Here is a 60,948-nt window from a genome sequence, read left to right as displayed (position 1 = left end):
TAAAAATTATTTCCTAACTTCAATAATGTTTTCCTTTCTAATATCCCAATGTTGGCTCTAATTCATTTTCTAATAATTTCTATAAAGTTTCTTTGCAAGTAAAGCATTAATCTGGAACTACCATTGTGCAGTTACTAGATTGTTTCCAAGATGAGAACACACAGCATGCACCTGGGCCATTAGGGCTGTGCTGTGCTATGCTGTGGCCCTATGCCTCAATTTTCAATTGTTTAAGAATCATAACATCAAGGAACATCTAGTTTCACAGAAATCACCAGAGCAGAAGGAAAAAGAAGTAGGAAAGTCAGATATAATAGAATAATTATTCACACCAAGGCCAACTGAAAGGCAGTCACACACAAATGAAATCTATACAGCCCTTGTCCAAGGATAAGGTTAGGGAAATGGAAACAACCAGTTTTTACAAAGAGCTACTGCGGGCTACTGAGATGTCTCCATCCCGGCCTACTGCCGGTAGTCCCTGTCATCATATGCTGTCCCAGCAGCTAACTATTTCAACAGAATGTTCTGTTTATATGACTATTTCAAATGGATCTATTACTCCATGTGCAATAATTATGTTGTGGAACATCTTTCCAGTATCTGGCCTATTTTCCAGGTTAGACACATCTTCATCCTCTCCACAGACTGGATCTCTCTGAATGAAAGCAAAGATTGTGTGTACTCCTAGGCATCCTCAAAGCCTCTCTTTTTTTTGTCTATTTTTTCACTGTTGCCAAAGTAATCATATCTTTCAAATGTTCCTTTTATCAAGGCATCATAATCACTGTGAGTATATGACTGTCTGGGTACTAGGATGTCTGCTCATGTCAAATCAGTTTCAGTATTCCACTGACAGACTGGAGAGATGTATGTGAGTAACTTTCTAATATTGGACTTGGTGAGTGTTGATGGCTGAATGCAATTTCTTATTCTACTGTGGATTAATAGACCAAGGGTCCTTCAGAGAGGACAGGTAAGTACCCAAGGTTTTTCTCCTGAAATCAGTCCAGGTGGCTATAACTGGTGATCAGAAGACATAACATTAATACTTGTCCTAATGATTTCCTTGCTAGACAGCTAGAAATTTTAAGTAAATAAAATCACTGGATTCTTCAAGGACTCTATTGTCAGATTATTTGTGACAGTTGGTTCTTTTTGATTCCCAGAACATTGAAGATTACCAGCTATGGTTTTGTCCTGGCCACGAGGAAGCTCCAAGAGCACTCTAAGGTAAGTAACAGGGAAATCTAAGGAAGGACTAACTGAGTTCACTGGTCTAACCCTGAAAGCTTAATATTTTCACCATTTAGTCTTAAATTTGAATATACACTAAAACAAAATATCTAAATATTTCATTCATTAAATCCCTAATTAATAAATTTAACATAGACTTTAAGCACATGACAATATCTCATATTGAAAGAAACTGAGATCTGACAAAAATAAAGTGTTTTTCACTTGAGAAACGTAATTTTTGTAGGAAGAAAAACAAAATAATTTTCTGGATATATTGTTTCTGAAAGAAATAACTGAAAAATCAGTTGGTAATCACTACAGAAAATGCTACTAGCCAAAGAAATATCTCAATGATTCCAAACATCCACATAATAGCTCATTGCAATCCATCGCTCCAGTGTCAGGGGATCACATACCCAATATGACCTGCACAAGAATCAGGTTCAATATTGTACATGATATACATTGGAGCAAAACATCTACAAACAAGAACAAGTCTAAAATTAAAACAAACACATTCAAAGAACAATTCAGTGTTTGTAAGGAAACTGTGTTCACAATACGTGTGTGTGTGTGTGTGTCTGTGTGTGTGTGTGTGTGTGTGAAGATTTCTCATAAGTAGTAAGAAATTCGGCAACTTTAAAAGGGATTCTGCTTATTCCAAACTGTGATTCTGTTTTGTAATGAAACTGTGAATGTAGACAAATCTCTGAATCCATGTGAAATCTGCATTCACATCTCCCTATGACCAGCCTCCCCCACTGAATGACAGATCGTATTCAGAATTTCAGAGACATCCTGGCTGACCTGCTACTTTTCCTGCTGCATTTTTTTATTTCTCACTAAGTAATTGCTAAATAAATAATAGTAATAAAATGATCATTTCCATTTGAATACGATTTAAAATTCTGAGATCATCAAGTATATTTTCAGATGTGATCTTTTAAAAACTAAAGAAAAGGTGAGGTTCTAATGCAAAAAATGACATTCAGAGAAGTGACAGTAACAATATCTTTGGAGATCAGAGAACATAGTTATTCAAAATGCTCTCATGTATCATGAAAAGAATCCGTGAAGATATTCCTGTTTAATTGAAGGAATCTGAAGCTGGACTCCTGTTATTTTTCTTCAATATTTATTTTCAGTGTTTTAATATACTAGATAATAAGCAGTGAAAACGCAGCCCACACACTAGACTTTATTTCCCTTTATGCAACAGTGTATTGCTACTTAGTCCAGGATGGTAAGCAACTCTCCACTCTCACTGTCCTAAGTAAATGAACACAGAAAACACAGACATGTGCCAGCATCATCCGGGCTTTTCACTTTGTATAAGGTTCACCCGAGTCAGTGAAAAGACAAATGCTGAGTGGCACATTGTACAGTGAATTCACTGAGTGAAATGTATCACCTTGATAACATTTTAATTCATGATGAGGCTTCAGAAATCTCAGGAACTTAACTTTCCCGTTTCATTTCTAAACATCATTTTGAATGTGTATTTCAACCCACAGTCCATCCGCAAGTATGTATCAGTCATGTCTAGATTTTCCCATATTGATCCTTTGGAGGGATCTGGAGTCCTTTCATTTCAATGTTGCTGTAAATCTTGCTCTGATTTTAGCACTGACATTGTATCTTTGTCAGAAGAAAAGGCAAACCAAGTCTTTAATCATATTGCTGATACATCAGAAATGGACAAATCCATGGTTTCATACTTCCTAGGAAACCATATCCACAACACAGCACATATGCTCTAATATTTCATTAGAGAGTAAATAACATAAAACAGGGAGAGCACCTTAAGCACCTGGATATAATTCCTATTTTGTATTGTCCAAACGATCTAAAAATGGTGTTGTGAGAAAGGAATTAGTCTTACTGCTTGTGAGACACACACACACACACACACACACACACACAGACACACACATAGACACACACACACTCACACAAAGTCTTGTGATCTCAATTTTCTTTTTTTTTTCTTTTTTTCTTAATTAAATTGAATATTTATTATTTACATTTCGATTGTTATTCCCTTTCCTGGTTTCCGGGCCAACATCCCCCTAACTCCTCCCCCTACCCTTCTATATGGGTGTTCCCCTCCCCATTCTCCCCCCATTACCACCCTCCTCCCCAACAAGCACATTCACTAGGGGTTCAGTCTTAGCAGGACCCAGGGCTTCCCCTTCCACTGGTGCTCTTACTAGGATATTCATTGCTACCTATGAGGTCAGAGTCCAGGGTCAGTCCATGTATAGTCTTTAGGTAGTGGCTTAGTCCCTGGAAGCTCTGGTTGCTTGGCATTGTTGTACATGTGGGGTCTCGAGCCCCTTCAAGCTCTTCCAGTTCTTTCTCTGATTCCTTCAACGGGGGTCCTATTCTCAGTTCAGTGGTTTGCTGCTGACATTCGCCTCTGTATTTGCTGTATTCTGGCTGTGTCTCTCAGGATCGATCTACATCCGGCTCCTGTCGGTCTGCACTTCTTTGCTTCATCCATCTTGTCTAATTGGGTGGCTGTATATGTATGGGCCACATGTGGGGCAGGCTCTGAATGGGTGTTCCTCCTGTCTCTGTTTTAATCTTTTCCTCTCTATTCCCTGCCAAGGGTATTCTTGTTCCCCTTTTAAAGAAGAAGTGAAGCATTCACATTTTGGTCATCCTTCTTGAGTTTCATGTGTTCTGTGCATCTAGGGTAATTCAAGCATTTGGGCTAATAGCCACTTATCAATGAGTGCATAGCATGTGTGTTTTTCTGTGATTGGGTTACCTCACACAGGATGATATCTCCAGTTTCCTCCATTTGCCTATGAATTTCATAAAGTCACTGTTTTTGACAGCTGAGTAATATTCCATTGTGTAGATGTACCACATTTTCTGTATCCATTCCTCTGTTGAAGGGCATCTTGGTTCCTTCCAGCTTCTGGTCATTATAAATAAGGCTGCGATGAACATAGTGGAGCACGTGTCTTTGTTATATGTTGGGGCATCTCAGTTTTCTTAAAGACACTGAATTGTTCTTTGAATGTGTTTTTGTGCCCTTTCTAGGTCCAGCAGATAGGGGAGAGTTTACTTCAATGGTTGTTCATATGCCTTTATGGAGAAATATGTTTGGTTTCATCCAGTTTTGTGATTGGGTACTTGCCTCTGGTGACTCTTCTTAACCCACAGATTATAAAATATCTTGGAAAGTTGTCTATTGCATACAACTTCATCCTGATTCACCACTAGGACACATTCTCTCAGGTTCATGCCCCAAATACAGTACTAAGAAGGAACTATTGAGGGTCCAAAAAGCCTCATGTGTTTTTCATAGCATACAGCATCAACCTGACCATTGTCAAGGAGAACAGTGACTGGATGAGCAGAGGCCATTACAATTCACTGATTAAACATACTGTGTACTCGTACTATGAATGGAAATAGACTCTTTATCATTGTGGCATCCCCAAAAAAGTTTGGACAGAGAAGGGGTTGACATAGCTAATAGAATTACTTATATAGTACTAGTCTCCAAACCGTATGAATATATATATATATATATATATATATATATATATATGCATGCATGCATGCATGCTGTGGGAAATAGTTACATTGATAAAAAACTAGTCAAGGAAAGTAAGTTTCTTATGATGTAAAAATCCAATTGATATCAAGACTTCAACAGGGAGGTCTCAATATAGTCAGAGTAGAACACAGCAGAAGTCTGTCATACAGAGTGCTCTATATATTTATCTAAATAAAATGATAAATTGACATTTTTCTCCTCGATTTCAGAATTGTCAGCGTACAGAAACTTACTTTGTCACAATATCCCTGTCAGTCTCCCTATGCTTAGGATGCACAGTCTCTATTGTCCAGAAGAGGAATGAGTCATGAAATAGAGCATTGCTTGCCTAATCCCATTGGAAAGGTTGCTTACACTCGTTATTATCAGTTTCAACTCCTCTTATTTTCTTCTCATAGGCCACGAGTATCCATATGACATTATAATGACCAACGTTCAAAATAACCTCAGTAAATCGAACTCAAAAGTTTTCATGGCTTTCCCCCCCTTGCCTGGGCTGTTTATGGAAAACCAAAGCTGGGATACAGGAGGGCAGTTCATATTAAAGCCCAGAGACTCAGCTGGAAGCCAGCAGCAAGGTGAGTCCTCCACCTTCCTTCATTACCATCGCACTTCCCATTTCAATTTCGCATGAAATATCAATACACGTTGTCATTTCTCTCATGGGAGGGGCACTATAGATAACATACCAAAAACTAAACAATATGTCCTAGGTACAGTTTGACACTTCTATATTCTGATATCAAGGTTATAGGGAAAACATTCCATTTGTTCCAAAGAGATAGTCAAAATAAGCTGGTATGCTAAGGCACAATATGGACATAAATGTGTGCACACATCTTTTGTTCCACTAGAATATGATTACATGTGTTTCAGGACCAAAGCAGAAAAGTATCTAAAGAGTGCATTTAAACTATTGAATTACAGACACAGAAAAGTCATATGTAGAGAATTGAAAATAATCTGTTTCCAACTAGAGTATAAGTAACCGTAGTCTCCTAGTTGAGATTCTAATCTCAATTCATTTCCATGAAAGCACACATATTTTTGTCTTTTACACCTGCATCTGGATTTCAAATGGAACTCGTACTTAATTTCTGGGTTTTTTTTTTCCAAATAATGGCAAAATTTCATTATTTTCCCCTTTACTCTTGCATACCCCTCTATTGCTTTTAAGTTCTTGTTTTTCGATAAACATATTTGTATGTATATATGTGCACACACACACATGCTAGAATACATGTGAACATGAAAACATGTATATACACACCAACTCACTCATCACGTTCAATCTGTATGGTGTTACTTGTGTTTTCAGCCCTGAATTTTTTGTTTTAGACAAATAGCCACTATATTTCATTATTTTCCCCTTTACTCCTTCATACCCCTTCTATAGCATTTAAGTTCATGTTTTTCTAAAAGTATTGTTTGTATGTACACATATATATATGCTTGAAAACACACACACACACACACACATATATATATACATATATACATATATTCTTTAATACATGTGGACCTGAAAACATGCATACACACACAAACTCATACATTGCCTTCATTCTGTATCATGTCTGTATCATATTATTTGTATTTTCAGGCCTGAATATTTTGTTTTAGACAAATAGCCACTATATTACATGGAGAATGGCTATTTTATACTTTGTTACAAGACTCCTTTGTTTACTTTTAATTCTTTTGTTTTAAGTAATATATATAAATATTCATTATGGTCCTATTTTCCTAAAGAAGTCTGAGAAGAGAAAAAGAAACTTTGATCAGATTTGAACTTACACTACTGGAACCAGGGTGCAGAGTTTGACAAAATAGTCATGGATATGGTCTCATGAAAGGGACAAAGTGCTGATGAGAGAAATTTAACAGTGGTTCTTCTCAAAGCTTAACAAGAAAACTAAGAATGGGAAGATCTTCACTATGACATATGAAGAATATAGAAAATTGATTGATCAGCTGTAAATAAAATTGAGGGTGACTCTGAAAACGGATATGACTACTGAAGACACTACCTGTACATAGTTCAGGGATCCCTTCCAATTAGATACCAAGTATCTTATGATGCAGTGTAACTTAGAAAGCATCTTGTGAGAATTCCTACTAGATCATGTCTTAGAGACATCTCTAAGATGAATAACAGTATAGAGTATAGGGAAGAAAAATATATAGACACTACAGGATGACTACCCCATTCCAACTGGGACATTATGCAATAGAAATTTGGTTTTCTAAAGGGGAAATATGAACTACACTATTCCAGGTAATGATGATGTCATCTCCTCCTTAGATGCAAAGGAAAGACCTAGTAAATCTTATACAACATCATGTTTCCATGGGGGCTTTGTGCCCCACCACAACCACGAAAACACGTTCCCAAGAATTAATAAGAGAGAAAAACTTTTTGGGAAAGATTTGAGCTTGATTTGTCATGATGGCATACTGCCCACCATAATTCTGGTAGGTCTCACATGATTCCTTTTGGGCTCTCCTAAGGAAAACCTAATTAAAAAGTAAGTGTTGCCTGATCTTTCAGGGCTAACATTAGGATAGGAAGTGTACAACAAAAGATTGAGGCACAAAACTAGCTTGAGGTCCTCTGTGTCCATGCCAGCACTTGCATTGCACCAGTGCACACTTGGTCTGGTTCTCAAGGAGCCAATAGTGCTCTGTGCTGCATGAAGCCTGACAGATATTTCCCTTTCTTCCTCTCAGGACATGCTGTCCAGAATAAAAGATAAAGGACCTACAACAGACAGTATATTTTTATTAACTCCCAATGGAACATTATGCAAAACTGTAAAGGAGAGGTTGGACAGTGGGGAAAATGTGGATATATATCATCAATCGGTGCATGTGGTAGCCTGGATCTTAAAGGTAAGGAAAGTCCTTTGTCATCCAAGCCCATGATTTCTCTGAGTCTACATTAGAGGTTTCCTTCATCATGCATTCCCTCGAGTGACCTTAGATACCTTTGACCATATGAGAGAAATCTGGTAATCTCAAAAGTTCTTCTGCTATTCACAGCATAAGAAATAGGGATTCAACCCAAAATCTGGTCAGAATGAGCAGTAATGTAACTAAGTTCTTTCATTTGATTTTTTTTCATGGGGGACGTGGGGGGTCACTTTATACATGAACACAAGTGTCACCTGGTATGCATGCGTAGTCAGATGCATTTGACTACCTGTGTTCTTCATTCTTCGTCATTCCTCAATATAGAGTATGGGATTCCCTCATGGATCTCTTTGCTACACATACCAAGTAGGCTCTCATGACCTGCTTGACTCTATCTCAGAAATAATGGTATCGAATGCAGATCTTCATGGCTGTGAAACAGGTATATGTAATCACTCTGCCATACCTTCAGCACCAGAAGATGGTATTTTCTCTTTATTTAAAATTAGCATTCAATTACATCATTTCACTCCTTTCCCTTGCTCTAAGTTTGTTTCCATCTGGATCTCCGACTTCTGCTAAAATACATGGCCCATTTTCCTTTACTTTTATTATTATGTAGTTAAAAATGAGTACATAAATATGTTAAAACAACCTGATAAGTCCATTATCCTTGGAAGTATATGGAGTATTTCTGAGCTAACTAACTGTGATTTGCTTACAAATTAGAGCGTTCCATTTAGGAAACACTAATTTTCTCACATTTTGTAGTATTTATGTGCATGGAATTCTTCATCTAATAGTTTGTCTTCACGATATTTTCTCATTCCCAGTTAGTGTTAATATGATGAATGTTGTTTTGTTCAGAAATTTTTACCATTATTGTTTGCATTGTTTGATTGCTTGACTATCAAAAGTGAAGTCTCCCTCACATTTCTTGGAGGCTCAGTCGCAAGGCTGATATCCTAATTCTCTGATGTACTGTCTTTCTGACTCTTTTGTTTTTTCAGATAAATTTCTTTACTTACATTTCAAATGTTATTCCCTTTCCTGGTTTCCTGTCCATAAACCCCCATTCCCTCCCACTCCCCCATACGGGTATTCCCTACATCCACCCCCATTACCACAATCCCCCAGCACGCCCCTGTACTGTAGGTTCACCCTTGGCAGGATCAAGGGCTTCCCCTTCCACTGGTGCCCCAACAAGTCTATTCTCTGCTATATATACAGTTGGAGCACTGGTTCAGTCCATGTATATTCTTTCGGTAGTGGTTTAGTCCCTGGAAGTTCTGGTTGGTTGACATTGTTGTTCTTAGGGGGTTGCAAGCCCCTTTAGCTCTTTCAATCCTTCCTCTAATTTCCCTAAACAGAATCCTGTTCTCAGTTCAATAATTTACTGCTAGCACTGACCTCTGTATTGGACATGCTCTGGATGTGTGTCTCAGGAAGGATCTATATCTGGTCCCTTTCAGCATGCGATTTTTAGTTTCATCAATCTTAACTACTTTGGGTGGCTGAATATATATGGGCCACATATGGGTCAGGCTCTGAATGGCCATTCCTTCAGTCACTACTCTTAACGTGGCTTCCATATCCCCTCCTATGGACATTTTTTCCCCTTTTAAGAAGGAGTGGGAGCATCCACATTTTGGTCATCCTTCTTCTTGAGCTTCCTGTGGTCCCAGAATCCTCCATCTAGCAATGGGATCATGGAGGAAACAGAACATGGACTCAGCAGCTGCCCCGATGAGAGGACATGCACCCCTGATTTTGAGGAACTGCCGAGAAGTGCAGCTGCTCCACTTCTATATGAGGGCATTCTAGGTGTGTAGAGTTGTTCTACTGCCATAACTAAAACTTAGAATCTTTAAGCACAGAAAACATGAACTACAACAAACAGCAATGAAGAATTTACTAAGTCACGTGAAGGGAAACTTCACCTGGGCATATATTAGCCTAGTGTTCAAATTTGCCTCCAAAGTTTGGTAAATTTTGTCACTGGTCCTGAGTTTATCTTAGAGGTTAATACCAGAAATGAGATTAGTAATTAAGCATATGTAAAGAAATGATACTTACAGTGATAGATTATTAACATAGATTCTCAGAATAGCAATTCAGTACCAAATTGGGTTTTCTCTATGTAAAAGCTTTGGCTGTCCTCAAACTTACCTTAAAGACCAGGCTGACCTCAAACACACAAAGATCCCCTGGGCTCTGTCTTGGAATAATCTTGGAAAAAAGGAATGTGCCACAATGCTTTTCTCATATGCAAGTCCTAGAGTAATAGCTTAATATACCCATATTGGCAACATAGACTGAATAATATCAGATTTGAGCTCACAGTTCAGGGCAGGAAACTGAAGGGCTGTAATAGAAATGAAATCAGGCAAGTTATTCTACTGTTAGTTTACAGTTGTCCATGGCTTTTCAGTCAAAAAAGTCACAGGGGAGTCAAAGACTGGTAATATATTAATGCTTTATTCTAATACCTATACGCATAGCTTTCAAGGCAAACAGAAGACTTTAATTTTTATACCAGAAATTTGGCCCATATGCAATTATATATACAGTCCCTTATAAAGCAATCTTATTATTAAATGTTATGATACTGATTAGTTATTTTCTGTGTATTTGTGATGATGTACAAGGCATGCAGGCTATAAAATGAAAAGGGCATTCAAGGGCTAAGTGACTTCAATTACAGCAAATGATTTCCCTTCTTTCGTAGCCTCAGAGAAAGGTGAAGGAAATGAGTACACAACTCAACCAGAACCTATTCAACATTCACCAACACCACAAACCAAAAAAGAATTTGGGAATTCTTCCCCCAATATTCTCCAAGACGTTAATGTGCCTGCTGTGATACTTGTGAGTTTCATTTTGGATTTTTACAGCTCTCCTATTTCACATAATTTCTGGGAAGCTTTGTTTTAAGTAAATTATTACATCAACCGGATGAATCTATAGATAAGCTATTCATGAAAATAGAAATAAATCCCAATGATGTTTGAGTCATATAATTTAAATAAAAATGTAAAAAACAGAAAAGAAGTTGTATTCCTATGTTCTGCACTGATTTCAGCAAACACCCAAATGAACAAGCATGTTGAACGAAATGGATTTATGGAGGTACCCCGCTGATTCCCCAACTATTAATTATTTCTACAGCATTATGCCTCCAAATTATGCTAGACTCTACCTTAACTGAGGTTGCTCAATATTATAGTTAAAAATATCTGTAGACCTTGATTTGATATTATCACTGAATTAAATATTCACATTGTTCTTAGCTATATACTAATATTTTAATCCTAATGGACTATATGTAAACTCCACATAATATGATTTAGTCTGTTTTAAGTAAGCTACTAGATTTCCAGCTACTATTTTCATTTACTATCCAGCATCTATTTTAGCCCTATGTCTCTGCCAGGAATTTATGCTGCATGTGAGCAAGTTTTTCATGTTCCACACATGGTATTTTATAACAGAATTTTCTGTTAACAATGATTATAAACATGTAACCAATTGAAAATAGGGAGTAAATATGTTTATGGTCATCATATTTACATTGTGAAATCAGGGAAGAAAGATTGAAATTTACCTGGGTTGTTAAATGGGACAGCATTTTTAGGCATAGATAGTTGGAATTAAGTCACATAAGAAGGAATTAAAGGTCTCCTAAGTTTAGGATGTTCAGATTCATAAAAGAGGCCAAGAGAAACAGGAAGTAAAATAGCGATGTGATCTCTCAAAGAGAAATATCCCAATAGTAACTTAGAATGGCATGCTTAGGAAGATATTAATATTAGAAAAGAAAAATGAGAGAGGACCATTCACCACAATGCTTTGGAACAGAAGTGTGATTCAGTGCTGACGATTATCTGAGTCCAACAAAACCCTGATGTTTCAAATTGGGGAAAATGGATTAGGGAAGAAAATATATTTGGAAGCTAAAACAAAAAAGTTCGAGGTCTCTTTTAGTCTTCTAAGTTGTAGCTCGGCATTCCAAAATTGCCTTTGCTCAGGTTCACAATAAAAGACATATTTGTGCTTCAGGTGTGTAGATCTCTAATAATACAAGATTATCCTTATCCTACACAGGATATGTTGTCCGTAATTGAGGAAAAAGGACAATATTCAGATCACATATTCAGAATTCTATCAGAAAAATCACACTGGTCCCTTAGGGAAAAGGTTAACACTGGAAAACATATTAACTTAAAAGAGGAATCCGTACTCACAGTTGCTTCTGTCGTAAAGGTAAGGAATGTTTTTGCATCACCAACATTCAGCATCCCTCTGGAGATATATTTGTGGTTCCTGTCCTTGAGATTACATGATGATGACAGTTTCCTAGAACTATAGACACATGACCTCTTGGTAAGAGGCAAGGTAGGTAAAAGTCTGAGAATCTCAAAGATTCATCATAAAGTCACAGGTAAACATCATCTGTTAGAATTAACTTCCTCAAATATCAGATGCAATTTGGTTTGGCAATACAAATGTTCCCACTGCCGTCACCTCTGACTGTACCATGTGAGTAATAGCAGGGCAAGTAATAATAGCAGTAAATGTGCATTTAACAAACACATATCTCAAATCATACTGACCAAAAGTATTCCTCATAAATAACAACAGTACAAAAGAGCTAGTCCATGACAGATTTTAATAGGTTATGAGAGAGCTGGATGTTGCACTCTGTCCAGTAAATACATGAAATTGTTTTCCATCTCTACCAAGAGTAAATAAATAAAACAGCACCCTCATTTTTGCCAATTATCGCCATCCTAATTCTCAAATAATGAAAAATTAGCCTAACCTTTAACAAAATAATCTTCCATGCTTAACTTACCTGTGAGCAGCAGTAACTCTGGAGCAAATATCATTGCTTTATTTTTATTTGAGCCATGATCTGAGCTTGCCTCTCAGTAGACTGTGGAGCTATGGCCCAGACCTCAAGAGAAAAGATAGTGCTCTGAGAGTACACATGCTTAATAACGTTAGGCAAAATTACTGAATTGTCCCTCTTTGGCCAGAGAGCCTGACAAGGGCATCTGGCACTCATTGCCAGAAATCTGGACACCTCATGGGGAGGAAAGTGAAGATCAGTAACTGAAGGGTCCATGTGTATTCATAGCAATTTAAATGTTCATGAAAAACAGACAATCTTCCATTTTTCTGATTTGCAGTCCTTGGTAAAACATGAAAGTTAACTGTGGTACTTCATGAACAAAGACACTTTTCTATCCTTCCAACAAGCTGCTGCTTACAATTAATTTAAATAGTTGAATATTTACACATTAAAAGGAATGGATATAAAACTGGGAGATCTGACATAAAAAACAGGATGCTGAAGAAAGTCGAAAACTATTCAAAGTGGACCTGTAAGCAGAGGTGCACTTGTATATTATATGAAAGGAAGTACAGATTCACCAGATTATACAATCAGAATGAGATATTTACTGACGCTGCCATTTTTTGATGGTTACTTTTTTCTGGAATAGTACTTTGGTATTTGTTAATTTTCTTGATTTCTTTTTCATATAGTTGCTGCAATTTTTTTCTTTCTTTTTTTTTTACAGATTTTTAATTATTTTTCCTATTTAATTATTTATTTAATTATTTACTCTTTCTAAATCTTGAGTGCTGTCCCTACCTCATCACCCTTCACAGAGTCTCTTCCCTTCTCCTCTGTGTTGGTTAGGGCCCCCTGGTTTATCCTCACTTCCTGGCACATGAACTCTCTTCAGAATTAGTACATTTATCCTACAGAGTCCAGTTGGTGAAGGCTTTCCACAGACACTCTACATACTGGGGGATCCACATGGAGGCTGAGTTGTACATTTCCCACACATGTGCCATAAGTCATGATGCACCTTCTCTATGCCTTTTGGTTGGTGGTCAGTCCTTGTAGCTCCCAATGTTCCATTTTTGTTGATTCTGTTGGTCTTCCTGTGGAATACCTGTCTTCTCAGGACCATGAATCCTTTCCGCGACTCTTCCCTAGTAGTCACTGAGCTTCATCCAATGTTTATCTGTGGGTCTCCTTGTCTGGTTCAGTCAGTTTTTGGGTGAAGCTATTTAGAGAGCTCCTGTCTGGATGTCCCACAGAGGAGTTAGCCTCCTTTGAGTCAGACAGAGGTTCAGGCTGTGAAGTGGAGTGCAGTTCACTGATTATGGGTAGTTGAGTGAACTGCAGGCCAGGAAAGGCAATTTGAACAGAATAGGTTCATTTCAATGATACTGTAGCCAGAAATTTGCTTCTTTGATTCTAGGTCTAGGTAAGAACACATGAGTTCTTGCCTGTAAGTTCTACTTTTGAGCCAAGGTTCTGGGTAGTTGTCGGGTAGAAAATCTCTTGAGGAAGTAGGGTCTCAACCAGTGGTTGTCAGTCTCCCTAATCCTGTAACTTTAATATAGTGAAGCTATGGTCGTCACTAAACATGACACATTTTGCTATTATTTGATAACTATAATTTTGCTACTGTTATGAATTATAATCTGAAATTTATGGAATATCTGATGTGGAGGATATATAATATGTGACCCCCCAAAAGGATCATGATACACAAGTTGAGAATCACAGGTCTAAACTGCTAATTTTAAACAAAAATATTTCTCAAGTACATTCTACAATATACATTCACCATTACTTTCTGTTTTCTTTTCATTAAAAAAAAAGGACTTTATTTGAAACATTGAAGGAAACTTACTTTCTTGTGATTTATATGTAAATTGGCTTAGCATCCCAGGTGAAGGAACTCTTGTTGGAAAAATTTCAGCCATCCAAAGCTAATGATAGAGTAACATTTGGGGAACTGCACTAATATAGAAACAGTGCATTTTTAAGGTACAAAGGGTTGTGTTTATAGATTGAAAACTGGTATGATGTCCCATGCCAAGAGGTTTCCTTTGCTCAGACACGTATAGTCACCTTATAAACATGCGCATTTCTCAAGCTAGAGTGTTGAATCATGTCTGTATTCCCACAACTTGAGAGTCTTCTACATTATAACTGTCATGGGTTACAAGAGAGCCTACGTAACATGTTGTGTGCAGGTCAGCCTTGACTGTTGCTTTGATTTCCTGTGTGAAACTAAATAAGTATATGTGTATAATGCCTGTGGGTTATTTGCATCCTCTTATCACGGTATTGTGAATATTTCACATGTTAAATATATGTCATTGATTAGAACATGAACCTAACTTAGAACCTATTTCTAAGTTAGTGTTTCTCAAGTATAACTACCTAGACAAGTCTAGGTCAGGAATAGCTTTGACTTCTTTGAATCATTTTTCGGTATGACACGTCATAGAAATATTTCCTAGGTATCAGAAGCTTTGAGGTTACATTGCTACCCAGGATCACAACATCTCTACCATGCCTGTAGCAGAAGCTTTTATAACTGCATTGTATATGATCACTAGTGTGCTTTTTGATCCTTATGTTCTACAGTGTCACAAGAGTGTTACATGGATTCATACTGTATTAGATATTTAATGTGTTCCGATGGTGGCTGGAAAGATGTTTCACTGTTCAACAACACTGGATGTTTCCATACACAGAACAGACATGGCCTGCCTCAATCTTCATTCTCTCTAATACCAGGGATCCTGATACCTTCCTCTGGGTTCTGTGGTTAACAGTCATAGTTGTAGTACACACAAATTCATACATAATTTTTAAAATTTTCCCATAATTCTATAGGGAGAAGTGATTTGCAGAATAGATTTTAGGCAATACTTTGACTGTATATTCTTACTTATTTTGAATTCTGACTATCCAGTGAACTAGTCTACAAAACATTTTCACACAATTTTTCTTTAAATTTAGAGTTTTGTAAGTAACATTACTTGTAGGACCATCAGTAAAATTCTCCTATTTATTTGTATAGTATCCTTTTGAAGATGCCAAAGCCAAACTATGTTTTGCTTAAGCAACTCATCCATGTTCTACAAAAAAATTAAAACCACTTCTGCGAACCATTTAGACAGCTTTGTCTTGTCTGTTCGCATAGCACCTCATGTTTTATGGAATCCGACTTACAAGATCTTATTTGGGAGGGATCTCTCAAAGAAGGTAAGGAGTCTGATTTTTCCCTGTGGGAACAAAGTCCTCATTGTAATTCAGGAATTGGGAATACCTCAGAAAGATTACAGATATTAAGGGACAGTGGAGAATTGAATTCTTCTGGTGTGGGAGATGCACTGATCTATTTCAGGAAGGATTGGGAAGGGGAATTTTTAGTGTAGTTTGATGTAATTGAATCATTTCTTTTTGGTTCTTTCTTGTCATTTTCTTTTTTATTTTTAGATACTGAATTTAGTGGTAGTTCAAGAAGGCTACCGTGTCGTTGAAAGAAATCCCAATTACCTAGTGTTTTGTTTGATTTTTTTCTATTGTAGATGTACTTAGGAGTACATGATAGTTGTTTTTCTTAGTGGTGAGATTATTATAATCTAGAAATATTCACCCCAGCTACACTGCTTCTCATATCAAAGCACATTGCATTTAATTATATAGGTGCATACAATTATATGATTACACACAATTACAGTATATGATAGAATGAATAATCATAAAAGTCTAGTGTATGTTATATAATATACTTTGTATTATTTTAGCAGTACTTTTACTTATATGGAAAATTGTGTGTTTACAATATTTCAGGTACAATCTTATTTACCTCAGGTTTTCTGTAGCTCATAGTTTTACTGTAAACCCATATTCATTAAATTTTATTAATTTATTTATTTACTTTATATCCTGATTGCAATAACCTCCTCCAAATCTCTTCTTTCAAATCCCCCACTCCCTCAGTTTAATTTTAATTTAAAACTTTATGAAATTTTTATTTTTTAAAATTTTGGGTGGAAGTTAATTGGGAGTGGGCATATATGGAAAGATAGGAAAATGAGTGTTTTGGGGTTGCATGAGGAGAAAGTCACAGAGAATCAGTGAAGAACATGCACTTTGAAAAGGAAAAAGATAGATTACAAAAACAATAGCAATAAAAAGAAAAGAAAGCAAGCATATATTTTTCCTAATCATTTCCAGAAATAAGGTCCGCAGGAAGGAAGTCATGATCATGTCACACACAATGGCATAGGATAGCCCAGGGAAAAGCTCGTCCAATTTAGAAAGTGTCTTAATTTACCACCATCGCTGTAATAAAACACTTGAAAAGCAACTTATGGAGGACAGGTTACTCTTGATGATACACTTCTAGTTACCAGTTAAATACTGAGAAATGCCATGGCAGAAAGTGGACCAGGGCAGGAACCTGGAGGCAAGAAGTGAAACAGGAGTTGAGTAGGTGTTCTGCCAATTGCCCTGCACCTCATATCTTTCTTTGACCAATAGCTCAAGGGTGGCACAATCGTGGAGATATGGGCCTTACAAATTTCATTGTTAATCAATATATCTTAGACTTCCCTATATAATAGGCAAATCTAATGGGGACATTGTATCAACTACGATACCCTTTCTCACAAACTTCTTCTCTCATTTTTCTTTTTTTATTTCTCCATCCTTATTAAATTGGGTATTTCTTATTTACTTTACAACTGTTATTCCCTTTCCAGGTTTCCAGGCCAACATTCCCCTAACCCTTCCCCTCCCCTTTTATATGGGTGTTCCCCTCCCCATCCTACCCCCATTACCACACTCCCCCCAACAATCCTGTTCACTGGGGGTTCAGTCATTTTTCTATTGCTTTAAAGAAACACAAGGACCAGTGCAACTTATTGAATTATGTGTTTATTTGGGACTTAGAGAGCTAGAGGGATTACAATCCTTCAAAATCATGACAGAGGAGTAATGATTACAGGAAGGAAGGACAACCAAACAGGGAGCAGAGACCTGATGGCTCTCCTTTTAGGAAGCAAACATGAAGCATAGAGGGCACACTGCAATGGCACCTGGCTTCTAAACTTAAATTCTAAGCAATGACATACTTCCTCCAGGAAAACCAAGCCAAGTAAACCCCCAAAAGTCGTCACAAGGATGGAATCCTATACTGTGATGCTTAGAATTAGACTGGCATCCATTCAAACATTCACAATGAAACTCCAACTTTTCCCCACAAAAAGTCAACAATTCAAGAAACATTTGAAGTCCTTACTTTGATTCACTCATAGTTTCCTGGCAGCATATCAGTTCTGAAATATTACTTTGCTTTAAGATCCCTTCATTCTTTGCAATATGTATGAAATTTTAACTGTTTAGTAAGTTGCAAAGAACTTAAGAGTTTCCATTTCAGACACAGACTTCACTTCACAGGTTCATATCTGCTCATGCTAACTGCTATTTTCCTCATCGTTTTGGATTTCAAGTTTTTAATGACTTCAATTTTGTAAACTATATGAAATGAGAGAGGATCTTGTTTTTGCCTTGTGGTGTAACAGATGTCCATTATACAAATCATGATTGACAACTTTCAAGAGATATTTGGAGAAAAAGATAATATATTTTATGAAGATAATCAGAAGTCTTATGACGTCAACATGCCTTCTGCTACATTAAACACTCCTGGCAAAGCAATGCTTATGATTGAAACCATAGATGACCACAGTGTGAAGACCTCAAATGTTAATACTAAAGAATTAAATATTTCATCTGATGCTCCTGAGGAGGAAGCTCCTACAGGTAAGAGAAGTTTTAATAAGTCATCAACTCATCAAATGAATGAAAGGATGATATTCCCTGATTTCATAAATTTTTAAATATCAGCACAGCATTGGGTCACATAGTTCATGTCAGAGTATAGGAAAGGTTTTAAACAAAATTTTAAACTCTATATGAATATATTCATGTATTCCTATGTATATATCCAGACACACCCATATATACATAATTACATATATGTATATACATACATGTATTATGACAGAGGTATCCCTTATTTAGCTCCTGTAAGCATTCCAGAATATTACCTGCAATACTTCTGACCTTTCTTCCCATGGTCTATAAGTTATATAGGATATCTTATATATGAAATTATTTTTGAAAAGATAACTTAGAAACAATTATTTGATTAAAAATCCATTAAAATACTATGATATTATACCATGTCCCAACAAGCATTGCTATCCTTGTCCAAAAACCCTGTTTGTTTAATTTCATTTGAGAGATAATCTTGCCAAATGCTTAGCATTTGGTATAAATATTAAGTTGCACAGGATCCACTACAACACATATGTGAAGAATAATAAAGAGGCTAAAACATACCTGATTTAACAAGTAACACCATTCAAACTAAGATATATTGTTAACTTAAGTAGTATTTATGAGTGAGTACATATGTTGGTATTTCTCATGTATTTTATAAGTAAGACATAAGAAACAAAAATAGGTAAAAACTTTTCAGTTTGCCTAAGTATCTAAGCCTACTTCTCAGTGCTCAATGCACAGAGATTCCGTGCTTCAAATGTAGTGTTCTTTCTTCTCCAGGCGACTGTATTCCCATGAAGAGTAATCTTTCTGTGAGTAGAGATTCCAAAATACAGTATCTAAATGTTTCTGTTCTCCAAGTTGAAAATAAAGTCTTTTGAAAGGAATCTGGTGATGGAAGTCCCTCTCTCTGCTGCCACCCCGTGTTGCTGAGCTCCATCAGTGCAACTTTCCAACATAGCTGTCCTCAGAAAGACATTCTTCAGAGCTTCCAAGGAAGTAATGACAAAATAGGAACTTCACCACAGGTCAAAATTACTTTGGTATTTTCTTTAAAAACAGGCATAGGCTGAGAGTGAATGGATAATGTGCAGAAGAAATAATGGCAATGTTCTTGCTTTTATTTCAATGACAAAATTATACCTATATGCACTGAATTTCATTTACCATAACAGTTTGCTTTTCCTGCCTTTGCCATTTATCCTTCTGTGCCTGCTCAGATGTAATCAGGTCACTTCTTTGTGGGATGTGGTGGTGGATAGAATGTCCATCTTACTGATGTTAGACACATGACCTCTATTAAACCTTCCACTATTATTAAACTTGTTATGACACTGAAACAAAACAAAGATTTAACTGCTAGGAACTATGAAAGGTCTTTCTACATACATCAGCTTATCCTACCCGCTGTCATTTCTGAATTTTCATGTCTTTTTCTTTTCAAAGTTCTAACATTTCCTATCTAGATAATGAAAAGAAGTCCCACAAAATTACTCAGAAATTACCTAAAGAATCACATGATCTTTACTTCTCTCCTCACTTTAAGATGAGAGAGGTGAGAGCTGATTAATGTACACAATGATGAATGACACAAACAGGAAGGCATTGATTCTTGATTCCACAGCACCTAGACATAGGGCCCACACTGCTCAGCAACTGACTGCATATAAAGAAGTTGAAGTTACATTTATTTATTTGTTTCTTGGTTTATTGGTTCGTTCCCATGCACATGTGTTTGTGTCTATGTATTCATGAGCATGTTTTTGGGTGTGAACTTACTCATGTGTCTGTGTGCATGCCTGTGCAAATGTGCACGTATGCATGTGTCTGCATATGCTTGCATGCTTCTATGTTTGCATGCATGTGTGTGTTCACATGCCCATGCCACATCATGCAGTGTGCTTACAGATGGGCAGGTGGTTTAGGTCAATAGTCTCACCAAGGCAGTGGAATGCACACTCATTCCTAATGTGTCTCACAGGAAAATTACACCTGAGCTGTAAAGAGTGTGGAGGGAAAGTTTGGAGTCTTTCATCTCTCAGCTGTGTCTCTTAATTACCAGTTTATTTAATTTCTTTATGGGATAAAGTCCTCATTTCAGTGATGAATAATCTTATGCAAGACTGCAAATCTTTTTGAGAAACACCATTATTCAGATAAGACTCAGGGAACTGAATAAAAATATGTAATTTCTATCCAATAAAAGCTAAAATGACCTTGAACAAATTATTAAAATGCATTGTTCTACCATCTCTGCTCTGAAAATGAAGGAGTTTCACTCTGACCTCCAATGTCCTTTCAAAATGTTATAACTCTTAAATGATATCATTAAGTTTCAGTGCCTTGAAGTACAGCTTGTCAGAATGTGTTTCTCCTCTGGTTGAGTGTTCACACCAGTCTAAGATTTTATCACAGATGCTGATACTTAATGAGAGTTAGTCTCCAGTTTGAAGAAAATCATGATATATCAGACACGAATTTAATGGTCAAATCATATGATAAAAAATAACTTGAAGTGAATATCTGTCCTCACAAAAAAGCACTATGATTAAATAGACAGAACTCAGTGAGCCACCACTGTTATCTCCAATTGGTTCAGGGCCTTCACTTTTGCTATTGTACTATGGAAGGGGTGGCTTATATGAAAAGATAACAACAACAGAAAAGCAAGATGTGTATTTGCCAGTTTATTCAAAGAACAGAAAGCCAATGTCTCCCATACACACATCATGTCTGTTTTCCTTATTTTTTTAATCTTGATTTTTACTAAACAATAGTCAATAGTTATATTTGACTCTTTCTTTCCATGTAGTGGTAATTGTGGGTTAGCTCAAATGTTGACAAATACATAATTATTTGAAGAAAACCTGAATGAGAATTACACATAGCTAAGGAACTACACAGAAGTTCTAGAAGGGAATTCAGATGAAGAAAATCTCTTGACACAGAACTGTCATGTGGATTTATGGGAACATTGGTTCTTTGTATATTTTAACATAATACCTGCATAGTAGTAAAATGTTTTGTTTTTATAAATGAAATAACTTTCTATTTCATGATAAAATATATGAGCTACATAGTTTCAACTTTTATACACAAATTTCAAATTAAAGCTTTATGTCATTGGATTTGCCCAGTAAATTGGAGGCAGGCTAAACGTTTTTATTTCTATTTTGGTGCATGTGTGAATATCTCTGCATGTGACGTTTGTGTATGGTGAGTGTAGAAGCCAGACACGGATCTCCAGATGAGGAGCTGCAGTTAAAGTTGCTTGTAAACCTCCTGTCGTAGATGTAGAGCAGTGCATCCCAATTTTCCATAAGAGCAGCAAATGCTTTTACACTTTTAGCACCAAGAACTCAAAATCTTAAGTGTGATTTTATTCATAATTATCCGTAAACAAAAAAAAATTCACTAGCAATTCAAATAATACACAACAATTACAACCTTTTGGAAAGAAGTCTGCTCATCTGTATACACATGTAAAACTTTTCACCGTGAAATTATAGAAATTTCAATAGAGATTTGCTCAAATAAACCATAAATTTAAAAATACCATTTTGAATTTACAACATGCTGAAAAGTTATACATTCTTAAATATTGTGACAGTGTACAAATCACATTTAAACATTTGTCACTTGGTGGCAACTTATTTGTTTTCAAACTGTATAGGACAGAGAAGGCTTTTGGAGCCATGCTAATGTGTCCATTTGGATACTCCTTTATATATTCATTATGTTTTTTTCTCCTTTGCTTTTGAAAGTATTTATACTTATTTCTTCTGTTTAAATGGCTGATGGCAAGTGATTTCAGGGTGATCTGTATTCCTTAGAAAGTATCACATGTTTTTATTTAGCAAAATTTCTTTGGAAACATGGAAAAACTTTGTATTTCATCTTTCAGTTTCTTACAGAAAAATAACTCATTATTTTAACAGAAGACATGCTTAGAATGTCCTGTGTTGAGGATAATTAACATGTCACTCTTCTGCTCCTGACTTCGCTTTATAGGAGCCACCCTGCCTGATCTGAAACAAACCAGTGGGTGATACCTAAGTGACAGTGCAGATAAAGGCAACATACAGATATTGAACACTCGTGAATGTATTCCATGATGGGCGTTTATTAAGGAAAGGCACTAAAGTACCATACAACTTCAAGAGCAACATCTATAAGATTAATAAACTGTATACAGGCTGCAGATAGATCAGCCAAGAAAGTGCTTATATTCAAGAATAAGGACTTGAGTTCAGTGTGCAGAACTAAGAAGCTAAGAAGCTAGGAATGATGAAAGCCTTTTGATTCCAGCACTGGGAAGTTTCAGACAGGAAATTCCTTCAATTCCCAGCTAATCTATGCACCCTAGGAGTGACCTTTGAGTCAATGAGAGATCCAATATTTAAAAAAGAAGTTTGATGTCTTCTATTTTCATATACCTTAATAAGAACTAACATATATATGTGTGACTATGCAATTCTACATATACATATACACATAAACAGAGAAACACACGAAAGGAAAACATTAAACGACATCATTGCTGTAGTGTTCCTATGTTGAGTTTTAATAATTTCAATTTCCTGAAAGCAAATTCTAAACATTTTCATTAGATTTTTGCAAATAATAACCATGACAAAGAAGAAAGTTCATATTAAATAATGAAAAACCAGAATAGGAAAGAGCTAAAATTATTTACTTCATATAAAGTCAATATATAGCTGTATTAACTGAATATCTACTTCTATATCACAAAATGATATAGAAGCTTTGTTCTCTCTCTCTCTCTCTCTCTCTCTCTCTCTCTCTCTCTCTCTCAATAATATGCAATCTTTTATGTCCCTATTTGTAACTATTCAAGGATTTAGAAGGTTTTTCTCTCATTCTATTAACTGCATACTGTCATTATAATGGATATGCATATGTATAGATGTAGATCACATAGCACTTTAAGATTTTATGTATTTCCCTGCTAATTACATGTAAACATGGTAAGTACAGTCATATCTTTACATGTATTTTATTATTATTATTATTACTATTACTATTACTATTATTATTATTATATACTTAAAAGCTTTTCTACAGAGGTGATGCTTTCCAAATGTTAAATGCATGAATATGGGAAAGTGTGAAGGAAATGTTAACTTAATCTTTAAATAAAGGACCAGGCAGATGAAATGGCTCAGGGATAAAGGGACTTGGTGCCAAGCCAGATGTCTGTCTCCAGAAAACACATGTTAGAAAGAGAGAACCAACTCTTATTTTTCACAAATTTAATTTTAATCTCGTATATATTATTTTCAAACATTGTTAGATACAGGTTAACAAATTCTCTAAAAGTTGACAATTGTGTCTGAATAATTAGTACAAACTAGATCCATCCAGCCACTCAGAACAAGAACCATCTCGTCGCCTTGGAAGAAGGAACTAAGTAAGTGCCCAAAATGATGCTTGACCCTGAACTCTGTAGACCACCCAGCATAGGACTCCTGAGTCACTCATGGGTTGTCTGTTATTTATACTTAAAAATTTTCTAAATGAAATAGAAGTTTTACTAATGTATCTTTTTTTTTTTTTTTTTTGGAGCTGAGGACCGAACCCAGGGCCTTGTGCTTGCCTTGCCTCAGTGTCCCTTTGTCCATGACATACATGTACGTGCGCATGCGTGCGCGCGCGCACACACACACGCGCACACACACACGCACACACACACACACACAAACTAAATAATATTGTATAATTTTAAAGAGTATAAAGATGTGCAACATCCTTTTCATTATATTATGAGGAATTTAGATCTTAGGTTGATCTCTAAAGCTAGTAGAATTGGAGAGTATCTGTGAAGAAATATATTCTTTAATCAGTTGTAATATTTAATTTTAAAGATTGAAATGCTTTAATGACTGACATATACAATGAATACAAGATTTGTCCTAATAATCTAACATATTATTGGTGAGGCAAACAGAATATAGCTAGTAATTCAAACAAAGGAGACATGCACAAAAAAGGGTTTAGTAGACAAACACTATACTGAAAAATTGAGAGGTTTAAAAATTAATAAGAAATTAGAATTCCAACAGCAGAAAGGAGGGGTAACACTACATATAACAAGAAATTTCATGATTTAGTTGCATTACAATTAAAGATTTTGTATATATTTCTCCAACATGTATTGAAAGGTATTCATGCATAAAATATCCCTTTGTGAAAAAACTAAATAAGTATTTAAAATATTTATTTCAAAAATAATGTTTGCATCTGAACACTGATAGGAACCCAAGGAGTGAATGTGAAAGTGTAACAAAATATTCCTGAGGATGCCTGAACTCTGCTGCTGGAAATGCAAGTGAAGAATGATGCTCCATAATGATGGTTGTTGTTGTTGTTGTTGTTGTTGTTTTAATTTCTTAGTTGAGCTAATAAAACCTATATTGGCTTGAGAAAACTCTGAAAGGTAGAATTCACATATACATATGGGGAAATTACAATATAGCAGTTTCCTCAGAGGTAATAACAAAATGTAGAGAAACTACACCTTACAGAAAGCAGGAATATCATCTCCTTGCAGTGAAACCAAAAGAGAGACACACAAACATAATTCCACCTCCAGCAACGAAAGTAACAGGAAGTAACAATCATTATTCCTTAGCATCTCTCAACGTCAACGGACTCAATTCCCCAATAAAAAGACATAGACTAACGGACTGGATACGTAAAGAGGACCGAGCATTTTGCTGCATGCAGGAAACACACCTCAGAGACAAAGACAGACATTGCCTCAAAGTAACTGTCTGGAAAACAACTTTCCAAGCAAATGACCTGAAGAAACAAGTTGCGTTGCCATTCTAATATTGAATAAAATTGACTTTCAACCAAAAGTCATTTAAAAAGATAAGGAAGGACACTTCATATTCATCAAAGGAAAAATCCACCAAGATGAACTCTCAGTCCTAAATATCTATGCTTCAAATGCAAGGGCACCTACATTCATAAAAGAAACCTTACTAAAGCTCAAAGCACACATTGCTCCTCACACAATAATAGTAGGAGATTTCAACACCCCACTCTCTTCAATGGACAGATATGGAAACAGAAATTAAACAGAGACATAGATAAACTAACAGTAGTTATGAGCCAAATGAGTTTAACAGATATTTATAGAACAGTCCATCCTAAAACAAAAGGATATACCTTCTTCTCAGCATCTAGTGATACTTCTACAAAATTGACCATATAATCGGTCACAAAACAGGCCTCAACAGATGCAGGAAAATAGAATTAATCCCATGTATCCTATTAGTTCACCACGGACTAAGACTGGTCTTCAATAACAACAATGACAGAAAGCCCACATGCTCATGGAAGTTGAACAATGCTTTACTCAATGACAACTTGATAAAAGAAGAAATAAAGAAATTAAAGACTTCTTAGAATTTAATGAAAATGAAGAAACAACATGCCCTAACGTATGGGACACAATGAAAGGGGTGCTAAGAGGAAAGCTCATAGCTCTGATTACCTGCAAAATGAAACAGGACATTCCACTACTCGAGGACCCAGTTATACCAATCCTGGACATATACCCAAGAGAGCCTCCAACATACAAAAGACACATGCTCTACTATGTTCATAGCAACCTTATTTATAATAGCCAGAAGCTGGAAAGAACCCAGATGCCCTTCAACAGAGGAATGGATTCAAAACATGTGGTACATCTACACAATGGAGTACTATTCAGCTATCAAAAACAATGACTTCATGAAATTCATAGGCAAATGGAATGAACTAGAAAATATCATACTGAGTGAAGTAAGCCAATCACAGAAAAGCACACTTGGTATGTGCTCATCAATAGGTGGATATTAGCCCAAAAGCTCAAATTACCCAAGATGCAATCCACAGACCACAGGAAGCTCAAGAAGAAAGATGTCCAAAATGTGGATCCTCCCACTCCTTTTTAAAAGGGGGAAAATATCCATAGTAGGGGATATGGAAGCAAAGTTTAGAGCAGCAACTGAAGGAATGGCCATTCAGAGTCTGCTCCACATGTGGCCCACATATATATATGTGGCCCATATGGTGGATACATATTTGGTGTATATATATATATATATATATATATATATATATATATATATATATATATATATATATCCCCAAAACTAGATAAGAGTGATGAAGCTAAAAAAGGCATGCTGAAAGTGACCGGGTATAGATCTCTCCTGAGAGACACATCCAGAGCATGTCCAATACAGAGGTCAGTGCTAGCAACAAACCACTGTCTAAGAACAGGATCCCCTTGGGGGGAATTAGAGGAAGTATTGAAAGAGTTGAAGGAGCTTTCAACCCCAGAAGAACAGCAATGCCAACCAACCAGAGCTTCCACGGACTAAACTGCTTCTGAAAGACTATACATGAACTGACCCAGGGCTCCAACTGCATATGTAGCAGAGAATAGCCTTGTTGGGGCACCAATGGAAGGGGAAGCACTTGGTCCTGCCAAGATTGGACCCTCAGTGCAGGGGAATGTTGGGGAGTGGTAAAGAGGGCGGATGGGGGGAACAGCCGTATGGGGGATGGGTAAGAGATGGGGGTTTATGGACAGGAAACCGGGAAAGGGAATAACATTTGAAATGTAAGTAAAGAAATATATCTAATTTAAAACAAACAAAAAAAGCACAAAAAGAATGTAGTAGGAGACTAAGCAAATTGTTTATTGTTCACTTCAGTGGTACCAAGTAACGAGTGGAAGATAAAACGCACACAGACTTCAGAAACAAATCTGTTGACAGCCATAAAACAAACCCCAAAACACAAAACCACTGGCAGCCATGAAAAAAGATTTTTCAAGAATCATGAAATTATTAGCAAGGTGTGACCAAGTATGCCTGGACTGTCGATAGACATCTCTATCCAAGGTGTACAGGACACAAGGCTGAGAAGAAATGAGTTACAGGGCATTCTCGATAACAAGACATGGATAGTACCAAAAATAAACATGGAGTCAAGAAGAGAGAAGAAGATAATCTCTTAATTGTCACAGAGTTGGAGACAATATGCATACCTAGGTAACTTTATAACTTGTCGGAATAAAAGGAACTCAGGTGAGGGACAGAATAAGAGCCACACAATTGCCCACTGCAGTGGGTCCTCTACCGTTTTGAGCATACAGGAAAGAACTGCATTGCTGGGATTGCTCCCAAGACAATAAGTTGAAATATAAACAATTTGAAACTATGGTGACCTCAATAAAGATTTTCTTTTGCAAGTTATTGAGAGAGAAGAATGCCAAAAGTGCTATTTATCCAAACACAAGTAGACACTTGGTAATAGATTTCAGGGACATGGAGAAATAATGCTTTATTTTCTCACAGAAGCAGTTTTTGAACAGAAAAAAAATTGAAAAACCAAACTGCAAAAGCATCGCAATTTAGGTGGATGAAAAAAGAAAACTTTTATATCAGACATTCAAAATACTGCTTTCGAGCTAAGCACGGGCAAGTCAGATTGCTGAAGCAGGTAAGAAAGCCTGCTCAATCAGCATTCTATTTTTATTTTTTAAAAGGAAACGGAAAGCAACATAAAATTGAACAAGAACCTCCTGGCTCAGATGATAAAGTATGATTGTGAAAACTGTTCTGAAGAGTTCCAGCTTAGGTGAGTGCTGGAAGGCTAGAAAGCCAGCCAAGTCTGGAGGGGTTGTGAAAGGGTTCCCAGCAAGCTCTCTGGTTCTTCACATTTACATTGTCAGAAGAATGAACACATTACCAGTCAGCTTCCTCTGCTTTGCTGACAAAGTTCCTGGAATGTGTTTCTCTCTCTCTCTCTCTCTCTCTCTCTCTCTCTCTCTCTCTCTCTCTCTCTCTCTCTCTCTCTCTCTCTCTCTGTGTGTGTGTTGGGGACACTTTCTGTGCATGTGTGTGTGGAGTCCAGTAGTTGATACTGCTTATCTACTAACATTGCTCTATCTTTTATTTTTTCTTTTTGAGCCAAGTTATTGCAGGAGGCAGGGAACTTACTGTCTTAGTTAAATTGGCTGGTGGACAGCACCCCTGTATCTGCCTGTCTCTGCCATGTGCCTGCTCTGGGTTTCAGGTGCATACCATGTATGACACTGGCATGTGCATGAGTGCTGGGGACTGACCACAGGTCCTCCTCATACACCCTCCCTGGCCTTGGACCAGCTTCCAAGATTCAGCTTGCATAAGACATTCATTCCTGAGTCTGAAGACAGGTTGGAGTGTAATTAAGAGTTGTGAAAAATTACTTTGTAGCAAATATATAGATATTGGAGCAGATTCAAATTTAAATTATGATTTTACCAACTATCATCTAGAAATTTTCTCATAGATATAAAGAGATTGTCATGTTTACTTTCCTTCTTAGAGTTTAAATATCCTATAAATATATTTGAATTTCCTCTTTCACATTGTGTTAGTTAAAGAAATTACAATAAATAGCTCAAAACAATATTAAAGTGTATTTTGCAAAAGTTCAAATTATGACCCTAATTGAAGTGTACTGTGGATATATTTCAAACAAATGGTATAATTCATTAATGATTGATGCACTAGAGGGAATGTCCATTGCAAAGCCATTCAAAAGCATTCATGATGGCATTACTGAGATTAATTTGCTAAATTGTTCTTATTAAACAAACTGATCTCTAATTTTAGAAAAATAAAAAAACTAATTTAATCAACGATGTTCCCAATAGAATCAATTATATTCCAATTAAGATCTTAATGAAATTTATAAAATGTCTATTGAATAATTGGATGTGGTAGAGTGCAGTCAGGGGAATCTAATTGTTCATCACTATTTCCTCTTTTGGTGCCTCATGTGGACTGTTTGTCTCTTCTAACTTAGTTCCCAGGAAGATCTTGTAGATTTCAGGTTCCTTTAGATAATACTACCTTCCAGCATTTTGGCTTCTTTAACCATATATATCTGATTAGGGAGGGGACTTATCACCGTTATATCATTTTTTTTCTGAAATTATGAATCTGTGTTCAAAACTTTATTGATAAAAATTTATTGTAAGCTTAAATTGAAGATAAAGAAAATAAAGAGGTTGAGAAGAAAATATGACATATCTGAAAAAGCTTCCAGAGAAAGAGACAGGAAGGAGACCTACCTATGTATGGGTGTGGACCTAGCCATATGTAGGCATAGTCTCTAGAGGTACAGAAAGCCTATTCTCACTTTCTTCATTATTTGCTCACATTGTGGTTTGGATGGAGTGTCCTTATTTAGAACTAAGGAGAGGGGAATAAAGGTACCATGGGAAAGGCCTCTAATGCCTGGGAAGGCACCTTCCTGTGATATTTAAGAATATGAAAAATTCTATCTCTCTTTTTTGATCCTTTCTCAGAGTCAAGGAGCTCAAGAAGTTAGACATGTGGATCCTCCATGGTTGTATATGCATGTCACCACCTTGCCCTAATCTTAAGGGACATTCTAGATGCCCAGTATCTCCCCAAGGGAGATACCCCACTCCTGGCTCTTGTGATGTTCTTTATATCTTGCCTGTTGCTCTACTTGCTAATGAATCTAGCAATGAAAATCAGTTTCCATGCCTAAAATCAAGTAGAAATAAAGCAATCTCTTGCAAAACAGCTCATCTGTTCCTGTTCTGAAAGGTACCAAGTATTACCTTAGACTTTGACTTTAGGCTTGAATAGAGACTTAATTCATTTGCAAACTACTCCCATTAGCTTGAGGTCAAGAAGTGATGCTTCCTCTCCACAGGTCAAAGCTGGTAAACCATTGTAACACCACTCATTGCTAATGTGTAAAGAGACCTCCATTACAAACTTCAGCTTCACATTGAACATATCTCCCCTCATTTCATACAGCATTTTTAGCCACAGCTGGTGTAAATTTTTTTTTTGTATTTTAGGAATCACATGTCCTATGCATCATTTCTCAGAGGTATTCCTCCTTCATTATTTTCAGCTGGACGTTATTAGTTTGTGTTACTATCACTCTGATGAAACATGATGACCAAACCTAATTGCCAGGACAGAGTTTATGTAGCTTACACTTCTATGATGTTCTTCACCAAAGGAAGCCAGGCTAGGAACTCAACCAGGGCAGGAACCTGGATGCAGAAGCTGATGCAAAAGCCAGAGAGGAGTGCTGATTATTGACTTGCGTACAGGGTTTGAGTGGGTGATGATGGGTAACAAAGATTAGGTAGAAACAACTCCACATTGTAGTCAAGAGTTACCACATTTCCTCCCTTCTTCAGATATTCAAGAGAATAACATTGTGAAACTATAGACAGACATTATTCTATGTGTAAATATATATATATTTGAAGAACCTGAAGCTCAAGAATTATAAAGCCTGGATAGTGGATTCAAGGATACTTTTATTTTCTACGATACAGAAGTCTGATATATCTGTGCGTATGAGATAGAAATGTTTCCTCTCTTTAAAAATTTCTAGCTGATAATGGTAGTTGACTTGTGTAGGAAGAATAATTAGAGCTTAGGAAGTTTTATTTTCTCACATAATTATATTAGGAAACTAAGATTCACTTGGTGATCATAATTACCATAATTCAGATAATTTCTGAAACTCTGTGAAAATGTATGCCTTCATTTGGTAGCAATTATTCTTCTCAGTGATTCTCTGGCTTCAATAATGGTATTGAATTTCCAAGAAAAAAATTACATCTATAAAGATATTATGCATGATCATGCATGTACACAGACACACAGAGTACATCTTACCTGGTTTTAGTCATGTATCAGAATATCATAGAATGACAATCACCTATTAAATAAACTTTCACAGTTTCCTAGTTTAATAAAAACAAGTTGTGAAATGTATCTGTCCCAACCATTAAATTGCAGAGCACTGAAACAATGTCTAAAGGCCATTCCACAAGCAACATGAATTACCATGCACACATTTTAATATGCATGAGATTGATAAAGTGAGCCAGATTTGCATTCCATACATAAAACTGTCAACCCACATTTTCATGATAAATCATGAAGAGAATAAAGGGGTGCTCAGGCATAGAAACACTGCATATATTTTCTGGGCTAACAAAGGCATCTCCTCTGTGTCTGATTCACTTGTACTAATTTCTAAGACACCCAACTTTTTACCAGAAGGCTAATATCACAATTATAATTGAAGAGTATCATGCTGAAAAAGATGGCACTTCTTTATAATATTCATAGGCTGTAGTAATTATATCAAATGTGGCTTTAATATTTTAAACTATTATTTTCTAATTTATTGCATTTTTATAAAAACCCTTACTAAAGGATAAGATATAAGAGAAAGCATTTAACTGTCATCCTGAAACAGTTAAACTGCCTGCCATTCTGTGGAATATAAGTATTTCATATTGTCTAATGAGATCCTATGGTGGTTTGAATAAAATTGACCTCCATAGACTCATATATTGGAATGCTTGGGCATTATTAGGGCGTGGCACTATGTGAGAGGGATTAGAAGTTGTGGTTTCTTTAGAGGAAGTATGTCTCTGGGGATTGGCTTTGCGTTTCAGATGCTGAAGCCAGGCTCAATATCATGTTCTCTCTCTCTCTCTCTCTCTCTCTCTCTCTCTCTCTCTCTCTCCCCCCCCTCTCTCTCTGACAGACGCTTGACATGCACACACACTACTTTTCTTTGGTTCCAGATATAGAACTCTCTCAGCTGAGATGTCTGCCCGCACGCCACCGTACGTTTCCCCCCACGGTGAGGATAATGGGCTAAACCTCTGAAACTGTAAGCTAGCCTCCAATAAAATACTTTTCTTTTTTGTTAGATTTTCCATAGTTTTAGTGTCTCTGAATAGCAATAGAACATTGACCAAGACACCTATATTTTTAAAACAATAATGTACTGAGGCTTGTATGTGTATGTTTAGACAGCTCCAGCATAACATAAGCTACACCTATTATTTAAAAAAAAAAAAAAGAACAGTGCCTATTCAGTGTGTGCCTATACCATCATGGTTGCCACACTAGAACATCTTAAAGTGACCTCATATTCTCCTGCAAGCCCACTGCCAAGCAGTCTCTCAGTTCTGTATAGTCAGTTTTTGACCTGATATCACATTGTTCCTCCTCACAGGTGCCCTCTAGCGTCCCTGCTTCTAACCCCCTGGCATTGCAAGTTCTTGATATAACTATCGCCAGCCACCTTAAAAGAGCAAAATCATCTACCCTGCTAAAAACTCCATGAATCACTGATATTTCACTCTAAGTGAAAGGCAAAATTGCTTACTGTACTGGTAATCGAGTCACAGGACTTCCTAAACTTCTGCAGGTGGGATCTTTTCTGCCTGAGAAATTGTTCTAGAACCCCAGGAATATAACTATTAAAATAGTTATGTAAGTCAAGCGGTCATTGGTTAGAGATGGCAAAGAATTTTTAAATGACTCTCTCTCTCTCTCTCTCTCTCTCTCTATATATATATATATATATATATATATATATACACACACATATACACACACATATATACACATACATACATTGTAAGCATAATTATTAAAGTTGACAAACATAAATATCAATACATTTGAAATGCTTGTTTGTTTTGTCTGAAGAATTAAATCTTGGCTGAATAATTGATGGTGCAAAATGTATTCTCTAACAATATTCAGTGTTGAATATTTGTTTCCATAATTGTCAGTGTTGAGAATAACCATTAACATACGTGATTGGTACAGAATAGCAAAAGGATGTGTAGGGCCATTCCAGAATGTTCTTGACATCCTATCCTCTTCCAACCACAGCTCACTTAGCAATTCCCCATGAAATTCAAATCAGTAACTGGAACATAAAGGTTTAAATCATACATTCTAACATCATGCAAATCATAGATATACTAATTTGATTCTTGTATGCAAAAGTCAAGAAGGAAACATTAGAAGTTCTCATTTTTCATAACTATCAATTTCTATAAAAGTAGCAAACACTATTTCCACAGTCAAACTGCTCATAACACACAAGTGGCTCAGATCTGAGCTGGTGTTCCCGGTATTCACTAATGTTACATCCAGGCTGTGGAGTATGCAATGCAAGTGCGCATGCCATGTGTTCTGAACTAGACCTGTAGGGAAGATGTGATACACACGTTAGCATTGCCACATACCCCATTAACTGTGCATGAATTAGTCTAAGGTCATTGTGTTTTCAGTAACCTCCCACTGTTGTTAAATTATTTACAACACACTGTATTGTACTCAATTATATAAGCCAGATGTGGTCTCACCTACAATATAACAATTTGGTCCACAGGGCTGTACTTGGGCAGGACCTGGCTGCCCCTAATGCATCCCTACCAGTTTTCTGGTTGCTGGTTTAACCATACAAGGGACTGTTGGCACGAGCCTTTCTTTTTGCCTGGATATTAAACCAATTAGCCACCCCACTGCAACATTTTGCTTTTTCTAATGTTGAAAAGACTGGTGAAAGGAAAGATAATTAGCTTCATTTTTAAAAATTTGTTTTACAGAATTCTGTCTCCATTTTTATCACACACTTGCTAAGTTTTCCCAACTGAAAATCCTCAACACATTTGCATATTTTACAAATCATCATTGTTTTACTTCCGGTCCAAATCAATATATGCTTTGAAGCGAATAGTGCTGGTTAAGCTTCTTGCCTGGCATATGCTCTTCTTTTTAGAATTAACTGGGGCACTTGGGTATGCCTGGGTATCAGCAGAAGTAAATCCAAATGACTGACTCTTTTAAACAGGTTCACTGACTGTCTACCAGGAATTGTTTTAGACCTTTGAAATACATCTTTGAACAAAATAAACAAGTGCCTTTCATCGGTGGATCTTATGTTGTGATTGAGATAAATGATGCGAAAGAATGGAGCTTTAGATTACAGTAATATTGAAATCAGTTAAACAGTGTAACAAGAATGACATAGCAGGAGACAGAGCATATACAGTAACTTGGAACACACTAGATTACTTTCCATACTTTGCAAATGAGATGGCTTACCTGAATGGTCTTGAGTTACAGCCACAAGGGAGAATTGACTCCCACAAGTTGTCCTCTAATCTCATGTTTGCTATGGCATGTGTGTGTCCATGCACGTGCACAATATACAAATAATTTGAATTAAATATAATTTGATACTGATTTAAATTTGTCAGCTACTACTGAGGTATGTTTATTCTGCTTTAAACAGTTTGAAAACAGAGAACTAAAGAACAGAAAAAACCCTAGCAAGAATACTCCCCAGAGAACGTGAAAAGCAGTAGAACAACTCAGTTTGATGTAGGAGTCAGTTTTCAGACAAAAGTGTATGGCGGAAGATTTGAGTTTCCTGTCAAGAGGCACCGCGGCAGGCAGTGTCTGGATAGCAGTGTTCCTGCTGAGTAGATGCTATGCTGTGTTGGGTTCTATGAGGACTGCTTGTTCACAGTTTCAGTTTGAACACAACGTTGATTCCATTTTCATTCCCAAACATGCTTTATCTTTTTTTTTTTTTTTGCCAAGCCATGATTGACATCTATGTAGATGAAGAAAAGAATACTTCAAACAAACCAACCTCATGTATTACTCAATAATAAAGTAAGTATTATTACTAAGTAATAAATAATAAAATAAGAAGCTTTTTTCAATCCATCCAGAAAAAAAAATTCCCTTTGCTTCTTTCCTGTAAAAGCAGTTGATTGACTTAGGAAAGAAATAAAATCTTTCATCATTATTCATGGTTCTGCTTTATTTATCATACACAATCCCCACTCTGTTTCTTCTGATAGTTCCAAACAATAATTATTTCCCAAGCAAGTATTATCCACAGGTGAATGAAAAAACCTAGAGAAATGAAAACAAGACTCCAGGAGGCCCCACGAGCTCACCACAGAAAGTCCACTGTAGCACAAAATTACAAACAAATATAATTTAGAAACAAGTATAAAGAAAGATTGACAGGTGGTTGTTCCTGCTTATGACAGTGTTAAGATTCATTTTCTTGCATTTGTTCTTTCTGCTGCAGGTAGAAATTAATATTGTGGTTTCTACCCTCAGAGAGATGCGAGGAAAAGAAAACAAACCAGCTCTCTCCCTCCCATTTCTCTCATTCTGGAATACAGTAACTTGGAGACTGCCGTTGATTTCTGCTCCCACCTCTGACTTAAATGAACAGAGACATCAGAGACATCAGCAGAGTTGATATTTATAAGAAGTTGAATATTTATAAACAATTCTCATTAATTAGCTGTGTGATGTTTATAATTTTTAAAACATAAGGAGCAGGATGTAATAACCGAGACAAATAAAAACATGACTTCTCTCTCAGAATTTGACATATGTTTGTGTGTTTGCATGTATGTTATGATCGTGCTCTCTAATTACTTAGATAGCACTGCTACTTAAGAGTAGCATCTTTAATTACCCTTTTCTCATTTGTAAGTTAGTCTCCTATTAATTGCTGATTTCACACAGTATCCAACAGACCTGTTCAAAGCATGTATTTTCACACCTGTTTACAGATCTAAAGGAATATTTAGGAGTGACATCCTCAGATACAACATGCTCTTTAATATGCCAAAGCCACCTCAAGTAAGTGATTTCCTTTTAAATCATTCATTTATCTGTTATCATGAGTAGTAATAACAGTATTTGAACTTCAGATATCCTGCCTGAGAGCAGATCCTGAGCCACAAGCTAGCTCCCTTTAATCCATTTGAATTCTTTCTTATACAATAACTCCATTTGTTTTGTTTTGATCCAGAAAATTTATAATACAGGACATTTCGAGATAAAATTCGAATGTGTTTCCATGCTAATCTGCAGTGAGATTAAGTGTTTCTATTACACTGCAGCTTCCTTTAGGAGCTTTGAATGCACGGTAGTATCTAAGAAAGAGTTGGAAGATGCTCCAAGTCATCAGGGTCCATTACTCCAGCTCTCATTAAGTTATCATTTGCCACAATATTGCTCTGCTAAGTTAATGATATTTTAAGCCCTAAACTTTCCCACCCAAGTAAGGTATCTGTTAATATTTTTGTAACAATATATAATTTGTATATTTGACTCATAAATATCTTGAAATTCCTCAATGTTTCCATCCAATAAGAGTAGTAACATATTCACAAATGTCAACATTTAAAAGTCAGAGGTGATAAACCATGGAAAGTCTAAGAACAATTGCTGTCCAGTTACTTTACCTCACCTTGATCTTCAGTTGTTGCCATGCTTTTTATATTTTAGTGCTTTTCTGTTGGCTGATTTGTATAAATATATACACTTACTTTTCCCATTTATTCCAAATTTCTTATCATGCTAAACTCAACATCCTGATCACTTGCTTTCATTTTTCAGATAATGTACTTGACATTCAAAAATAACAGTATGGGAAATTCTTTTTCTGTTTGTATTTCACAACAATATTAGTATACTTTATTTTACAGTACCTGGTAATGGCCATTTGATATTTGATGTTTCAATTCTTACTGACCTGACAGTAACTTTTATTGAATCTATCAAATCCCATCTATGCAGAAAGATATGAAGCTCTTAGAAATAAGATTTTTCCTATCATGTGTTGGAGACACTTGTTTCAGTATATTGCTACCACTCTTTGAGGAACTGGAGAGATGGTTAAGGGTAAAAGCTGTTCTTCTAGAGGACCCAGATTTGATTCCAAATTCCCAGCACTTACATGTGTCTACTTTCAGGAGGCAGTAACTCCAGGTCCACCAAACCTGAGGCCCTCTTGTGGTCTTTTCTGGCAACATACACATACACACATAGGCACATACACACAAACACACATGCACACTTACACACATACACACCTACATATATACATGCAGAATACATTAAAGCTTTCAAGGGATAGAGTGATGGCTCAGAAGCCAGAAGCATTGGCTGGTCTTCGGTGGTTCCCAGGTTAAGGTACCAGAATTCACAGGGTCATTTACAACCATAGTAACGCCACGGAATGTGATTCTCTCCTCTGATCCACAAATTCCAAGTGGGTATCTAGTGCATACATACATACATGTAATAATTTAAGATTTTTTTTAAATCTTGAGCAGTCCTTAGAAGGGGGAACAAAAATATGCACAGATAGGCAATATATCACAGTAGGAAATACGGAGACAAAGTTTGGAGCAGAGACTGAAGGAAAGGCCATCCAGAGACTCACCCACCTGGGAATCCAGCACATATATAGAGAGCAAACCCAGACAATATTGCTGATGCCAAGGAGTGCAAGCTGACAGGGGCCTGATATAGCTGTCTCCTGAGAGGCTGTGCCAGAGCATGACAAATACAAAGTCAGATGTTTGCAGCCAACCATTGAACTGAGTACGGGATTCCCATTGGAGGAGTTAGAAAAAAGATTGAAGAAGCTGAAGGGGTTTGCAACCCCATAAGAATAACAATACCAACCAACCAACCAGAGCTCCCGGGGATGAAACCACCATCCAAAGAGCACACATGGACAGACCCATGGCTCCAGCTGCATATGTGGCAGAGGATGGTCTTGTTGGGTGTCAATGGGTGGAGAAGCTCCAATGTAGAGGAATGTCAGGGCAGGGAGTTAGGAAGGGGTGGGTGGGTAGGTGTTCACCCTCATAGAAGCACGGGGAGGGGGGATGGGATACAGGGTTTATGTATGAGAAAACAGGAAAGGGGATAACATTTGAAATGTAAATTTAAAAATATCCAATTAAATAAAGAAAAGAAAAGAAATCTTGAGAAAATTTATAAAAGTTATATTTGTACTTTTTATGGAATCATGTACTGCTGTAAGGTATATTTAAGTAGACATTCAAGCTTTACATTTATCTTTATGATCATTGTTGTCTCATAAGCAGTTTTAATACCATGTCTTCAATATAAGACATCACATTAAATCCAGGATTTGCATTTCCGTATAGACCTTTAGTTCACCTCTTTATACCTTCTTTATCTACAGATTGAGATACTGCTATGTTATGATTCATCGCATGTAATTCATTTTAATAATTGATGGAGGTATTTCCTTTGTTTCTTTTTCCATCTATGTGAGTCTGTCCTTGCCACTACTTACAGTCAGCAGTCCTTACGAAGTCACTACTGCTAACATTTGAGGTTTATTTGTCTACCTTGGTTACTTTTGCACCAACATACTGATTTTTTTGTATTCTGTTCTATCAATGTGAGTTCACTTTCTATCAAAAGTTTGATTAAAAAAGGGAAATCCATGGCAGTGAGTCGAAGACAAAGGTACAAAACAGTAGCCAATACCTGGTATGATGTTTTCCATTTATTATAAAGCTTGATACAAAGCATGGTTAGGAAAAAGGAAAGGAAAAAATTAAAGAAAAAAGAATAGGGGAAAATGCAAGCAATTCCACCAAGTATTTAAAACTGGAAAACTGGAAAACAACCTAGGCAAATGTTAGCCTCTACTTAGCCCTTTTGACTTTGACACAGTGGAATATCTTCCATTAAACACAGCCGGGCCTTGAAGAAAGGCTTTTAACCCTTCAATCATCAGGTTTAGACAAGATCCGAGAGAAGGAAAGGCACTGGAAATTCCTAAACCATTTGACATGTTCCTGCTCAGACAGTTAGTAATTGACTCAGTATCACATGCATGCACATATAGTTTTCAAAAGAAAATTCTTTCTCTCTCTCTCTCTCTCTCTCTCTCTCTCTCTCTCCTCTCCTCCCCTCTCTATCTCTCATATATATATATATATAGATATATAGATATATAGATATAGATATATATAATATTATATATACATATATATCTTAACTAAGAGGTAGAATTTGTTTCAAGTATGAAATCAATTCTAAGAGCTTGCATTCTGTGTAAATTAGTTTTATGTCACTCAGATGCATGTTCACACCTTATTTAAAAAGAGATTAGTAGCCCATGTCTGTTTAATAAGGTTTATATCAATTTCAGGCCACATATCCACACTCTTCATTCTCAATTCTGCTTCATTGTTCTCTTTGCTTTAAAGAAAGCTTAAATTTGTTAGAGATATTCTAAACATCTGGGACTCTATTCAATGCAGCATCCCATCTCAGAAGATCCCAGTATTGAACGGGATATATGACACATAGACATTTCTAATATTATAACCCCAAATGCATATGCACAAATATAAGACCCAACATTTTAGTTTCTATTTTTATTTACTAGATTACTGAATAAGTTGTGTTGATATAAGCATTTATTACAATTTATTTATTCTTTGCCAGTAAGTACAGTGTTGAAAAGAGATGACACTTTACCTTAGACTACAATTCTTAGTTAATATATTAATTATAATAATATATTATAATAATTATATACATTATAATTATATATCATAGTTATAATATTAATCAAATCATAGGAAATATGCACCATTGTGGAGGTTTGATATCCCCCACAGGCTTATTTATGTGAATAATCAATCCTGGTTGGTAGGACTGTTTGGGGAGGTTAAGGACATTTACATGTAGAGCCTTGTTGGAGGATATAAGTCTCTCAACTTTCTGTTTTAGCACTCTGCTGCCATATGTCCTCCACCATTATGGACTCTCCTTCTGGAAAAAGGAGGTAAAATAAAGTTTTCATCTGTAAGTCACTTCTATTTTAGTGATCTTCCCCAAATTTCAAAATACTGCTGATATTATTGAAGTCAAGAAGGAGTTCTGTAACAATTCACTTGCTTTTCTAAGTAATGTGCAGTTATAGCTCCATTAATCATAGAGTTGTAGTGCAATATGAGATATTACTTTACAGTTAGAATACAATAATGCTAAAGCAGTTAAAAATAAATACCTAAAAATATTCAATAACAAGTTTAAAAATGAACAATTTTAGAGTTTTAATGCATTTCATGTTTTAAAATTCTTTAAATGACAGTATTGAAGAAAGAAATAGTAATTTTTCAAATTAAGAAAGAATGAAAAACAAGAGTTGAGGCTATAATAGGAACATATATTCAATCTTTGTTGTGGAAATCTTCTGTTTGTTGTTTGTGGCAGATCTGCATGACTCTGTGCATCTGGTAAAATTGAGTAGAGCCCAACTGTGTTGCTATTTTGCATGCACAGATGAAATCGAATAAAATTGATGAGAATAAAACTTGTGAAAACAGAGTGATAGATTATTAGGTAATATTCTGCTGTGGCATACTTATTTTACTTGGAGGAAATACCCTCAAACGTTAATGTTTGGTTCCATATGCAAACTACAATGATGCAGGCATCATAAGAGTTTTAATTTCATTATAGTAATCCAACTGTAGATATATGATTTTATGACATTCTTGGCAGATAATAAAATCAGTAGGTAGGGGCCAGTTGTATGGAGCAGATCATTAGACATGCTGAGGGAAAGACTAGTCCAGAGTTCTTTTGTGTTTCTCTCTCTCTCTCTCCCTCTCTCCCTCTCTCCCTCAGCCACTCTCCCCACTATCTCTCCTCCTTCTTCCCCGATCCTATCCCTCCCTCTTACCATCAGTCCCTCAGCTACTCCCATCCCCTCTCTCCTGGCAACCCAAAGAGAAACATGTTTGTCCCATACTGAGTTTTCTGCCATAATGATTAGCCTCACATGAGGTCCCTAGCAATAGAATCACTGGGACACAGTTTGATATGCTGAACTAAAATAAATTTTCATCCATTACCTTGTTTTTCTCAGGTGTTCTTTTCACACTGATGGAAATTTGCCAAGTAAAAAGGTGCTGGAACCATGCAAAATTTTCTCAACGGAAGACAGTGAGTCAAAGGTTTTCATTATATTTTGGGGTGTTTTCTTACAAATATATGATAATTTACAGGCAAATGTAAGTTAATACTTGTTAAAATATTGTTGTGTTTTTAGTCATGAGAATGGATTTAATGGGTAGAGATACGTGGCTACAAAGATCTTCCTAGAAAGCAAGAGAATATTACAAGCAGAAGACTGCTTATAGGAAAGATCATGTCCATTGATCCTTTATATGAAGTTCAATTGTCTATGCATGAGTTCCACACATATCCTAGCTAAATTCTTACAGCTTCTCTAGATAGAGTGAGAAGAGAACTCATTGTACTTTCTTGTGACTTTGTTTCTCTGACAAAAATAGCAACCATTCTTTTAAATTTTATTTTCTTAAATTTTAGTTAAAATATAATTATATCACTATACCAACTAGTTTTATATCAACTTGACACAAATAGAGTCATCAGAGAGGAGGACACTTCAACTGAGGATATGGCTCCATCCATAAGGTCCAGCTATCGGGATCTTTTGTTTAATTAGGGATTGATGCAGGATGGCCCAGCTCATTGTGGGTGGTGGTATCCCTGGTCTGTTGTCCTGAGATTTATAAGAAAAAAAGTTGTGAGAGCCATGGGAGGCAAGCCAGTATACAGCATCCTTCCATGCCCTCTGCATTAGTTCCTGCTTCCAAGATCCAGCCCTGTTTGAGTTCCTGCCTCGATGCTTTCAGTGGTCAACTGTTACCTATAACTGAGTGAAGTAAGCTCTTTTCTCCCCAAGTTGTTTGTCATGGTGTTTCATCACAATAGAAACCTTAACTCAACTACTTCTCTCATTCCCTTTCCTCTGTCCAGTCCATATATATGTATGTATCTTCAACCTGCTGAGTATGTCTTTGTTGTTTGTGTATGTATGGCTTCAGAATAGACCACTTTGTATTTGATAACCAGGGATTGAAAGGAACTGGGGCCAAATGTAATTCATCTTCTCTTACATTTGTTGACCATTTGCATTTGTTAATTTGAATGGGTCTTATCATTTGCCCATTTTTAATTGGTTTGATTATTTTTATTATTTTAGTTTTAAAATAGTGTGTATTTTAGCACACTTTTAGATGAATAATGACAAATAGTTTCTCATATCCTGTAAGCTATTTCCTCACTATTGATTGTATTGTTACTACTGGATAAGCTTTGTAACTGGATTTAATCCAGCTTCTCAATGTTTTGTTTGTTCCTTTTCTGTTGGCTTCCTCTCTGGAGATTAATTTCCTTCATGAATATCTTGAAATGCTTCCATATTTTTCTATGGTAGTTTTAAATTTTCAAGGGTTACATTTAAGCCTTAGATGCATTTTATGTTAGTTTTAGTAAAAAGTGAGAGATAGCATCAAGTATGAATTTCGTGTTTTCAAAAAATTCTCGTTCTCAAGCCCTCATTTATTGTATATGTGGTCTTCTCACAGTGTATGTGCTTGACATTTTTCTCAGGAAACTATTGGCTATAGTTGTGTGGATTCATCCTTAGGATCTCTATTGTGGTTAATTTGTTTGTGTCTCTGATTTTTATGTCAATATTGTGCTGTTAACCATTTTCCAATCTGGTATTTTGAAGATTCCATTTCTGCTGTCTTTACTTAGGATTGCCTTTGTGTCCCGGTCTTTGCTCTCTTATCTAGAAAACAAGATTTTGTCCAAAAGTGTGAAGTGTTTCCTCTGTTCTTCCTGTTATGTCTCTGAAGATCCGTGTTGCTAGTGCTCTAATGAAAATTTCATTAAGTCTCAGTGAGCTTTGCATATTCAGGCTTTTCACAATTTTAGTTCTTCCTATCTGAATTCGGGACGTTCCCACATATTGTAGTGAGTAATTTTTATCCAGAGCTCTCAATTCTGTGGTTAATTTTTCTAGGTATTAAATATTTTGTACCTTCTGTGAAAAAAATCACCTTCCCAGTCCATGGGCAAATTCAGGTGTGTGGAAAAGTTACTAATTAGTATATGCCAACAGTGATTTTTTTCTATTGTAACTAATTTTTTAGTTCTGGTGTTTCCATGAACTCTGTGGGAGTTTTATGTACATATCTATTAACAAGGGCTGGAGTTAGAGTCCAGTGTTGAGAATTGTATGTTTAATGTGGGAGTTTCATTCTGCAGAAAATTAAAAGACAGACTATTTAGGGCTTTTGACATGATGAAATAATTATGATTGCAGAGAAACAGAACGTAAATGAGTTTAAATAAGGCACTAAGCTTTACTAACAACAAAGATTAAACACAGTGAACACACTAATTGGGACAATGCTGAAGTTTTAATTGATTCTGAAGAACAGGACTTGTAATCATTTCTCCAGTTGTAGTTGGGGATTAAAAATAGAGAAAGATGTAGCTGAATTGATCTTGAAACAGCAAAAGTGAGAGCAAGAGTAAAGGTAGGAAAAGCATAAAATCCGCATACACAGAGTCAAGTAACTATAGCAATACTGAAAACATCGCATGAGGTCGGTGAGCACTGCCCGAGCTTTCAGGAAGCTTTGTGTTACTCTATAAGAGGATAAAAAGTCGGACGTCAGCATGCAATAATTAAATATCAATAACTTGATTCATATCAGTGAAGAATTGATTGGTAGATAAAGGTTAGTTACTAACAACACTGGTAACACTAAGTAACACTGAGATGCAATTTAATTTGACATATTTATAGTATGGTGAATGATGCTATTAAAATGTATAGAAAATATTTTTCAAAGGAAGTTTTAAGCAGCAGTAACTACAACAAAAAAGGAATCAACAATATATTAAGCAAACACAAATAAATATAAAATACAATATGAAGTAAATCTTTTGTATTTTATTTTTATATTGTATATTTTTATTGGATATATTTTACTTACATTTCAAATGTTATCCCCTTTCCCGGTTTCCCATCCATAAACCCTCTATCCCATCCCCTCCCCCTTCTTATATGAGAGTGCTCCCCCACACATCCACCCACCCCATCCCAACTGCCACCCTGACATTCCTCTACAGTGGGAGGTCCAGCCTTGGCAGGACCAAGGGCTTCTCCTCCCATCGGTGCCCAACAAGCCCATCCTCTACTACCTATGCAGCTGAAGCCATGGGTCTGTCCATGTGTACTCTTTGGGTGGTATTTTAGTCCCTGGGAGCTCTGGTTGGTTGGTATTGTTGTTCTTATGGGGTTGCAAACCCTTTTACCAACTTCAATCCTTTCTCTAACTCCTCCAGTAGAGCATCATTCTCAGTTTGGTGGTTGGCTGCAAGCATCCATCTCTGTGTTTGTCATGCTCTGGCAGAGCCTCTCAGGAGACATAAATATCAGGCTCCTGTCAGCATGCACTTCATGGCTTCAGCAATATTGTCTAGATTTGGTGGCTGTATTTGGGCTGGATCCCCAGGTGGGGCAGTCTCTGGATGGTGTTTTGTTCGGTCTCTGCTCCAAACTTTGTCTCCTCATTTCCTCCTGTCAATATTTTTGTTCCTCCTTCTAAGAAGGGCTGAAACATCTGCACTTTGGTCATCCTTCTTCTTGATTTTCATGTCTGTGCATTGTATCTTGGATAATCTAAGCTTTTGGGGTAGTATCCATTTATCAGTGAGTGCAGGCCATGTTTGTTTGTTTGTTTGTTTGTTTGTTTGTTTTTTTTTTGTGTGTGTGTGTGTGTGTGTGTGTGTGTGTGTGTGTGTTAGGGCTACCTCATTCAGGACGATATTTTTCTAGTTTCATCAATTTGCCTATGAATTTGATGAAGTCCTTGTTTTTAATAGCTCACTAGTACTCCATTGTGTAAATGTACCACATTTTATGCATCCATTCCTCTGTAGAGGGAAATATGGATTCTATTCAACTTCTGACTATTATAAATAATGCTGCTATGACCATAGTGGAACATGTTCCCTTGTTATGTGCTGGAGCATCTATTGGCTATATGCCCAGCAATGGTATTGCTGGGTCCTCAGGTAGTGCAATTTCCAGTTTTCAGAGGAACCTCCTCCAGACTGATTTCCAGAGTAGTTTACCAGCTTGTAATACCACCAACAATGGAGGAGTGTACTTCTTTCTCCATATCTTTAACAGCAGCTATTGTTATATGAGTTTTTTTTTTATCTTAGCCATTCTAAGTGATATGAGGTAGAATCTCAGGGTTGTTTTGATTTGCAATTCTCTGATAAGGATATTGAACATTTCTTTAGGAACTTCTCAGCCATTCGATCTTCCTCAGTGGAGAATTCGTTTAGCTCTGTACTCCATTTTTAATAGGGTTATGTGATTCTCTGGAGTCTAATTTCTTGAGTTCTTTGTATGTATTAGATATAGCCCTCTATCGGATGTAGGATTGGTAAAGATCTTTTCCCAATCTGTTGGTTGTCATTTTGTCCTAATGACAGTGTCATTTGCGTTACAGAAGCTTTGCAATTTTATGAAGTCCCATTTTGAATTCATGTTTTTAGGGCATAAGCCATTAGTGTTCTGTTCAAGAAATTTTCCCCAGTGCCCATGTGTTCAAGGCTCTTCCTCACATTTTCTTCTGTTACTTTGAGTGTATCTGGTTTGATGTGGAGGTCCTTGATCCCCTTGGACTTGAGCTTTGTACAGGCCAATATGAATAGATCAATTTGCATCCTTCTATATGCTCAACTGCAGTTGAACCAGCACCATTTGTTGAAAATTCTATCTTTTTTTCACTGGATGGTTTTAGCTCCTTTGTCAAAGGTCAAGTGACCATAGGTATGTGGGTTCATTTCTGGGTCTTCAATTCTGTACCAATACCATCAGTTTTTATCACTATTGCTGTGTAATATTGCTTGAGGTCAGGTATGGTGATTCCCAAATAAGTTCTTTTATTCTTGAGGATAGTTTTCACTATCCTGGGTTTTTTGTTATTCCAAATGAATTTGCACATTGCTCTTTCTAACTCTATGAAGAAATGAGGTGGAATTTTGATGGGGATTGTATTGAATTTGTAGATTGCTTTTGGCAAAATGACCATTTTTACAATATTAATCCTGCCAATCTGAACATGGGAGATCTTTCTATCTTCTGAAATCTTCATACAGATCTTTCACTTGCTTGGTTAGAGTCACACCAAGGTATTTTATGTTATTTGTGACTATTGTAAAGGGTGTCATTTCCCTAAATCTTTCTTAGCCTATTTATCCTTTGATACTACATATCAAAGGCTACTTATTTGTTTGAGTTAATTTTATACCCAGACACTTTATTGAAGTTGTTTATCAGGTTTAGTAGTTCTCTGGTAGAACTTTTGGGGTCATTTAAATATACTATCATATCATCTGCAAATAGCGATATTTTGACTTCTTCCTTTCCAATTTGTATCCCTTTGACCTCCTTTCATTGTCTGGTTGCTCAGACTAGGACTTCGACTATTATATTTTATAAGTAGGGAGAGAGTGGACAGCCTGTCTAGTTCCTGATTTTAGTAGGATTGCTTCAAGTTTCTCTCCATTTAATTTTATGTTGTCTACTGGTTTGCTATATAATGCTTTTACTATGTTTAGGTATGGGCCATGAATTCCTGATCTTTCCAAGACTTTTTACATGAAGGGATATTGAATTTTGTCAAATACTTTCTCAGCATTTAATAAGATGATCTTGTGGGGTTTTTACTTTAACATTGTTTATGTAGTGGATTCTGTTGATGGATTTCCATCTATTGAACCATCCCTGCATCCCTGGGATGAAGCCTACTTGATCATGATGGATGATTGTTTGATGTGTTCTTGGGTTTGGTCTGCAAGAATTTTATTGAGTAATTTTTGTGTTGATATTCATAAGGGAGATTGGTCTGAAGTGTTCTTTCTTTTTTTTTTGGTCTTTTTGTGGTTTAGGTGTAAGTGTAATTGTGGCTTCATAGAAGGAATTAGGTAGTGTTCCTTCTGTTAATATTTTGTGGAATACTTTGGACAGGATTGGTATTAGGTCTTCTGTGAAGGTACGATAGAATTCTCCAATAAACCCATCTGTTCCCGGACCTTTGTTGGTTAGGAGACTTTTAATAACTGCATCTATTTCTTTAGTAGTTATGGGACTGTTTAGATGGTTTATCTGATCCAGATCTAAATTTAGTATATGGTAACTGTCTAGAGAATTGTCCATTTCATCTAGATTTTCAAGATTTTTTGAATATAGGCTTTTGTAGTAGGAGCTGATGATTTTTTTCAATTTCTTCAGTTTCTGTTGTTATTTCTCCCTTTTCATTTCTGATTTTGTTAACTTTGATACTCTCTCTGTGCTCTCTGGTTAGTCTCGCTATGGATTTATTTAACTTGCTGATTTTCTCAAAGATCCAGCTCCTGGTTTTGTTGATTTTTTTTGTATAGTTCTTTTTGTTTTGACTTGGCTGATTTCAGCCCCAAGTTCGAATAATTCCTGCTGTCTACTCTTGGGTATATTTGCTTCTTTATGTTCTAGAGTTTTTCCGTGTGCTGACAACTTGCTAGCTTATGCTCTCTACCGTTTCCTTTTGGAGTCACTCAAAGCTATGAATTTTCCTCTTAGCACTGCATTCATTGTACCTCCTATGTTTGGGTATGTTTTGCCTTCATTTTAATTAAATTCTAAAAAGTCTTTAATTTCTTTCTTTATGTCTTCCTTCACCAAGCTATCATTGAATAGAGTATTGTTCAACTTCCATGTGTATGTAGGCTTTCTGTCATTTTTGTTGTTATTGAAGACCAGCCTTAGTCCATGGTGATCTAATAGGATGCATGGGATTATTTCAGTCTTCTTGTATCTGTTGAGGCCTGTTGTGTTACTGATTATATGGTCAGTTTTGGAGAAGGTACATGAGGTGCTGAGGAGAAGGTATATTCTTTTGCTTTAGGATGAAATGTTCTATAGATATGTGTTATATCCATTTAGTTCACAACTTCAGTAAGTTTCTCTATGTCTCTTTTTAGTTTCTGTTTCCATGATCTGTCCATTGATGAGAGTTGGGTGTTAAAGTCTCCCACTGTTATTGTGTGAGGTGCAATGTGTTCTTTGTAATTTGGTAAGGTTTCTTTTATGAATGTACGTGCCCTTGCATTTGGAGCATAGATATTTAGGAATGAGTGACCATCTTGGTAGATTTTTTCCTTTGCTAAATATGAAGTGTCCTTCTTTATCTTTTTTGACATCTTTTGGTTGGAAATCGGTTTTATTTGATATTAGAATGGCTACTCCAGATTGTTTCTTCAGACCATTTGTTTGGAAAATTGTTTTCCCCCCTTTTACTCTGAGATAGTGACTGTCTTCGTCACTGAGGTATATTTCCTGTATGCAGCAAAATGCTGGGTCCTCTTTTCATATCCAGTCCATTAGTCTATGTCTTTTTATTGAGGAATTTAGCCATTGATGTTAAGAGGTATTGAGAAATAGTGGTTGTTGTTTCTTGTTTTGTTGTTAGAGGTAGTTGTGTGGCTTTCTTCTTTTGGGTTTGTTGCAAGAAAATTACTTTCTTGTTTTTTGTAGAGTAAATATCACTCCTTGTGTTGTAGTTTTCCATCTATTATCCTTTGTAGGAATGGATTATAGAAAGATATTGTGTAAATTTGGTTTCTTCATGGAGTATCTTGGTTTCTCCTTCTATGTTAATTGAGAATTTTGCTGGATATAGTAGCCTGGGCTACCATTTGTGTTCTCTTAGGGTCTGATGACATCTGCCCAGGAACTTCTAGCTTTCATAGTCTCTGTTGAGGAGTCTGGTGTAATTCTTATAGGTCTGCCTTTATATGTTACTTGACCTTTTTCCTTTACTGCTTTTAATATCCTTTCTTTGTTTTGTATATTTGTTGTTTTGACTATTATGTGATGGAAGGAGTTTCTTTTCTTGTCCAGTCTCTTTGGAGTTCTATAGGCTTCTTGTATGTTCATGGGCATCACTTTCTTTAGAATAGGGAAGTTTTCTTCTATAATTTTTTTAAAGATATTATTGGCCCTTTTATTTGGGAATCTTTACTCCCTTTTATACTTACAATCTGTAGAATTGATCTTCTTATCATATCCTCGATTTCTTCGTTAGGATCTTTTTGCTTTTTATATTGTCTTTGACGGTTATGTCAATGTTTTCTATGGTATCTTCTGCCCCTTAGATTCTCTCTTCTATCTCTTGTATTCTGTTGGTGATGCTTATGTTTCTGACTCCTGATCTCTTTCCTAGGTTTTCTATCTTCAGGGTTTTCTACCTTGGTGATTTCCTTAATGTTTCTATTTCTGCTTTTAGAACCTAGATGGTTTTGTCCAATTCTACATGTTTTGTTGTATTTTCCTCTAATTCTTTAAGGGACTTTTATGTTTCCTCTTTAAGTACTTATTTACCTGTGTTTTCCTCTATTTCTTTAATGGAGTTATGTCCTTCATAATGTCCTCTATCATCCCTATAAGAAGTGATTTTCTAAGTCTTGCTTTTCTGACGTGTTGGGATATCCAGTATTTGCTTTGTTGGTTGAAATGGGTTCTGATGATGCCAAGTAGTTTTAGTTTCTGTTGCTTCCTTTCCTGTGCTTGCCCCTTGCCATCTGGTTATCCCTGGTGTTAGTTGGTCTTGTAAGCCTGTGTGTCAGCTCTCCTGGAGAAGGGCATTTTCTTAATGGGATCTGGGTACAGTGAGCTGTGTCCCAGAGTCAGTTCTGGGCACAAGCAGAAACAGAAAGGATCCTGTCGCAGACTTCTCCTTAGTTCCTGTCCATAGGGTTTCTGGCAAGTTCCTCTTGGGCCAGGCATGTGAACAGAACTGGTAGTCTCCCCTGTGCTCTCAGTACTGTCTGCGCCTCTCAGAGTCCAACTCTTTCCCCATGGTAGCAGGGTACAGAGAACTGTGTCACATGGTCAGCTCCAGGACCCAATCAGGAACTGGAAGAATCCTTTCCCATAGTGCTCCTCTGTTGCTGTGTCCTGTGGGATCCAGGTGGGTCCCTGTGAGCAGAAATGGTGGTCTTACCTCTGCTTTCAGGTGTGTCAGGGCTCCTGGAGACTGGCTTTCTCCTGCTGGGATCTGCGTACAGACAGCTCTGTCTTTGGGTCAAATCTGGGCACAGACAGAAACTGGAAGGATCCTGTCTCAATCTGCTCCTAGGTTCCTGTGTCCAGAGGGCTCCTGTAGTGTTTCCCTTGGGCCAGGAATGTGAGCAAAAGTGGTGGTCTCACCTCTGCTCTCAGGATTATCTGCACTTCTGAGAGTCCCACTTTCTTCCCCATAAAGTAAATCTTAAATCATGCACTTTATCAGAATTTACATCACATATGTAGATGAAAATGATTAGTGTGTATTTACACTTTGTATTGGTTGCTTGAATAATTCCACTTAAAATTGAAATAAAAATATTTTTAACAATAAGCTTAATTTTAATTTAAAAGAAAATAGAAAAATATTGTAAGTAAATATATGGAATAATCTTCATTATCCTCTCTCACCAGACTGGGTTCATTACTTTAATTTTGTTAATAGCTTATGAGTAACTGGGTATACACAAAGAAAGACTCTCCTCGGTTCCTGTGTCCATAGGGTTTCTGGCAAGTTATGTACCGATGGTACAGAAATATGGGACAGAAAAACTGAGGAGAAAAGCTGAAGATCCCAGAGCCATGTGCTTCAAACTAATACTGATATATGAAAGTAGAGGGTTAGAGGACACATGACTTCTGCTCTCAGACACAATATAGCAAAATTCTTTAAAACAAACTAACCAGTGTAGAAACTCATCTCTAGAGGGCAAAGACAAAAGAAACAATAAAACTATTTTAGCAGCAGGAGAGGGTCTTTGAATATCCAGATAAACCACTTTCTTGAACCAAATAGATCTGCTGTAACAGACCTATTCTTTTATCTTCTACACACTTGTTTGAAATAATCAACTGCTTCTAAAAATATGACTTTTTGTATATAAGCCATGGAAGGAAAGAACTTTCAAATGTCCAAAATCACTTCCAACCGCATGAACAGATATTAGTTTTGTATTTAATGATGTTTTTAAGTTTATACTTTTTAACAATTGAGGTTGTGTTATCTGCTTATATGTACTTTTCAAAGCTATAAATCTATACTGCCATGTGTGGAAAAAAAAATGGTCAGAACAAAGGAATTGTATTTTATTCCTACTGTCTTTGGAAACAGTAGCTATAATAAAATGGATTATATAGTAAAGGTTATGGCCACATTGAAATTATTGATATAAATATGTAAATTACATGTTGTCAAGAACATTATGCAATAGGGTTACCATAATAATTTTATTAGTAGTATTTACAGATAACACTGTATTTTCTGTGACTTGGCATTCTTTCAGATTTTGACTTTAAATAAATAAAATTTACTGTTATATTCATTTGTGCCAAACTTTTTTATTGATTTAGTTATAGATACCGTTAATGCCCAGTAATTAGCATGTAAAAAAATATAAAGTTCATGGTTTTTTTGGGTATCTTTAAACTTCAAGATTCTAATTTAATTATCAAGATTATGATATTGAGCTGATTCTGGAAAAAGTTTCTGGTATGGATGCATGTATTTTGTTTTTTCTGTAATTACCTAAGAGCTATCAAAAGGTAGCCAGCAGAGGTTACTTTTAGATTAATCCAATCTGTGTGTCCTGTTGTCTCAACCTTGAGTGGGAATCAAACCCTTCTTCTTGAGGTACTATGAGTACAAGAGCAGACAAGGTAACTAGTAGTCTCTCATTCTCTTTCTTTTATTTTTAATCATTATTGTTATGTTCAGTTGTTGGTGGTACAAGGAAAAGAAAAAGCCTATGGCAGATGATTCAAAGATAATAACAAGGACATTTAAAATCAGTCATTAGACTGTGGTTTTGTTTTGTTTTTGTTTGTTGGTGTTCTTGTTGGTTGGTCTGGTTTTTGATTTTGGTCTTTTGGTTTTTTGAGAATGAGTCTGACTATGTAAGTTCTGGAACTCATTGTACAGACTATGCTAGCCTATAACTCAGAAGATGTCCTTTTTCTACATTAAAAGTGCTGGGATTATTTAGCTCTGTACTCCATTTTTTAATAGAGTTATTTGCCTCCCTGCAGCCTACCTTCTTGAGTTCTTCGTATATTTTGAATATTAGCCCTCTATCAAGTGTAGGATTGGTAAAGATCTTTTTCCCAATCTGTTGGTTGCCATTTTGTACTAATGACAGAGTCCTTTGCCTTACAGAAGCTTTGCAGTTTTATGAGATCCCATTTGTTGATTCTTGATCTTAGTGCATAAGCCATTGGGGTCTTGTACAGGAAATTTTTTCCAGTGCCCATGTGTTCGAGACTCTTCCCCACTTTTTCTTCTATTAGTTTAAGTGTATCTGGTTTGATGTGGAGGTTTTTGATCCACTTGGACTTAATCTTTGTACAGGGCGATAGGAATGGATCAATCTGCATTCTTCTAAATGCTGACCTCCAGTTGAACCAGCACTATTTATTGAAAATGCCATTGTTTTTCAAAGCTGGATGGTTTAAGCTCCTTTGTCAAAGATCAAGTGACCATATGTGTGAGGGTTCATTTCTGCGTCTTCAATTCTATTCCATACAGTTCTTATAACTATTGCTCTGTAATACTGCTTGAGGTCAGGGATGGTGATTCCCATAGAAGTTGTTTTATTGTTGAGGATAGTTTTCACTAATTCTCAGCTGAGAATATCAAATGGCTGAGAAGTACCTAAAGAAATGTTCAACCTCTTTAGTCAGCAGGAAAATGCAAATCAAAACAACCCTGGAATTCTACCTCCCCCTAGTCAGAATGGCTAAGATCAAAAACTCATGCTGACAAGAAAGTAGAAAAAGAAGAACATTCCTCCATTGTTGGTGAGATTACAAACTGGTACAACCACTCTGGAAATCTCTCTAGAGGTTCCTCAGAAAATTAGACATTGCACTACCTGAGGACACAGCTATACCTCTTCTAGGCATATACCCAAAGGATGCTCCAACATACAATAAAGACACATGCTCCACTATGTTCATAGCAGCCTTATTTATAATAGGCAGAAGCTGGAAAGAACCCAGATGCCCTTCAACAGAGGAATGGATACAGAAAATGTGGTACATCTACACAATGGAATATTACTCAGCTATCAAAAACAATGACTTTAATTCATAGGCAAATGGATGGAACTAGAAAATATCATCCTGAGTGAGGTAACCCAATCACAGAAAAACACACATGGTATGCACTTATTGATAAGTGGCTATTAGCCCAAATGCTTGAATTACCCTAGATGCACAGAACACACAAACAACAAGAAGGATGACCAAAATGCAAATGCTTCACTTCTTCTTTAAAAGGGGAACAAGAATACCCTTGGCAGGGAATAGGGAGGCAAAGTTTAGAACAGAGGTAGAAGGAACACCCATTCAGAGCCTGCCCCACATGTGGCCCATACATATACAGCCACCAAACTAGATAAGATGGATGAAGCAAAGAAGTGCAGGCCTATAGGAACTGGATGTAGATCTCTCTTGAGAGACACACCCAGAATACAGCAAATACATAGGCGAATGCCAGCAGCAAACCACTGAACTGAGAACGGGACTCCCTTTGAAAGAATCAGAGAAAGGACTGAAAGAGCTTGAAGGGGCTTGAGACCCCATATGAACAACAATGCCAAGTAACCAGAGCTTCCAGGGACTAAGCCACTACCCAAAGACTATACATAGACTGACCCTGGGCTCCATCCTCATAGGTAGCAATGAATAGCCTGGTAAGAGCACCAGTGGAAGGCCCTTGGTCCTGCCAAGGCTGAACCCCCAGTGAATGTGATTGTTGTGGGGAGGTGGGCGGGGATGGGGAGGGGAAGCCCATATAGAAGGGGAGGGGGAGGGGTTAGTGGGATGTTGGCCTGGAAACCGGGAAGGGGAATAACAATCGAAATGTAAATAAGAAATACTCAAGTTAATAAATATATATAAAAAAAAGAACAACAACAATACCTATCAACCAGAGCTCCCAGGGACTAATCCATTACCCAAATATTATACATGGACAGTCCCATGGCTCCAGCTGCATATGTAGCAGAGAATGGCCTTGTTGAGCAGCAATGGGAGGAGAAGCCCTTTGTCCTGCCAAGGCTGGACCTTCCTAGTGTAGGGGAATATCAGGGCGGTGATGTGGAAATGGGCGTAGATTCATGAGGGGGAACACCCTTATAGAAGAAGGGGAAGGGCAGGGGATGGGAGCTTATGAACAGGAAACCGGGGGGTGGGGTGTATAACATTTGAAATGTAAATAAAAAATAGCCAATAAAAAAATAGAAAAAAATGTGGAGGGATTAATGCTTGTGTCACCATACTCAATTGTGATTTGATTTAAAGAAATATACTATAAAATTATTTACCTAGTACACCATCAATATCAACTAGCTTTATTGCAACATTCGGCTGTGTTTACATAAACACAGACACACAGACACACACACACACACACACACACACACACACACACACACACTCTCAAATTTCCCAAATGTTGCATTAAGAAAAATGGCAAATGTCAGGCTTCACAGAATTTAAACAATCCTTTATATATGTATATATCCTGTGCAAGCTAACTTTAAAGGAAAATGTCCAATGTCTGATGAGTACAGATTTAACCCACATGTACTTCTCCTAAAAGAAACTATTACACTTATTATTTGAAGATCATTGTTCTTTAGTGTTGAAATTTCATAATTTTTAGGTTCCTTGTTTTTCATTTGATGTGGTTAATTTTTGCTTTTAACCACTATCTTGCCTTCCAATTAATTTTTAACAGAACTTAAAAATTTGCCTCTAAATATACATGGACAATTTAGAAGCCAAACTAATTCTTTATAACACACACCATATTGGCATCAAAACTTGCTGCTGAGGTTTAGACTTGAATTTGATAATTCAGTATTTTGGTTCAGGAAGTTCTTTTGATCATGTATCCTATAAACACATCTGTTTTTCTATTAAGCTTTATTTTCATTTTTGAAATTAAATTGTTTTACTCAAACTTGTCAACGCGTATTCCAATTGTTTAGAAGCACATGTATATGAGCAGAAAGTAGTTTACAGACTGAGTAGATAATAGAATGAGTTTTTAAAAAATATCATTGCTTGTTTTATACATATGTTTAATATGTGCAATTATGTCCTTGCCTGAGGTCAGAAGTTAAAGAAGCATTGTCATGCAAGGAGAGACCCCACGGATATCTCAGTTCAGGAGGAGGGTATCATGTTCTCCCTCTCTATCCTCTTGTTCCTCTCAGGATTTGGGTGAATGTGATGGCACCTTGTATATTTATAAATTAAACATCTTTACAAATTCATTTTTAAACATTCTACGAGACAGCCAGATCTAACATTTAACATTATTCCTGGGAACCCACTGGTTAAATAAACATGAAAATTAAGTGGCAAAACATGTAAACTACCTTGAGAATGCCACTGATACATAAGAAAGCAAGACAAGGAACTTTCTTAAGTAGTGGCAAAATCCCCACCATACCTCATGCTATATTGCTGTCTTATGCTGGGTTGTACTTAGCTTTTTATTGTTGCATTCACTGTGCACAATCAAGCATAAGTGAGAACATCCACAATGTGTAATTCTTTTGTACAAACAAGAATATAGGGCTGATATGTTTGGACCAGGTCGTTCTAACAGAAAGTTTATCTTTCAATAATCTCATTACATTTCTCTAGTATGTGTTGTCATAGATGTTCTGCCTCAGATAGTCCTTAATTATCAGACTGATAGTGTTGTTGTTGAGGATGATGATCATAATCATCTTCTCCTCCTCCTCTTCCTCCTCCTATGTGTGAAGCTCTCAAGATCTTAACTCAGCATTAGAACCCAGGTTGTCATAAGAGCCTCTCAGAGAAGTCTTGAGGGAAACTTATTGACTATTCTGCCATACTTTATATCCTCATGCAGTCATAAATATCAGAAATCATCCCATCAAATGATCCATTGTGTTTCATATTTTAGTCCATAAGAGCTCCACAGATCTATTCAAGATCATCAAGGATCCATGAAGAAAACTTTCTCCTACAGATGTTTGAGCAAAATGTTGGGAAACTCCAGAAAATACTTAACACATCTTTTTTCACATTTATTTTTTTCCTCTTTTAAAATTTATTTATTTTTATTGGAATTTTTTGTTTACATTTCAAATGTTATTCCCTTTCCCAGTTTCCCATCCATAAGCCCCCTATCCCATCCCCTCCCCCTTCTACTATGAGGGTGTTCCCCCTCCCCAACCAGCATCCCTACACACCTCCCTGCCCTGACATTCCCCTACACTGGGAGGGCCAGCCTTGGCAAGACCAAAGTCTTCTCCTCCTATTGGCACCCAACAAGGCCATCCTCTGCTACATACACAGCTGGAGCTATGGGGCTGTCCATGAGTCCTTTTTGGGTAGTGGTTTAGTGTCTGAGAGCTCTGGTTGGTTGATATTGTTGTTCTTCTGGGGTTGCAAGCCCCTTCAGCTCTTTCAATCCTTTCTCTAACTCCTCCAATGGGAACCCCATTCCCAGTTCAATGGATTGCGGCTAGCATTTACCTCTGTATTTGTCATGCTCTGGCACACCCTTTCAGGAGACACCTATATCAGGCTCCTGTCAGCATGTACATCTTGGCTTCAATAGGTTCGGTTGAGGTTTAGTGGCTATATATATATATATATATGGGCTTGGTCCCCAGATAGGGCAGGCTCTGAATGGCCATTACTTCAGTCTCTGCTCCAAACTCTGTCTCCACATCTCCTCCTATGAATATTTTTGTTCCCCCTTTTAAGAATGAATAAAGCATCCATACTTCTTGAGCTTCATGTGGTATGTAGATTGTATTTTGGGTAATTCAAACTTTTGGCCTAATATCCTCTTATCAGTGAGTGTATACCATAGGTGTTTTTTTTTTTGATTGGGTTATCTTACTAACGATATTTTGTAGCTCCTCCATTTGCCTATGAATTTCATGAAGTCATTGTTTTTGATAGCTGAGTAGTACTCCATTGTGCAGATGTACCACATTTTCTGTATCCATTCCTCTGTTGAAGGGCATCTGGGTTCTTTCCAGCCTCTGGCTATTATAATTAATGTTGCTATGAACATAGTGGGGCATTTGTCTTTGTTGTATTTTGGATCATCATTTAGGTATATGCCCAGGAGTGATATTTCTGAAGAACCTCCAGACAGATTTCCAGCGTGGTCCCATAGTGGAAGAGTGTTCCCCTTTCTCCACATTCTTGCCAGCATCTGTTGTCACATTGATTTCTATAGGAATATCTCACCTACTGAAAGAACAATCAGAATAACACCATTTATTATTCCTGTCGTGTTGTGAGCATGTGCCTTAGAGGTAGTGAAATATTTGTCCTATCAGTTCATCTTATCCCATCTCATTGGCTACAGAGCAGCAGCACCCCCTACTCAGACAACCGGTTTCCTGCCATGTGTCTGAATATGGATAACTCTCCCAGCACCATGCAGTCATTCACTCTTGATTTCTCACAGGAATTCTCTGCCCATTTGTTACTCATGTTCATGTTACCCTTCCTGAAATATAATTTCTAAAAGACATCTAGAGAAATTCCAGTTAGCTATTTTCTCTCTGCAATGTTTTGAGCGAGCCTTTCTCAATCTTCCTCTTTTAGAGAAGCTAGCAGCTTTGCCATAAAATTCATAATTGATTACTTGTCATGACTTTTCATGCCCATTTGTTTTGTAAATTACTGTTATGTTTTCGAAAGACTTAAAAACTAAATTAAAACTTGAACCATGCAATTATGAAGGAGGCACAGTGTAAGGACCACAAATGGACTCTGCCCTTTGCCAGGAACATCTGTTTCTCTTTATAAATACTCTTCATAAGCTCAGTCAAAACCACCACCCAAAATAAAAGCAGGACATTAGAGGCCAGCAGGAAAACAGTATAAACATCTTTTTATTAAATCTGAATCACTTCTTAATGAACAAATAAATCCAAGGAATTAATTCATCTATATTTGAAAGACATTTGTGTAAGTTCGGAAAAAAGAGAGAGAGAGAGGATAAGCAATAGAGGAGGAGAAAAAATTCTGTGGAGAAACAAAGACAGACAGGGAGAGTCTGGGAAAAGGATGACTAGGAAGTAAACAGAAGAGTCTAAAATAGAAGAGAGAAGAATCAAAGATGAGGAAGATAGTGTAACTGATTTTAAGAAAACACTCATCTTTAATGTTGTTCAGAGACAGTGTTTACATTATCTCTACCTTAAAAAAGAATACTAGTGATAAAGCAATTCTTAAATAAAAGAGAAATCTGTTGGATGTATTTATAATGAAAATCACTTTTCCTTTAATAGAGTTAACGATCTTAGAACATATGATATTAATGTTCTTGTTTGAATACAATTCTTGCATAAACAGTGTTTTATTTTTTACACTCTTCTGTTTGTCTGCAGTAATTATACATCTTTTATAATGCATGATCACATGATAAAAGTTCATCACAAGTTCACTCACTAAACCAAATCATAAATCAAAAAAGAAGTTTATAACAGTGAATGTTTACATGAATATACACTAGAAATATTTATATAACCAAACATTCATTTGATGTCACAACTCCACAAGTTCATTAAATGTTAAAAAAATAACTAAGTTATTAGTGAAGTTTTGTATAGATAAACCCAGTCAATATTTTAACTTCCATCATAGAACCTATAATAAATCATCAGTTCCCTTTATTTGTTTATTTATTTATTCATTTACTTATTTATTTACTATCTTTTTAAAGATATATTTCTTTACTTACATTTCAAATCTTATCCCCTTTCCTAGTTTCCTGTCCATAAGCCCCGGTCCTATCCGCCTCCCACATACGGGTGTTCACCCCATCCATCCCCTGTACCCCCCTCCACATTCCCCTGCACTGGGGGTCCAAACATAGCAGAACCAAGGACTTCTCCTTCCATTGGTGCCCCAACAAGTCTATTCTCTGCTACATATGCAGTTGGAGCCCTGGGTCAGTCCACTTATAGTCTTTTGGTAGTGACTTAGTCCTGGAAGCTCTAGTTGGTTGGCATTGTTATTCTTATGGGGTTACAAGCTCCTTCAGCTCTTTCAATCCTTCCTCTAATTCCCCCCCAAGAAGGTCCTATTCTCAGTTAAGTGGTTTGCTGCTAGCATTGACCTAGACATGTTCTGGATGTGTCTCTCAGGAAAGATCTATATCCAGTCCCTTTCAGCATGCATTTTTTTAGCTTCATCAATCTTATCTAGTTTTGGTGGCTGTATATATAAGGGCTGCATGTGGGGCTGGATCTGAATGGCCATTCCTTCAGTCACTGCTCTAAACTTGGCTTCCATATCCCCTCTACGGATACTTTTTTCCCCTTTTAAGAAGGAGAGAGAGCATCCCCATTTTGGTCATCCTTCTTCTTGAGCTTCCTGTAGTCTGTGGATTGCATCTTGGGTAATTTGAGCTTTTGGGCTAATATCCAGTTATCAATGAGCACATACCAAGTGTGTTTTTCTGTGATTGTGTTACCTCACTCAGGATGATATTTTCTAGTTCATTCCATTTGCCTATGAATTTCATGAAGTCATTGTTCTTGATAGCTGAGTAGTACTCCATTGTGTAGATGTACCACTTTGTTTTTTAATCCATTCCTCTATTGAAGGGCATCTGGGTTCTTTCCAGCTTCTGACTATTATAAATAAGGCTGCTATTGACATAGTGGAACATGTGTCTTTTATGTATGTTGGAGCATCTTCTGGATATATGCCTAGGAGAGATATAGCTGGGTCCTCTGTTAGTGGAATGTCCAATTTTCTGAGGAACCTCCAGACTGATTTCCAGAGTGGTTGTACCAGTTTGCAATCCCACCAACAATGGAGGAGTGTTCCTCTTTTTCCACATCCTTGCCAGCATCTGCTGTCACCTGAGTTTTTTATCTTAGCTGTTCTGACTGGTGTGAGGTGGAATCTCAGGACTGTTTTGATTTGCATTTCCCTGATGACTAAGGATGTTAAACATTTCTCTAGGTGCTTTAGGACCATTCAATATGTCTCAGCTGAGAATGTTTTGTTTAGCTCTGTACACCATTTTTAATGGGGTTATTTGCCTCTCTCTAGAATCTAACTTCTTGACTTCTTTGTATATTTTGGATATTAACCCTCTATGGAATGTAAGATTGTTAAAGATCTTTTCCCAATCCGTTGGTTGACATTTTGTCCTAATGACAGAGTCTTTTGCCTTACAGAAGCTTTGTAGTTTTATGAGGTCCCATTTGTAGATTCTTGATCTTAGAGCATGAGCCATTGGTGTTTTGTTCAGGAAATTTTCTGCAGTTACTATGTGTTCGAGACTCTTCCCTACTTTTTCTTCTATTAGTTTGAGTGTATCTAGTTTCATGTGGAGATCCTTGATCCACTTGGACTTAAGCTTTGCATAAGGTGATAAGAATGGTTTGATTTGCATTCTCCTACATGCTGACCTCCAGTTGAACCAGCACCATTTGTTGAAAATGCTATCTTTGTTCCAGTGGATGGTTTTAGCTCCTTTATCAAAGATCAAGTGATCTTTCTGGATCTTCTATTCTGTTCCACTGATCTACCTGCCTGTCTTTGTACCAATTTTAAAAAATAAAATGCTGTCTTTTATTCCCCACTAGGTCTGGCACCACAGTGCCCCATGATATCTGGGAGGTATCTCAATCTCAGTCAGCAAAGCCTCTCACCTGCTCTGCTCCACCCCATATCACACTGCCGAGGGCCTCTCTCTGAGCTTGGTGGCAATCTCTCTACCTATCTAGTTCCCAAGGTAGGTTTCCATGCCAGAAACATACACTCCAACTCAGCAGTGTCCCACATACTCTTCCAAATTCAATTC

At 36.7% G+C, this 60,948-nt stretch overlaps 1 protein-coding gene across 1 annotated transcript; it reads left to right on the top strand.

Annotated features, from left to right (window-relative positions):
• Positions 1-868: 868 nt before the first annotated feature.
• Positions 869-32,615, top strand: LOC116895871 (rho GTPase-activating protein 20-like). The gene is given in 14 exon segments (XM_032896970.1): positions 869-901; positions 1,170-1,233; positions 5,212-5,391; positions 7,119-7,288; positions 7,544-7,705; positions 9,412-9,550; positions 10,455-10,594; positions 11,831-11,989; positions 14,412-14,519; positions 15,623-15,688; positions 15,690-15,809; positions 18,137-18,377; positions 19,868-19,956; positions 32,505-32,615. Coding segments are annotated over 14 exon segments (1,782 nt in total).
• Positions 32,616-60,948: the final 28,333 nt, after the last annotated feature.

This window comes from Rattus rattus, chromosome 3 (assembly GCF_011064425.1).
Source record: "Rattus rattus isolate New Zealand chromosome 3, Rrattus_CSIRO_v1, whole genome shotgun sequence".
In the NCBI taxonomy this organism is placed as follows: Eukaryota; Metazoa; Chordata; class Mammalia; order Rodentia; family Muridae; genus Rattus; species Rattus rattus.
Note: the sequence above shows the minus strand (reverse complement) of the source record. Positions and strands in the feature narration are given on the sequence as shown.